The sequence below is a fragment of the Melozone crissalis genome, unplaced genomic scaffold, assembly GCF_028551555.1.
Source record: "Melozone crissalis strain CALT ecotype California unplaced genomic scaffold, PUWL_Pcris_2 ptg000013l_1, whole genome shotgun sequence".
Classification (NCBI taxonomy): Eukaryota; Metazoa; Chordata; class Aves; order Passeriformes; family Passerellidae; genus Melozone; species Melozone crissalis.
In genome coordinates this window covers 62,286,499-62,358,379 of record NW_026535791.1, presented here as the reverse complement: position 1 = coordinate 62,358,379, position 71,881 = coordinate 62,286,499, and the positions used below count along the sequence as shown (strand labels likewise).

Genomic DNA, 71,881 nt, shown 5'->3' with positions numbered 1-71,881 from the left:
CTTCAGACACTGTCCTCTGAATAAATATGTAATAGGAGCTACAGAATTATTAGCTTAGCAGCTCTCTATGGCATGATTCACCCATCAATCCAAATTGCCTTTTCTCATTTTACAGTTACAGCAGACAAAGACAGTTACAGTAAAGACTATTGCAATTAATCTGTCATTACTATCATCTAGTTGAGATAAGTAAACTAAATTAGCCTAACTTGAAAATCAGTTTATCCTATTACTGTAATAAAAGTCATATAAACACTCATAATTTCTGATCTGGGACCCACGAAATTCAGCATGACCAACAGTCAAAATACATCAGTGTCACATTTGCAATTCCTCAGAAAAACTAATTCATTTTTAATCACATGCAACATAAAGGGGCTTAAAAGACTTAAGCAATCTTATTACCCCAAGCTTTGGCATATTAGACCTCCTCAGTCGACCTATCTTGGACCAGTGAGGGACTTTGCACAAATTAATTCTTTGAAGCAGCACTTCCAGATCAAATCCATAAATATTATGACCCTTGAAGTAGAAAAAAAAACAAAAAAGGTTACAACAAATGCAAATTGAAAGACTTACTTTCACATACTCAGTATTCCTTTGCCCTTTGTGATTTTTTCCAACTAATTGATGGCATTATCTCTCTTGTAGAAAGCACTTTCTAAGAGAATGTTCATCAACAGAACTCATTAGTCTTAACACTGACAATGCTGTTCAGTAGAATACCAAAATCAGCTCTGTAACTGGCTCATTGCACACACAATACAGCTTCATGCTTTGATACCAGAGATTAGGATTTAAAGCTTTCCAGAAAAATTCCACAACATTCTTCACAGAGCATATAAACTTAAGCTAAGAGTAATTCCTTTCTTCTCCACCTGTGAAAGTCACAATAGTGGTATCGAAATGCTGTAATTTTTTTTTCTGTGATAGTACAACAGGAACAGCTGTTAAATCTGGATAGGAACACCTTGCAAGCAATATTTACATATCAAAGCACTCCAGCAATATTTTAAACAGTGCTGAATAGATGACATTGATGACACTGGTCTGTAGCCTCAGCTGAAAGCAAAATGCTGCCCTGAGGAACATGAGCCAGCCACCAGCTCCACTCCAGGAGGTACCTCTGTGCAGTGCAAGACTTAAGATGGGAGCAGCATTTCAACAGCACTAATTAAACCAGGTGCAAATGAAACTGCACTAACACAGCTCTGCTGTTTTCAGGATAGGAGCTCTCACACCCCTGCTCTTGGTATCTCCAATTTTAAGCCACTGGCTGCAGTGCTGCTTCTGATTCCCTGCCATAGGCACCAGGAAGCTTAGGTCACAGGGCAAACACTGGATACCAGCTGCAGTGAGCTGAAAACATCAGGCGTTGACTGCTCACTTCATCATATTCTCAACACTTAATTATTTGTATCTACCTACAGAAGTTATGTAAATACATAAATCTAACAAGTTGTATGTAATCAACCTCAGATTGAAAACCAACTTCAAATTGTCTTCAGAATTTTATTATGTGAAAGTTAGTACTGCACATTAATTAAACATAACAAAAAAAAAAAGGAAAATGAGTAATTACATTAAACCCTCAACTGCTAAAACAGTAGAAAACATAACTATGCTTATTGCAAAATTTTCTCAGATCTCATGTATTTGCATAGATGGTTATTTTGATTTACAGCATAAACACAAATTATATGAGCATCTGAATTGCAACAGAATCTTAAGTATACCAAGAGTTCCCATTTTTCTAGAAAACCAGAGTTTTTTGCTGTGTTTTGTCTTTCTGAGTAAAGAAAAAAACCTCAAACTTGTTTCAGGTATTGTGAAAATACTGCCTATTTTAGCTATTATAGGAAATAATAGTATGTATAAAATGCTGCCAGGGAAAATTCTCTATCATCTTTGTATCAAAATATACCTGCTGTCTCATAAGCAAACTCAATTCATAAGGCAGTCTAAGACAAGCATTAAAAAGCCTCTAAGGGGACAAAAGAAAAAGAACAAAGCTGACCAACTGACAATGTGCTTGAATTTAACTCTCAGAGTCTCAGAACTACTCACCACAACAACGTCTGGGTCAATTTTGTGAATCTTCGCAAGGAAAAATCCCAGCAGTGTTCTCTCTGTTGCAGCAATCTCTATTTTAGCATTCTAAAAGGAGCAAGAGAGCACCTGATTTCAATGACCCAATAAGTTTAAAATGGAAGCATCTCCTCTCCCCTACCAGTTACAAGACAATAACAAAGCGCCACAGAGTTCTGCTTTCCCTTCTGTAATTCAAGGATTTTTTTCCTCACTCCCATAGACATTTGAAAGCTTTTCTCAGAGGCTGTTTCCCATTCTGCTTTTGAATGCAGGTGTGATACTTTAAGAGCCTCATAAGAATCAAGCACACCAGGAAAATGTTCCATATGCATCTTTCAATCACAGACTTTAAGATCACACAGAAATAGAGGAAAAACAAAAATAAGTTACTTTATTATTCTGCCAGCTCTCCCACCACCCTTTAGAAAGGACATCTTCTAAATTTTGACAGACTTTACTCTTCAATAAAAGAAGAAATACATTCTCCCAGTTTACTATGAGTACAGTCAGGTATAATGAAAATTAACCACAATTTTAGCCTCTTTGCAAAAGTCTTTCAAACTCTCCTGCCTAACACTCCTCTATTTTAAGAACACAATTAGCAGCAATACTGAATCACACAGAGCACACATCACTTTTTTACAAGCAACACAGAATAAATACCTGGATTTAAGTTTGCAGAGTAGAAAACTAACTAAATAATAATTCCATTCCTTCAACTATTTCTCTTCACCACTTATCAAAAGCACCACAAAGTTCATATTCTATAAGGTACTGCAATCAGAAGGGTAACAAAATGAAATTACCTTCTTTTTAATGGCTTCTTTGAAGTCATAAGGAAAAATGCAATCACTCGGTTTGGAAACAGCTGCAAAAAGTGATATTTGTATTTACATCCAAGTTCCTAACTGTTCTCTCCCCATAAGCACCCATTCACAACAAAGTGAGCTGAGAAAACTGACCTCTGATTCTGAAACAGCAGCTTTAGGTGAATACTGTCTTTAAGATAACCAAGTAATTACTAAATTAGTAATTAAATTAACCAAGTAATTACTAAAATTCCAAATTACTAAAGCATTAACAAATCTGAATCAAGTCATATTTGAGGTTATTATTGGACATTAAAACTATGGGCCACAGCTCCTGCAGAGCTTCCTCTCACAAGCATTCAACACCTCATCACTTCCAGTCAGTGTCTGAATCTCAAAGTTTAGCTGATATTACTGCAATGACAATGCTGCAACATTTTTTACCCTAAGAAAACTTTATAAATAATTCAGTTCAGAAAAGCTGAACAAAAAAATAATTAAAGTGGCAGTAAATTAACTGTCTATATTGATGGGTAGAGAAAACTGGAGTAAAACCAATAAAAAATACAGGAAACTGTATAGAGCAGGGTTACTTTACATTATCTCAAATTAAGATTTTTTTAAATTAAGTTTTCAATAAAAAGTCAGTAACCAGTGAAGTTAAAAATGGGGAGAAAAGCCTGTTTGAGAGTTGAAATTTTGTCAGTTGTCTATTTTAGGCCATTTTTGCTGTAGTGACAGAAAGAAATAAAAATTTAAATAAATAAATTAATATAACCCCGCCCACAACCAAAAAACCAAAACAGAACAAAAAAAGAAAAATCATGGAATTAATAATTTTTGTATTCAAACTGTTCCAAGTACATACCACAGAAGTGTGTTTGAAAAGGAGGCTGAGGTGGAGCCTTATCCAAAGGAAATTTCTGATGAACCAGAGCTGCAAGAGCCACAACCTATACCAAGGAGATATAGAACACACAACTTCATAAGAACAAATAAGCATGACTACTATCCATACTCATTTCTTCCATCCTTTTTTTTTTAAAGTTTCTCATCTCTTTTCTCTTGTTTCTCCAACAGATCTTTCTTATTTTAATTCCAACTCCAAGTAGTTGAAAAGAAGTTATCAATTGATTTCAAGGAAACAAAATAGTACTTGCTCATAAATCATTATAAATTTGAGAGAAAAAATAATTCATTTTGAAAGACTTCTACTTTTATCAGTCTTTGTTCTGAATCTGACCAGACCCCACAATGTAAAAGATTCCCCATGGAGTGCAGGGGAGATGTGAGCAGGGTAGAGAAGCCTTGCCTCATGAAGGGCTGTCCCTAAGCAAGCAGTCAACACTGCCAAGAAGCCAAGAGGTTTAATGTTTTGTGTTTGGAAGCCAGAAGCTTTAATGATGCTTCTGACTGCTTGGCCTGGCTTCTCAGACACTGATCAGGAAAACCCAACAGAAAATAAAGCAGAAAGGCTTTAAAGCATCTTGGCAAGCTAAGTCCTGTTGGTACCATGTGTATGTCCCGTTACTTTGGTCAGAAACCCCTTATTTTCCATACTTCCACCAAAAAAAATTAATTCACTATGAGGAATAATTCTGCTTGAAAAATTTGCCAACATATTAGTCTTCAATTCAATTTGCCAGAAACAACTGTCCTATCCTATTTGTGAATACTAAATCTCTTCTCCCATTAATGAGAGTTATGTTAAAAAAAGCCTGCCTAGTGCACATTGCGGTCGGCAGTCTACAAGTGAGAGTGGCCCCTACATCTCTCTTCCTTTCTGAGGAAAGACCTTGCAGCAGAATAGCAGGTGCTCTAAGATCAAGACCAAATCCTCATTTTAAAATGAGTTTTATTAGCAGAAAAGCCTGGTCATTTTATCTATAACCTATGATTAGCTCTAGCTTAGTTAATTAATTAATACTAATCCATTAACAGCTGTGCTGGGGAGTCTCATTTATAACTATGAGGCACAATAGAGAAAACAGAAGGCTTGAAAACATACATGGGTCCACTGTCACAGTAAACATTCTCACCAAGCAGGACCCCTAGGCCAGAGTGAAATCCCAGTAAAAATTTCTTTGAAAAGCCCAGAGCAGAGAAACTTTTCAAGAGTAAATATATTTAAAACATGCTTTATGAGGGTCTTCCAAGCCTTAGGAGACTTTTAGTATATGTCAAAGAACAAAACCAAACCAAAATGAGAGCAGATTACTTACCTCATTCTGGTGAGTCTTTGGGTTCTGGATGGTCTTCATGCTGAAGGACATAACCACCAGGGGAGGAGGAGGAGAAAGCTCTTTAACCACATTCACCAAGCCAGGCTTCATGGCCACAGCCTCCACTTTACACCAGCTGAGAGGCTGATTTGAAGGCTCTGAGGAAACAACACAAACCACCTCCATTCTTCTGGGAACCACAGACAAGGCTTCTCTGATGGCACTGCTGCACAGAGCACACCCTCCAAATGTTTTGTCGTGGTGGGACAGTCCAAGACACACACTAATGCTGCCCAATTTTTGGTAACTCCCTGGACCTGACTTCCTAGTCAGCAGGAGCTCTTCAACACCAAATAAAAAAGAAAAGGTTTGGATCAAGGTCTGCATAACCCAAAAAATACTTCAGGAAGCTTTACACAGAGTCATCTGTACTGGTATCAGTTCTGTCAGTGACTGAGCGAGCTGCTGAGAGGAGAAACTCCCTGGTGTCAGCATTCATACAGTCAGTTCTGCACTGTGCCCCAAGGATACAGCAGCAACAGATGCAGTATGTTGCAGATACTTTTGTCCAGTATGATCAACATCCCTATGATCATGGGAATATGCAGCACACATTGAATAAAGGGTTCTTACCCAACCAAAATAAAGCAGCACAACCACCTCTAAGGGCTACATGCCAATCATGAGGCAGAAAGGATTTAAAACTAAAACAGCTCCACACCACAAACTTTTCCAAGTGTCAGGAAAAAATAAATAAAAACCTAATTCAAAAAGAAAAAAAAACCCATCTAGCAGCCATTTGTTCTAAAAAATACATATTTGGAGAAAAAACCCAAATCTTAAGTTATCAAGAGCAGAAAGATGAGACATTTTCAAATCAAGTAAGTTTAGCTCCATTTACATGGCATTAGGGTAGTCATCAAACAGAGCTGCTAGGCACTGCACAGTTCCCTCTCATAGGTACTGAAAATTATAATCTCATCTGTACAGTGCACACCTTTATACAGATATTTGTCACTCCAAAAAAGGAAGAATAACTTAAAATTTGTACTAGATAATGAAAATTAAGCCAGTAAGTTGCAAGGTTATACATAATGAAAATTAAAGCAATAAGTTGCAAGGTTAATGTGAAAAATTATAATTCATCTGTACAATTTAAATTCCCCCTATTACCCTCCAATCTATAACTGTATGTGTTTCCTGGTAACCAGGAATTTCACATGCAAACCACCATACGTGGATTCTTTATTTCCAGCCAGCAGGGTCCTCTGATCTTCTGATTCATCAAGAGAAGTTCCAGGCTAGAGGTGTTGGTTCCAAAGACATGTGAGAATGTTTGTCCCTTCAGGTCTTGGGGAAGCCGAGGGCATTCAGCCTAACAAGAAACAGAGCAGGGAGTCATTTCACCCCACTGAAGTCTTCAAGGTTGACAAACCACATTCAGACAGCACCTTCAGTACTGAAATCACCCTCATCCCCCACAAGCCCTAACCCATAATAACCCTATAGTAATTGAGGAAATCACACTATAAGCTCCACTTAAAAAATCAGGCCAGTAATGTAAAAACACACTGAAGTTTAAGTTCTTCATCCACACTGGACACATCAGCCAAGACTACAATGATCAGTGACCATTTTAATACAGAAACTGCTCACATTTTAAACTTAATTAGATAAAAAAGGAAGGTATGATATTTTATCAGATTAATTATACTCACTGAATATTTAACTTCTAGGTATTCAGATTTTGCTGGTACATCGGGAATCTCAAAAGCGTAGTGTTTTTCCACTTTCTATACAAAACAAAAGTATTATATTTTCATTATCTCCCAACTGAATATTCATTCTGTCCAATAAGAAAGCTAAAGAAAAAAAGGCCAGGCAAAACACACATTTCAAATATCATGGGCTTGATCATATATTACCAATTCTGCAATTCATTACAACCAGCTGAAAACAGTAAGAAAATTTTAGAGTCTGTTTTTAATCTCTAAATGTTTCTTAGCATCAAGAGTTTCTACAGAATTGACTTGCAAGTATACTAACCACTACCAAAAAAAACACCTAGCAGTTAGGCAAACTCAGAAATATTCTCTAAATTCACAGCTTTCAGACATACTCATGAGAATTGGTGCCTGCAGATCACTGCAAAATCCCAAAATGGCTGAGATGGAAAGGGGCAACTCCAGGCATTGTCTAGTCCAGCTGCCTGCTCAGAGCTGGGTCAATCACAGTGGGTTGCTCAGGGCTCTCTCCAGCCAGATATGAATATTCCCAAGGATGGAGACCCCTCTAGGCAACCTGTGCCAGTGCTTGATCTCCCTTAGATTAAAGCAGTGTTTCAGCTTCTGATAAATTTCACCTGTTTCAAATGGTATCTGTTGCTCTTGTCCTCCAATGGGCACCAGCAAGAAGTCTGCCAGAGTCATCTTTACTAATGCTCATCAAAGATTGATAAACAATTAAAAGATCTGCACTGCCAATCCCTTGCCCTGAACCTTCTCTTCTGCAGGCTGAACAGTCCCAGGTTTCTCAGCCTCTCCTCACATGACAGATACTCCAGGCCCTGTAACTATCTTGGTGGTGCTACTGTGGATTTGTTCCAGTAGCACACATCATTCCTCACACAGAGGAGCTCAGCTGAACACAGCAGGTGCTCACCAAGGCTGCAAAGGGGAAAGGACCAGCTCTTGACACGGCTGGTAATGCCCATGGCAGCCTTGTCCCCAAGGCTACGGGGTTGGCTCTTGCCCAACCTTGTATGTACCAAGATGAGCAGGTCCTTTCCTGCAAGGCTGCTTTCAGCCAGTCAGTCACCATCACCTACTAGTGCCTGAGGCTATTCCAGTCTTCATACAGGACCATTTCCTTTTGTTTTGTATTTGATGGGATTCCTGTAGGTCATAAGATATATCCAGCCTGTCTAAATTCCTGTGACAGCACATCCATCTGGTATATCAGCCTCTCCTGGTTTTGTACTGCCTGCAGACTTGCCCTGTGTGTGCTCCATGCAACAACCCAAATCATGCTGGATGCTCAGCAGGACTGGATCCAGAATCAGCCCTTGGGGTGCACCTCTAGGGACTGGCCTCCACCTGGACTTTGTGCCAGTGATCACAGCTTTGAGCCCAGCAGGGCAGCTGGTTTTCAGCCCACCCCTCTGCCCACTTCACTGGCCCCCACCCCATCATTTGTCTGTGAGGATGCCATGGCAGGCAGCACTGACAGCCTTCCTGGAGTCAAGACAAACAACAGTCACCGCTCTCCTCCTGTCCACCAAAGCAGTCCATGTCTTCCCAGAAGGCTCCCAGCTTGGTGAAGCATCTTTTTCCCTCTGTGAATCTGCACCAAACACTCCCAAACACCTTCTGACATTGGCCAGCTCCCTCTGCACACACACGGGTGCATCCCATCAGATCCCACTTGCCTTTATCTGTCCAATTTGTTTAAATGTGCCCTAACCTGATCCTCCTCCTCTGAGGACAAGTCTTCTTTGCTTCAGGCTTTCCTTCTGGTCTCTTGGCCATCAGAGACTGCTAAAAGTTGGACTAAGCAGCGAAGACCAAGGTGAAGAAGACATGCAGTATCAGAGCTTATTCCATGACCTCTGTCACCACATGTCCTGTCCCTGTCAGTAGCACTTTTCTCCTAGTCTGCCTGTACCTACAGCAGCCTTTCCTACTGGTCTATGTCTCTCCCACCAGACCCAGCTCCAGGTGGGATTTGCCTTTCCTGTCTCCACCATGATGTCCCTTCCAAAAGCCCAACCTCTAATCCTGACCAGCTCTGTGCCCACCTTCAGGCAGGCTCCATGCATTCCACTGCCCTGATCCACAAAAGGGATCCCCCTCCTTGCTATCCCAGCCTGCCTTAACCACATCCTACCCCACCTTGGCTGTGATCCCAGCCAGACTTATCCCTGTAACTGCACACAACTCCTCCCTTTACACTGCAGCTTTTGTGTACCAGCACTCCAGAGAGGAACCCAAGAGAGATGATTTCCCAAACATCTGCCAGCTTTTATCACATGCTCACAGCAGATCATTTCTGTGACACTACTTTATTTTTCATTTAAGTGACTTAGGTTTCACTAGAAAGTAGTCCAGTTTGTTTATGTATCTCTAACTAAGACAGTAAAGAAGTCTGAAGTTAAGTATCACTTCTGCTTTCCTCAAGAACAGTAACAATTTTCTATAACACAGCTTGTCATTTTCTAAGAATAACTACTTTCATTTTCCAAAATATTACAATATCCTGTGCAACAGTGCTCTGGCACCTGCTGAAATGCCATGCTCTACCATGTCATATCTGTGTTCTGCCCTGTAGTATTTTACAAACCATCTGCACCATGTTACATACTGTTATTATATTATAACTATGCTAGCACATTACTTTATTACAGGAATTCCTAGAGGCACCTTAAATTAAAAATCACATTTCTCACTGGACAATGCACTGTGTTCACCACTTTCTACACCAGACTCAGCATAATATGCCACTGGAGAAAGTTCAATAAGAAAATGCAAAAATCACCATAAATGGGACTAAAATTTTTAAATTAACAAAATACATGCACAGTTAGGCAAACTTGAAGTTATTTGGTTTGGGGGTTGAAAGGCTGGGGTTTTTTTCCTTAAATTAACAGCATCAGCAATAGTTCCCTCAGGGTGCTACAAGAGGTGCTGTTGGAAGCTTGTTACTTCATGTGCTACTGCAGGTGTAAGGCTGCAAAGCCCTGGCAGGAGAGGTGAGGGACCTCTGCTATAAATAGGAGGCAGACAAATCCAGAAAATACTATGGCATCAACAGTTTCATGGAAACACAAGTGTAACATAACTTGACAGAAGAGCACCACTATGAGCAGATCAGCATTGCAAATTAACCATGCAAATGTCGATCTGAACTGCTGAGCCACAGCAGCACCTACCAGGAGCAGATCAAAGCAGTGACATAACAGAAGGCAATAGAAAAAAAAAAGCAATAGATACACTGCTTTTAGCACATATCACTGCTGCTCCCCCGCCTCTTTTTTTAATTTTAATAAAAACCTCTCAGGCTTTAAACAAGTTCTTGTTGCAAACTAGGATGAACATAGTATAAAAATAGTCAGCTGTAGTGTTTCATCTGCGTTATTGCACAGAGCTCAGCTCAATTACACCAGTCTGGTCATAACTCAGTGAATGAATGCTTGCTGCAGAATAATCTGCCCTTCAAGTGGCCCTTCAGAGAGCAGAAATGAGCAGCAGTGATTAGCTGCTAAGTTCCTAAGTGGAGTAAGGCTGCTTTCAAATTGATTTGTGAAGACTTGCTAACTTGGCAGCAGTGCAACCCATTGAAGCTACAATTAGCAGCAGGTGCAGCAGGAAATTATACAGCTTAAGTGTGTTCAAAGGGACAAAGTTGGGTGCTGGCAAGGCCAAGAGAACAACCTGCCTCAGTGTCTCCACATCATCACAAAGAGGGATATTCTGAATGAAAGAACTCTGTCAGTAAAAGAACTCTGTCAGGGATGTCAGTAACCCTCCTGATTTCCAGCTAATGATGGAAGAAGAGTGGTTATCAGTTTCACAGAGCTATGCAAACACTGAGACTTCACCTTACTCTGAATGCATTGCTCACAAGTCTCACCTGAGCAGCACAGCCATTTGTTTGAAGTCTTTGAAAACAACAACCCTTAACAGCACAGCACTGAACCACTGGCTGCACATCACAGAGCAGGGGAGATCTTCTAAAGCACAGTAGCCCTTTACTACATAGAGTCACAACTGGGTGAAGATCACGTCTTTGGGGCATTCCTTTAGGTGAATGCCACAAACCATTTCAATTCAGAGCCCTGCATACCCCTATGGACACACAGATGCAAGGGCTGTGTAACAACACCTTGTCTCTGGTGGTATGAGTACAATGAAAAGGAGGTTGATGGCTCCTTGTGAAAAACAAAGTCAGGTAAATTCAGGTATCTAAGGGAAGAAGAGAAAAAAAGGAGGGCACAGTAATGAGACAACCCCATTACTTCTACAATTATCTTGCAGAAAGCACAAAGCCTCCCTGCTGCAGAGGCATAAGCCCGGCCAGATTTGGTGCCACTTGTTCAGTCAATTTTGTGTAATCTGCAATATCTGAGTCACTGCAATACTATCTTTGAATACTCCTCCTAGGACCCCACTAACAGCCCTGCTCTACTATCCTGTACTTTCTCTTACCTCCCATATTACTACTGCCATACCTTCCTACTATCTCCAGTTCTTATTAAACCCTACCAGAATGCAGTAACTATCAGAATTAGCAGAATATTACACAAGAAAAATAAAGCTGGATAGCTTTTATCCTTTTAATAAAACCCAGTTTACTTAAGAATTCAAAATAATTTGAAATCGTACTCTTCAGAAACAATTCTGGTAAGTTATTTCAGAGCTTCCCTGCGCCAGCTATGCTGCCTAATTTATTCATGAATTAAAAATTACAAATTCACTCTTTTGCTAAAACTCTCCTTTAAATAGCTCTCTGGCTGTTCATCCCCTTTTAATGTTTCTAGAGAGCAAACAGGTCTGATCATTATTCTTCACTTTACTAGCTGAAAAAAACTAAAGCTCTTTCACAGTCATCTCTGGTATAACTGTCCTTTTGTCTCATCCTTCTAATTGCCATCTTTTGTACCAGTAGTCACTTGAGTTAATCTTTCCTCTTTCCTTTCACCCTTTAATGATGGTGATCAAGTGTTACAATATTTAAGGGAAAATCTCAACAGTGTCTTAGTGCTCCCACTTCCCCACTCCTGTGTTACATCCAAGGACCCCTCATGTGCTGCAGCTGCAAAAGACCCAAAACTGTTGGGTCTTTTGCCCTGAGTTCTGTGTAAGCTCAGTAAAAATCTGACAGGTTTTACCTTGATTTTTAAGAGTCCATCTTTGAATGTTCAACTACATTACTCTATTACCTCATTCACTTTATTCTCACTTGGCACACCATGGAAAAGATGAAGGTTTCCCAAAATTCTGTAAGCAGAACTTCATCTTTTGAGATCTTTCTCCCTCTTTCCTTTCTAGAATACAAGTGTACTCCTTTCTTTTAATGAAAAATTTTCTTTGAGTTCTCTCCCTCATTCCTGAAAGGATTTTTGAACAGTGAGCTATCAGCAACTTGTTTTTTTATCTATTGTTAAATTTACTCCTTTCAGAATAAATTTACTCCTGATTCCACATGTAGTTATGTTATAATCAAGTATACAAGATAAAAACAGAAAACTGAAAAATCTACATTTACATCAGTTTTGAGAGAAAAAATATGCTAGAGGAAAAAAAAGGTTTCACAAAGTACTGATGTCACATCAATTTTCCCAGAACTCAGTAAATAACACACTAAGCTACAAGTTGCTGAAAAGATGTCCTGCCTTGCATGATTTCAGTATTTGAGAAACCTTGCTCACGTTTTCACTTTAACAACTGAAACTTTCAGAATGAGTCTAGCTAGCTTTGGATGAGATGACCTCCTGAGAATCCTTCCAACCTGAATTACCACACAAACTGTTTTTATTTTCCCTCATTTACATATTGTTAAATTCCATTCTTCCTGCATTTTTACTTGTCATCTCACTTGCTGATTAACTATTCAGGAATGAATCCTGTAAAATCACAAGATTGCCAGGATGGGGAAAGTTACATCTAATGAAAATCAGCTTTGCCAGACTAATGACATATTACTTCAAGAAATATAAACTTTTCTGAGTACTTCGGTCAGAACAGATTTTTCTCCTAAGCTGAATGTTTGCCACATTTCCCCACCCAAGCTTCCCACCTCTGCCCTCCCCTGTAAAAGACAAATGCTCTATGAAAGTGGACAATAAAGCTGTGACACTAGCAAACTAATTCAGTCCAAATCTGCAACATTCTCAGCAGTATCAGCTCTTTTCCTGCAGACTCCTGACAAGTATTATATTAATTTATGTGCAAAGTTTCCATCATAGCAACATTTTTTTTCCAATGTCATTTCAAAGATTTGTTGAGCAAACAGAGCACAGCAAGATAACACTTTTAAGACTATTGCCCCTCACTCTAAGCACAGAACAGCTTTCAAGACTGAATGACAGTCCTCACTTGTTACCTCCTGCACAGCCACGCTATGACAATCCACACTCTGAGCAGCATGCACTCTAAAAGATAAATCTGTGAAGGTGAGAAGAAGGATGAGGCATGCCAAGAGATAAAGTTCAATAAGATGTCTGGTCAAATGCAAAGACAGTGTAATCCCAGAGTACTGATTTATCTGCTGGACAACACTATCTTTCATTATAAACTCTTGACAACATGAGCTGTTACTAAAGCTTTAGGTACCAGAACTTCTATCTGTTCTGCATCTTCAAAAACAGCTCAGCAAGCCAGTCTGACACTCAGCTCAGTTTTAAAGAAGCTAATAAGTGCCTACTTACAAAAACATAATTTAAACTTCTGGTGGAATAACCATGTTGCAGATTTACCATTCTTAAAGGAATATAGGCATTTTGGATGATTTTTACAAGCAGGTAAATTTACACATATCAGGTGTTATATATTTGCAATTTGGCACAACCTCCTTCCCTGGACAATGTTTCAACAGCCTTCCCACCTTACAAACCAGAACAGAAAACGACCAAATAGGATGCTTGCAAACAAACCTTGGATTTGAACTTCATGATCTTGTACTTTGGTGAAATGGTGTCATTAAATTCCTTGAAAACACTCATTATAGTTACTGGAGTCTCTGTCTCTTTACCAGAAGATAGGTCGATTTCCTCAAAAACAGAAGTGAGGTTTTACAAATTAACAAAAATGTCAGCAGACATGACAATATGTTGAATATAATTTGCTATTATGAATCCTGTATCTCTTTTTTTAGGAAGAGCTAAAATGCAATCAGCCAAGAAATCCCAAATTTAGAAAATATTACTTGAAACAGAGGGTTAAAAAGCACTAAGTTCTCCAGACTTCAAGACCACTTTATTTGCAAAGCAGCAAAGGGTAAAATATTGTCTGCCTTTGTTAGTTAGGGTCAGGGGAAGTCACAGGGCTCTACTCTGCAGCTCACATGTGATGCACACATTGTTTTTGACTTTATCACCTACATCAGACAACACTGGCTTCCAACAGCTTCCATAAACACTGCTAAACTCCCAAGCTGCCATAAGCAGGATGAAAGGCACTTATGTTTGACGGGTTTAAAAGTCACACTTACTGTTTCACGTGGCAGCAGATAAACAGTTCTCTCAATATTTTTCACTGTCACACAACAGCTGACATAGGTGTTTGCAGATTCAATCCAAACTTTGCCAAACAAAAATACCACACCTAAGGAAGAAGGGCATAGAATTCAATATGCAGTTTTACAATTAATCATTTCTAATCTTGCTTGAAGCAGCTTGTAATGTATTCTTGCATCGAAACACAACCATTGCTGTGTTAGGTCCTTGAACAACAAATCTTCCCAATGCATCAGCACATTCTAAATTGTTTTAAACACCAGCTTTACAAACAGACACCTGTATCATTCTTCCTGTCTCTACCTCCATTGCTATAGTAACACCTGGTATGTAAAATTCAAAATGGCATTTCACAGCCAGTCTCAAAATTCTGTTCTGATATTCCATTGCTGCCTGTATTAGTTTGATAATCCCTGGAGAGAGGGAGGAAGGAGAGAGATGTCAGTGAAAGCTAGAGATGATGAGAATGCCTATGCTGTCAATCAATCCTCTCACATGTGTTATCTCCAGTTTTCCACTCCTCACCTAGACCAGTACAACTGACTCCTTTTCCCTACACTTCAGTACCCTGGGATCAAGACTCAATTACCAATAAAACCTGTAGAAAAACATTACGAAGACAACAACTAGAAGCTGATCAGCTTTCAAGTGAGTATTTTTAACAAATGAGGACACCAGAAGATGCATGACATTCCTAGGAATCCTGGGTGCCAAGACAGCAGTGTAACCCAGGGAGACACTCAGAAAGATCATACAGAGCAGGACTAATGGCAACTGACTTCACTGTGGACAATGTCCTTACAGTCCATGCACACCTTTGAGACCAGAGATCTTGGCAATAGAACAAAATGCTGCAAACTGCTAATCAAATTATGTCAAACTTAAAAATAACACAGTACCAAGCCACTCAACTGTCACAAACAGTTTGTAAATTACAAGTAGAAAAAACTTCCAAGTACAACTAAGAAACCTGGCTTTACCAGGTTCCCTTCAAGCTCCAAATAATTTGGAATTTGATTATATTGAAGACACTCTTCCTACAGCACACTACTATCCATGAAAACAGAAATATCCATGGCTGAGGCTGTCTCAGAAACAGGGTTTCATGCATAGAATCTGCATTTCTCCTTGGCCTGGTAATGCACAAACAAGTCCTTGGTTAAGAGTTATAACTTATCTTTGCCAGCAGATCTATCAGACATAAAGGCACCTTTCTTACTCCATTAGATCAAAGATAAATCAGTGAAGATGCACTAAGATGGATGACAGAGTCAATGTGACAGGCTATGAGAAATCATTTTCTGAGTGCTTGGAATAGATGTGCACAAGACTACTTTTGTCAAGGACAGAGAATGCTGTGGTTTTGAAGATGATGAGAGCAAGGATACAAGTTTCAGCTGCACAAAGTATCTTAAGAAATTTTAATACAGAGGCAATCTTGAAGATTTAGACAGTTTGAATAGAAGTATTGAGAAAGAGCTCCAATTGCAGATCTAAGTGACAGGGAAGATGAAGTTCTTGTCCCCAGCAATCTTTTACTTTTTTGTTAAGGGATAAAAAAACCCTCCTTAGATAGGTTTGTATCATATGGAAAGATGAAACTGAGAGAGAGACTACAAAACAGTAACTGACTGCTTGAACAGCCGGAAATATTAAGAGCATGGAGTAGTTAATCTGTCAGAGGAGTACATATAAGCAGGGGAGTAGAAAGAAGGATACATGAGCCACTCAAAGATAGGGTAAAAAACTGCCTGGATTACAAAGACAAACTTTTATCAACTCTAGCACGGAGAAATAAGTGGTCTTAATAACCAGACTTCATAGAATTAGATTAATTTAGAATGGAAGGAACTTTTTGAGATCATCCAGTTGAACACTGGCACACACTATCACCCCCACAGACAGTAAAAGCAAAACTAACTTCTAAGAGCTTTCAGAGACATTTCATGCAAAACCAAAAAAACCCCAAAAATCAGCTGAGATATATCAGGCCCTATCCCCTGCAAGACTATGGAAAGAATAAAGCAAGAAAAAATACAAATAAAGCTTAGAAATCAAAGCCTGTGAAAAGAAAGATCATGCTACTAAATGAACCAAAAGGTAAGCAAAGTCAAGACACAGGGAAAATGTCTTGCAGAGGGGAAAAAAATAAGGGCAGGTTTTATTCATTATTTCTTTAAAATGTTAATAGGATCACAATTCTCGAGTTCTCTGCCTAAGATCATAAAGGGAATTATGAAAAGTAAGCCTCCAAAAAATCATTAAGTTTGAAAGAGTCTTATGATTATGCTATAGTATTTACTCTTCAGGCAATGCATTTGACATCACAGCAAATGAGGCACAAACAAAGATCATGAACATGTTAAACAAAAAGCAATATCAAAATTTTCTCTTCTACATTACTAATTGAAAACAGGTGCCGTCTTTATTATTCAATCCTGAAAAAGTCATAATGAGAAAAGAACACTCCTTGCATGCGAGGAACAGAAATCCTTTCATAATTATGTTCCATTCAGCAATCACTGACTTAAAAGACAAAAAAAAAGGAAAAATAACAATAGCGGGTTCTTTACAAGTAGCAATTTTATATTAGAGCCATTGATTTCATCAAGATATCTGTGATTATTACCACTCCCATCACCAAGCTGCTCAGCCCAGCAGAGTCTCATATTTAAGTTTGGCATCCCAACTCACAATAAAAGGTGTTAACAAAGAAATGTATCTCACTCAATGCTTACAGCTTCAACTGAAAAAAACCTCCAACAACACATGAAAGAACCTTCTGGCAAACACACATGAAGCAGAAACTAGAAACCCAATATCCTAAAGCTGCTGATGAAATGAGGGAATGGATGGGAAGCGCTCAGAACACATGAACACAAACTGTTTTGCCAGAGCTGAGATCAGAATGATGCAATTTGAAGACTATGAGAGCTAGCAATCTTAATTTGAAGATAACCTTCAAGATTTAGATAGTTTGAATTAGGGGATAAGCAATACAAGACAGACCTTGTATTTTTCAGACCACTTTCCTTCCTTGACACACATACCTTTCCTTTGCATAAAATCATGCAACTGCTACAGTACAGGCATTTTATTCATCCACGTGAATTTTGAGCTACTTTTCCAAAAACAAGAAAGCATGCTCAGTTGTTGCATCACTGAGCAAGAAATTAACAACTTCAGCTTGCTCCTGGAGTGTATAAAATTTTAAGAAAGACAATGGGTCACCAACACTGAACAGTGCTAGTAGATCCCTTTTACTTCCCTACCTCTATCTTAGGCCAAGAGATGACACTCTGACCCCACAGTGCCCTGCTCTGCCTCTTCTGTACAGAGGTACAGAAATACAAGAGATCTTAGAACATCTTAGACACACAGAGACACAGGGCAACTGGATATAATTCAGTCAAGTCTGAAAACTCCAATTTTCAAAAAAGAAAATCTGAACAAAAAGAATCAGATTAGTATTTTCTGCTTTAGCTGAACAGTTACCTGGCTGACTGAACTGATCTTCATAAGCATCCAGCCAATAAAATCTGAACACTTGATCATCACTTTCCCCATTCACCAGTGGAAGGAGATTGGGGTCCAGTTGAACTTCTGCTGCTACTAGATCAGCTTCATCCTCATCAATTCTGTCCCAACATGAGAGACCTGGGAGAGAACAACTTCTGCAGGTTTTGCAGAAGAATAGAAAAACAATTAAAACTGTGCCTTTGCTATAATTACCATTTTGCTTTTTTCCAGGCCTATATTCCCACACCTTCTGTTTCTCTTTCCACTACCAAGCAACATTCCCAACAGCTGGGTTACCTCAGGTTTCTTCTGCAAAGAGGGATGGAGTGACAAAGACAGAAACCCACATTTACATATGGGCCTTGAGACACCACACACAGGCTTTGAAAATCAGTCACCTGCTATTTCAGCCTTGGTCAATTCAATTCTTCACATATCAAATACACCCACCCGTCCATACAAGTTGCTTAGTGGGAACAAAGGATTATTTCAACAAAACTACCTTTTCAGTCATTAGATGTTTAGGTCTTTTTCATCATTCAACTATTTTACTGTTTCAATATTTTGTTATGGAAACATATGATTCAAGATTTTCCAAACATTAAAAAAAATCCAAAATCAGGGAAAAGCCCACCTTTTTTCCTATTTCCAAAAACATAGCTGTCTTTGTCTTTTAGCAACAAAACTTTTACCTACATCTATTACAAAATACTTTCAGATTTAGAGTAAGTATTGCTAGAAATTCCTTGGTTTTGCTTACTGACATCAAAGTTCACTATTCAACACTTACATTGAGTCACCTCAGTGTGTGAAATACATGTTGTCACATGCTAGAACCCAAAAACATCAAATATTTTTCAATTAAGTAGCTATCAGCATGTTACTATTCTTAATGTAACTATGAAGAAAAAAGCATTGCATAGCATTATTATCATTCTGTCTATATCACAATTATCCCTGTGGCAAAGACAAATATGAAGCTAAATCTAAGGTGAATGGAAACTGAGAGCCCTCTTAGTGGAAGAATAAGAAGAAGCAAAAAAGATTCTTACAAGGCAGAAGTCTCTTTCATCTCTGATTCCAGCTGCTCTGTCTCTTTCTTCTCAATTTCACTGTCTCTTTTCAAGCTTTCAGCTGTCTCAGGTACAGTTTCCACATGCTCTGCTTCCATAGGTTCATCAAAGTCCTCCTCATCAAAATCCATCATTCCCTGATCATCATCTGGAAGTGCTGCAGGTAGAACTAAAGGCTGGAATCATCAAAATGACACACTGCATACTACAGCAGTATGCAGAGATAGCACACTATAAGCATGACCATAATATACAGTATTGATAGCTTAAATATGATACTTTGTTCTATCTAAACTAGTACAATTTAACAAGTGCTTTAAAACTACTAGACCATATTTAAAGAGTTTCCAGAATTGGGTTTTCATTTACTTTTGATACCTTTAGTAGCTTTCTCTCCTACTGCCTTCACCATTCTCTCATTTTCTATAGGTTTTTGTACATGCTTGGTGTCCTCATTTTCAGGGACTCTGACAGATTTTGCTGTATTATTGGGGTGTTTAGGATGAAATGAAGCTGGAGGAGGAGTTTCCTTTCTGACATGAGCAGGAGCTTTCTTTGATATAGGGGTGATTACCTGAAAAACATTTCCACCATTAGTTAAAAATAATCTTGTAAGAGCAAAGAAGAAAAAAATAAACAACAAAACTTTCACTTGCTATTTGCAGATCAAGTAACCACGGGTAGAGGAAAAGTTCCACATATTTTGCACCATGAGCCTCTCTTACTACATCTCCCCATTTTGTCCAATTGCTTCTAGTTTTGATGACAACTGTTAAGATGAGCAGCACTGGTGATTATTTTCAACATAAGAGCTGATGTCACAGAAGGTTTCACCAATGAGACATATCTACACCACTCCATTTTCCTTCTATAGACCATTACCAACTATCTCTTCATATTTCTAGCTATAAAGTCCTTTCCATTTACCAGAAATCCTAACAAAATGCTAGCCCTTCCATCCTCAGCAGCCCATCCTCCTCTCACTCCAAAATCTTCCACTTGGGCAAACTTCTATCCATAGCAACAATTTTCCATTTGTTTTCCATTTGTTTTCCATTTGATTGGTTTCTTATCCTTTTCCACACTGCTGCTTATTTCCCATCCTCCTCTCCTTGCCACAAGGGACTTTTCTGCTCTTTGGAAAAGAGACAGAGCAGAAACTCACCTTCATATGATGCACTGAACATTGTAACAACAGTTTCACCGGTCAAATGCACCAGCTACAAACTCCTACTATACTACAGACACAAACTAATTGTACTGTTTATGTGTTCACATGAAAGGCAATGCAGAAAAAAGCACAAAGTTACACTGTAACACTGCTATGGAGCTTAAGAGAAAGTTAATTTCCAGGAAGAGAAACAAAAGTCAACAGTATTCAAATCAACAAAAACACAGATTAGCGCTTATTAATAATGAGAACATTTTTCCCCCTTTACCTCAGGAGTTTGGGACTGTACAGAGAAAGGATTGAGTGGTACTCCAGCAGATCTTTTCCTTTTCAGCACTATAACTGGTGGTGGACTTAGCTGAACTGTCTGAATATTGAAAGAACAGAGACAGTGACAAAGGTAAAAGTTGTTTAGTGTTTTCTTTTGCCTTGGTTAGTAACATTTTCCATCCAAAAGAAAGAGAGACACCAATACTTTTGGCTGATGAAGAAAACACCTCCTGATATGAAACCCAGCCCCATAAAATAATGTTACTTGAGCAATGAGCCCATGAAGACACATACTAGATGTTTTGGGAGAGGAAACAATCTGAGGAAAAGTGAAACAGTTTTCAAACAGTGAGAATTTCAATAGCTAACTGCGCCTTTATTGCACAAGTATCAGAATAATTTGTGCTGTTTTTCATGCCTGCTGAAGCAGTAGTATTGAAGATACATGTCTCATGAAAGACTGAAATGCTCTTTTAGTACTGTTCCACTAGAGGAAAACACAACTTATTTACAGATATTTTATACTCGACCTTACCAACAGCTAGTAACGACAGAAATTTTACAAAACAAATAACAAAACAAAAAAAAATTAGTAGCTAACTAATATTTAAGTAAATAGAAGCCATAGTGCAATTATTTACCCTATTCAATGTTCCACAAATTTGACAGCATTAAATTGCATTTCTTTAATGATACCAGGGGGCAGGGACAGCATTAGTCATGGGGGGTTTTATAGCCTCAATCAGATGTCATGAAGAGGAGTAAAATAATAAGAGCACAAAACTAAGAGAATAACTTTACATTGGGACATCGTATACCCTTTACTGGGCTGAAAAAACACGTTCAGCTTATTATGGTTCAACACATTCCACCTCAGTATCTCACCATTACAGGCAGTTTCGACATTTACATGTGAGCAATCCTTTTGGTTTTAAGAAATCTTGCTCAAAGGGCATCACATATTTGAGACAGTCCAACCCTGCACTCCTGCCTCCAAGGGAGTGTTAACCTGGTTCCCTGCAGGAAATCATGGGAAGCAGGAGGCAGACAGAGGTTCAGGTTACATCACCTGCTGAAACACTGCTCCCTCAGCTCCTCCCATACAGCTCACATGGAGATATCCTAAGCTGAGGTGTGGTGACAGATACACAGCACACAATTCAGAGGCAGCCAAGTCCTCTTTCCCTCCACACTGACTCAAACCCTGAAGGCTGCATTAGCACAGCCTCCACATCATCTTGATATAAAGATCACCATCTGCAATCAGGTGATGGAGGTATTGCCTTACCAAGCAATGCAGTCATGCAACATCTGCACAGTGGAGACAACAGTACACACATGTGGAATATATCAATGAGATGTGCTGTGGATGAAATCAGTCTTAGATTGTCTAGTTTCACAAAAAAATGTATTTTCTTGGTGTGTTCCATGACAAATTAATGGATTAAGGTTGTTTCCAAGAGATTTTATTAACATACTTACTTCAGCACTAATATCTTGAAGAATATCCCCCAGTAAATCATCCTTGGACAGGTCCACAGTTTTCTGTAAGGTAAGAGTAGCCAAACAGGTCTCAGTTACATGTGCAAACCCAATCAGGAGAACAGCAGTTAATGACTAGAGGATTTCCACAAAACACACACAACACTTTCAGAAGTGCTCCATACACAAGGGATCATAATAGAAGTTTGTCTCACTAGACACAAGAAACTAAAGCGAGACTTTGGTTTACTCCATTCTCACTAAAACTGTGAACAAGTGAGAAATATTTAAATTCAAAAATGTAAAAACTTACATCTGTGTTTTTCTTCCCAGCACTGGCCATAAACATAGACTTAATTGTGTTTGGCTTTGATACCACGGATTTTTTCACATTCTTTTTATCAATTGTAGATGTTCTGCCACCTTTTCCTACCAAAACAAAAAAAATTTAAAATGTGAATTTCATGTAAAAAAAATCAATGTTTACAGGTCCAGTTATTAAAAGGGGCAGATAGCCAAGGTAGTCTGCCTCTTCTACCTTTGCACTTCTGGCTGAAAAGAAGCCTAGTCATCTTTCAGCTTTGTAGCAGCTGTCATGCACACACAAAAAATGAAAAACCCTCTCATAACCCTCTCTTTCCTAATCATGTCAGAGATGCCTTTTGCATACTCCAGAAAAAGGACAAAGATACTTCACATGGAAGGATTTCCAGGGAATAAAAAATGAGTGTCCAGGAGTTTGGCACTAGGCTTGGATTCTCAACATCAGACTCAGTTTCTCAGTTTGCCACCAGATTACATTAAAAAATGGGAAAATCATATGATCCAAGATTCCTACGAGCATGCAAGTACTTCAGTGGTGAAGAGAAACCACACATCTTTTAGGCACTGGCTTTGAAAACCAAGAGTCCTCCCAGATGCATTTTTCCTAGAAGTGAATCCCCATTCCACAGCAGACTGAGCAGCAGCGCCCCAGTTGTGCTGAAGCAGCTAACAGTGATGTGAGCTCAATTTGTGAGCCTCCATCCTCTGCAGCACTGGGGCTGAATAAAATCCACAGGCACCAGATGACAGAGCTTCAAGTAAGAACACAAAGTAACCTGTCATTTGGCCATATTTATCACATTTACTGATGGCAGCAAGTTGCCCATTTTGGGCACCTTTTAAAAGACCCTGGCAGACAGTCTCCAGTGGGCACATGCAAGTTACCTTTCTTATTGGAAATAAGAGCATCATCATCCAGATCTTCATCAAAGATTTCCCTTCCATCTTCTACATAACCTATCCCATCTGTAGAAAAAAATGTTTAAAAACTGTGGTTTAAATTCTGTCTTCTGATATTCCTGAGTTTTTTACATATTCAAACATTTTTCCCCCTTTAATACAGAGCAAAAGTTACAAAAGTAAGTATTAAAAACTACAGCACTCTCAGCTGTATCTTCTACTAGACTAAATATATTCTTACATATTTAATTAGAAACTATCAAAACCAGTACTTTTTTTGTAAAATTGTAACACTGATAACTGGAAATAAAATTTCAACAACAGGTCTTCATGGAAAAATATTTTCATTACCATCCCAACAGACTACTATGAGAACAATCCAAGATTAATTTCCATTAAAAGAATGCCTTTGTCTTGTCTCCTAAAACAAATTTTAAGAATGTACTAACAATAACTTACCTCAAAGCATGAACATTATGAAGCCTAAATGAATTATAACACTAGAACCAAAATAACTCTCCAAATTAATCTTAACTTACCATCATCAACAATCCAGTCATCATCCTGACGGTCTCTGACCATCTTGGAGTATTCATCCTCATCTATTTCATCATAAACACCTGTGAACTCCTCAACCTACAGTTAAGGTACACTGAGGATTAACAGTTTCCAGACCATCAATACTGCAGATCATCAGGCAGAATGTAAGAATCCCCAAGAATGCATGTAGGGTTCCTACGCTGCTGCACTGTTCACAACTTTTGGCAGTCATAAAAGACAAGTTATCAATTCTTAAAACTATCACAGTATACTGAAACTCAAAATCTACTGAAGCCCTGGCAGAGATTTCATTTGAAAGCTACTTGCTTTATTGCTCATTTCATTACAAAAAAAAAAATTTAAAAAATAAAAAACCTAGCAGTGAAAACTTGTGCCCTTGGCTCTAGTCTCAAACAGCAATCTGAGCTGAACAAAAAGGAAAGAGATTTGATGTACCCAAGAAGAGTGTTCACAGAAAATTTGCATGTTAATGATCTAAGGACTTCTGGTTTCTTTACATTTATTCACCTCAATGAGGAAGTAACTTCCTGTTGGCACCAGACTGGACAATGTTACAGTATCAATGTTACACTGACAGATTTTACTTCCACCACTTAAATTGGGGTCTATTTGTGGAAACACAGCATATCAATATTAATGGATTTCAGTCATGTAAAGTTCTGAAATTAAAGTTTCATATAATTTGAGATTTTAAAAAAAGGTACTTCCTATCATAACATTAATTATGCAATTTCAAAAACTGGTCCTTCCCTACAGCATAGTTCTCAAGCAATGGCAGTTAACAAAACTGGGTTAGTTTTGAAAACAGAAAGAAACAAATAAATTATATTAGAAAGCAGAAAACTACAGCTACACTCAGAAAAACATACATGATTAAAAACACAAAAGCTGATCTGAAAGGCTTATTTTGGTTCCTCTAACTTTTACATATCTTCTCAGCTCACATGCACTTTTAATTAAGAAGATGACGAATTTTCACCTCATATTTTAATTTTTCCCCAGCTTTGGCTTTTTTCAGACGTTCAAGCGCTTCTTGCTGGCCTCTTCTATTCTTCCTCTCACGTCTAGAACGTGATGCTGCAAAACTTCCAGACTCACTCATAGCTGTAATTAATTAAAAACAAGATAAATTAGTTTAACAGCGAGGTGTTAGTTTTGGTACTTAAGTGTCAGTGATGCATTAATAGACGATTGCAGTTTTGCTTAAAACCAAAACCTACTTGGCTAAAAGCTCAGTCACAGATGGCTCTTCCTAAGCCAGTTCTGGAATGATGCTGAGGGCATGGCCTGACAGGGAGCTCACACAGCCCTCTCATGCCAGCTCACATTCAGCATGAAGCTACCACCTCATTTCCAAAGCACCTCTCAAATCCCATCAGCCTCTCCCTGTAAGAGATCCCCCACCACCCTTTCCTTGGGAATTTCCAGCTCCTTTTATTTTACATGTCTCCATGACAACTCAGGAACACCAGACTTGGAGAAGGCCTACACTGCTACAAAGCACCGATGTTTTTAGGCGGTTTCCACAACGTTTGAGTGTGACCAGATTGAGACAAACTAGAAATCTGTTGACAGCTGTCACCCCATTTCCTCTTCCACTTCCTTCCCTCCCAAATGCTCTCCCCAGCAAGAAGATGCTTTGTACTTCTCCAAAGGAGAAAGAAAGATGTTTTCTTCTTCTCCAGAGGGGGAGGAACACTTATCTGACCAGAGGGAACAAACGGGCCCAACCCAAGTCCTAGCAGCACACACACAGCCCGGGCACAAGGCTGCGGGCTCGGTGTGAGGAGCTGCACACCCGGTGCCGGCACAGGAGCCCCAGGCGGGCAGAGGAGCCGGGCACTCCCCCCTGAGGGCAGCAGGACATCACCCTGTGACCGGAGCTGCTCCCCGGCAGCGCGGCTGAGAGAAGGCCGGATCGGCATTGCTAAAAGGGACATCTGCACTGCCTGCTGCCCTGTGGGGGAGAGCAGCACAGACCGCTCTGGGCGCGGGTATCTGTGTCAGTGCTCCGCCTTTACTGCACGCCTCAGGCAATGCGCTCCTCTGGGACACGCGTGCTCCAGCCCCAGCCGGGGCCACCCGCGCCCGCCACTGCCCCCTGGGCTGAGAAGCGACCGGGCAGAGCCGCCCCAGCCCGCGGGGCTGCACCGCCGGCGCGGGGCCGTGCGGCCCGAGCCCGTCCCCGGGCGGATCCCCCCGTTCCGCGCCCGCCCGGAGCGGGTCCCGCCGCTGGGGCAGCGGGGGCGCGGCCCCGCCGAGGCTCCCAGAGGGACGCGGGACCCTCGCGCGGCGCTGTCCGCCCCCACCACGGCCGACCGACCGACCGCCGCGCACGCGCGCTCCCGCGCCCGGTGCGCGCGCGCTCGCCGCCGCCGCCAGCGCTGCTGCCCGGTCGCCCCCCGCCTGACAGCGAAACGCCAGCGCCTGCGAGGGACGGGGACAAGGACAGGAGGACAAGGACAGGGGACCCGGCCGCCCCGCCGTCCCCGGGTCTCACCGTCCGGGCCCCGAGCGCCGCTCTCGGCCATGGCGCTCGCGCCAAAGGCTCCCGAAAGTGGCGCGAGACGGGAGCCCCGCGCGCCGCCGCCGGGGCCGCAGCCAATCAGCGGGCGCGGGGGCGGGGCCGCCCCGGGCGCGGAGGGAGCGCGGCCCGCGGAAGGGCGCGGCCCGGCCCGGCCCGCCCAGCGGGGCCCGCGGCGGGAGCGGCGCTCGGCGCCGGGCGGAGCCGCTTCCTGCGGGCGGCCTGCACCGCCGGGCCGGGCGTGGCCTGCGCTGCCGCGGCCCCGGCTTGGCCGGCGTTCTTTTGGCGCCAGGCCCCGCGAAACCCGCGAGTGTGAAGCGCCTGAGCAGGGCTCCATCTGCTGCAGGGCCCATAGCCCGTACGGGTCCGGTGCCGCAGCTGGGGCAAAGCCATGTTTAAATGCTTTGTCATAAATATATCTGAATGTCACGTATAAAATACATCTCCTGAGCTGGGAGAAGGCAGTGGTCGATGCCAGTTGGATAAAGGCTGGAGCCAGGCTGGAGCGTGAGGGTGAAGGATCACCTGCAACAACGTTAAAAACGGGGATTTCACACACGATTTCCATCGACCTGTAACCCTTGAAGGCAGAATAGTGATCATGACAATATTAACTTATGTAGGAGCCATGGTCTTCTTTTTGCATATTTGTGTAGGATGCTCTATCACAAGTTTCAGGAACTTCTTCAGTAAATGACTAGAGTCTTTCAGAGGCTGGTCAGCTTAGTGACAAAATATGTTTATATATATTTATATATATATTAATGTATATATATATATTTGTGTGTGTGTAAATTTACCATGCACATATAGTTTACGTATGTAAATATATCTATTTTTAATATATTATATATATATAAAATAATATTGGATGCCCTTCTGTTTTCCAAACCCCTTTTCCTTTTTATTTTCTTCTTCACTACAAATGGAAAGAGGAAAAAGGTAGATTCAGACTAGATTTCTGATATCTCAAGGGGCCAAGTGTGTGTAAGGCTCTGAGAAAGGACCCGAAAGTCCTGAAAAAAGTCTCTGAAAAAGACTTTTGTTCTTGCATACCCCTGACTTGGTCAGGGTGGGAAGGTGAGGTATGTTCTCTTCATTTTGATGATACAGAGATATCTTCACTCAAATGTGTCAAGAGTACTTACACAACACCCTTCAGCTGAGGATCAAGGACTGTGTCCAGAAAATTACATATTTCAGTTTCAAGCAAAGATGGGAAAAGGTTTTAGAAGCTTCAATTAAAACAACTGAAGTGTTACAAGTCCTCTCTTCTAAAAGTGTTCACATCTGTCTGTGTGTGCATTCAAAAACCCAGGGAAACTGATGGGGTTCGTGCTGTTTCACCACAGATTAACCTCAATATTTTGTCCAGAAACATCAGTGCTGGCCAGTCATTACTCAAAAAACTTACCACCATCATTTGTAGAATTTTGTGGAGAAGCATTTACTGCTTGTGAAAATTTGCAGACAGTGACTCCAGCTTCTTGCAAAGGCAGGTGGCACCACAGGGCTCTCTCCTTAGGGCTGATATCCTGTTGCAGAAATGTGAACTAATATTATTTGGTCTGAATATACTGATTGTTTTCAACTATGTGGTAATAATTTATAAGGTTCTGAAAATGAAAATTACTTTCCTTCCTTCTCTACCAGGGCTCCTTTGCATTGGTAAGAGAAATAAAAATCCTCCAATCCTCCAAACTTACATACCCAGGTGCTAGTACAACATTATCCCACTGCTGAACCTAGTGTAGGTGGAAGCAGAAGAATGACCCCAGCCACCTGTGGCAGCTCCCTGGTGCCACAAGAGGCTGGACACTGACAGCCAGAGTGCCCATTGCAGGGAAAGTGACCCCTCTCAGCTGTACCTAGTTAAACAGGCTTAGCTGTGGCAAATGTGCATCCCTGGAAACACTGACAGCCACAGAAGAATGTCCCTCTGATCTGCTGTCCTGGTTTCCACCACAACTGAGTTAATTTTCTTCCTAGTAACTGGTACAGGGCTGTGTTTTGGATTCTGGGAATACTAATGCTGATAGCACACCGATGTTTTGGTTGTTGCTGGGCAATGTTTACACTAAGCCAAAGGTTTTTCAGCTTCTCACTCCACCCTGGCAGCAAGGAGGCTGCAGGGCACCAGGAGCTGGGAGGGGGCACAGCCAGGACAGCTGACCCCAGCTGATATTCCATACCATAAAATGTTGTGCCCAGTGTATAAACTGGGGGGGAACCTGGCCAGAGACCCCTGCTCAAAACTGTCTGAGCTTCAGTCAGTGGGTGGTGAGCAATTGCACTGTGCATCACTTACTCTGTAAATTCTAATTATTGTTGTTCTGCTTTTTTCTCCTATTAAACTGTTTTTGTCTCAATCCTTATACTTTACTTTGGGTTTTTCCCCCAGTTCTCTCCCACATCCCATTCAGAGGGTGGGTGGGAGAGTGAGTGAGTGGCTGTGTGCTGTTTAGCTGCCTGACAGGTTAAACCAACAACACCTACACAAACCCTCTCCTCACAGGAGTGTGGCACTATTTGCTTTACTTCTTTTTTTAAACATGTGCACAATCACCAAGAGTGGTGTGGGGCTCAAAATCAGAAGTTACTCAATTTTTAAACCACAATACATAAACATTTATAAAATAACAATATCTCTAAATTCTTCAGTTTGAATGAAAATAGAATGCCAGTGCATTTCACATATACCTAGCCTTCACATGGTTTGGATTTTTGAATTGGCTGGGTTTTAATATTTTTTATTACAATTAAACAATACCCTTTGTCAGCTGTCATGTGAGCAGTGGCATGTTTGTCATTCAGGTGGTGCTGTGCTTTGAACACAGTGACACAGTTAATTTCCCCAGCGGAAGTTGTTGCCATAGCTCCACTGTGGGACAGCACAGACCAAACAAAAGAGTTTTTCATGGATGCTCCTTCAATCCTGACATTCAGCTCTGGCCATAACAAGAATGCATCTGTTTCCCACAGCACAGCATAACAAGCATATTTAAATGCTGCAGGGAGAAAAAAATAAAAGGTGGGGGGGAGCAAGGGATGGGCTTTGCTTTGGGAAAGAAAAATAACCCAGCAAGATTTGGGACTTCCTCTGCTACAGGCTTTATCACAGCAGATTGCTTTGAGCTGATCTTTCCCCTCCCTTTGGACAACCATACAAGAACAACTTGGCATAACCTTTGCTCAGTTGTCTTTTAAGAACAAGGAGTGGGAATTCTGGTGGTCCAGAGCCGACAAGATTCCCTCGAGGAAAGTGCGATAGCTACAGAGGAAAGTGCAAGACAAGCATAGTAACGAAGATGGTAGGCAGCAAAAAACACAGTACAGAAGAAGAACCTCAGGAAACTCCAAGATTTCAACAAAAGGTGACAAAGATGCATTTTTTATTTTGTTTTCTCAGAGATTTAATTTAAATATGTAAGTTAATTAATTAATTAATAGTAAATACTGTAAACTCATTGCAAGCATTCCAAGATAATATAAACAATAGTTTATATTAGCATAGGAAAGTACAAATGGAGTATTGTATCAAAACTAATTTAAAAGGACGAAATAATTACTGTATTGGAGGTTATTTTTTTCTTCCTTGTAATGACTAGAGTGTGCTTGATCTGATGCAAAAACAGTAGGGCAAAAAATTAAAACTTTCAGATTCAGACATTGCACATTAAGTTTATGGTAGATAATGCTTTTGATGATGGAAAAAAAATCTGTTAAAACTAAGAGTGGTGGTATAAAAGCAATGCCAGTAAATCATGAATGACAGCAAAATACCAAATTCAGCTGTACTATGTCTACCTCAAAATGCTTAAATGCTATTATATTACTTAGTTAAGTACAGGCTGTCTTTTGGAGAATTGTGTGTGTGTGCATGCTACTCAAGATATGAGTGTATATGTTCTATGTGTGTGTTTCCTACAAACATGGAGTATTTAATTATCTTACTTTTAATCTTTACATTGGTCTGAATTAATGCACATTATCACTAAATTAAATTAAAGTTTTACCTTCTAATTTCATCCAGCTCTGACCACTTCTGCAGCTGCTTACTAAACTATGCTATGCATGTGACATTTCAACCAGAATTATTTAACTGTTTGGGGTACTAAACTCCTAAAGAAGTTATTAAAACTAGTTTTATAAATTAAAATGAAAAGAAGTCTCAAATTACTACCTTACAAGGCATCTTTCCTTCAAAACTCTTCACATATAGTTAATTGACAGAAGTATGGAATAATAGATGCTTCTCCTTGTGTTTGTCAATAATGATAATGCAGACATTTATGTGAGAAGGGTAAATTCCTTGCTTAACCAGCCTTTAAATGCCTTTTGTTCACTGCACAGCTCTTTTTAATTTCCTACCCGAGTTACTTGCTAACAGGATGAAGAGCATAAAGTTGTTATTAGGATGTTAAGGCTCTGAAATAAAAATGTGAAATAAAAAAAAGAACACACACTAATCTCCATTACAACCATCACAACAGAAAAAGTCTATAGAATGAACATTCAGAGATACTTTTTTTCATTTTTAAACAAACACAATTCAATTCTGATTGCAGTTAAATTACAGAAGATCCTAGTAACTGGACCAGAATTGGTGAAATTATGCTAACTGGAACAGAGAACAGAATCTCATCACCTGCTTGCTTAATACAATATTCCTATTCAAGCCTAGAAGAAAAGTACAAAATATTATAATGTATATTAAATAGGGAAGACAAGTGAGAGCAAACTCACAGAAAATGAGCCCTCACATAATTATAATGTCTAAGAATTAAGTCTGATACCAATGGTATTCAAGAGCACACAGTTATTGCCGCAGCATGAAGGTCTTTGTTGTAACTACTTTCAGCACTCTCTCTTTACAATTGCACAGAAATGAACAATTAATATATAAGCAGAACATTATTGCAGAGAGGCTGTTACATTTCAAGACCTGGCTGAAGATCAAATGTGCTTCCATGGGTGAATACTCTCAGCATTCACTATTTCAGATCCCTTAGGCAGAAGGGAGGACAGCATCATGAGATGCTGCAGAGTCTTGTAACCCTGACAGCTCTGGGGCTGGCCTGGTGCTGGGGAAGGCTGTGCTCACATTCTGGGCAAGCAGGAGGGGCCAAGAATGCTCCCTGCAGCAGGGGAGCCTGGCAGGAATCTGGGGCCTTTTCCCCAGCCTGAGGACTGTGAGCAGGGGAGCCTGGAGATGCTGAGGGCTATGAGCAGGGAGCCTGGAGATGGGAGTCAGGATCAGCTGGGACAAGTCCATGGTGATGGCACTGGTCTCAAAACAAACCAGAAACACAACTCAGAGTCAGGTCCAGTGATGGCAGCCTGGGTCAGATGCAGCCCAGCGATCACCAGGCAAGTTGTAGAATGATCTGGGTTTGAAGGAACCTTAAAGGTGATCTAGTTCCCACCCTTGTGTCACAGGCAGGGACACCTTCCACTGGAGCAGATTGCTCAAAGCCCAGTTCAGTCTGGCCCTGAACACTTCCACTGGGGACTCACCAAACAAGAGTCCATTAAACAAGGCAGGTTCCAGGTGAGGCTGGGGAGGCAGGGGCATGGCTGTGGCTGAGCTGGATGGAGAGCAGCACTCCTACAGCTCAGCTCCAGCAAGGACCAAGAGCACAGGCCAGAACTCAGATGAGCAGAGGACAGGGGACCCAAGTGAGGCTTGGTCAGGACTGTCAGTGCCCTCACAGCCTTGACAGCAACTCCCATTCCCCACAAACAAGGTGTGTCCTCACACCTGAGAGCTCAGAACAGGAAGAGGGATTTAGTTTGTGCAGGTTGTCAGTGGATAACTTTATGGACACTCACCCAGGGCAGGGACAATGCCTGGAAAGGGGCCACAGCAGATAGACCTAGAGGGTGTCAGAAACCCTATAGACCAGCCTTTAGGAGCTGCCAGGTGGGTTCTGAGAGGAGATTCACTCAGGTACTGGGGCTGGACAGGGGGCCAGTACAATGAGGTCACCAAAGCCAGCCAGGCTGATGGCACAGGAGGAGTTGCAGAAGATCCCACACAGCCGTGGGCCAGGCCCCACTGTGCTCAACTCAGGACTTAGGAGAGGACCTGATCCAGCTGTCAGGGTGTAGCAAGGGGCAGCTGCTCCATGAGGACAAGGAGACAATGACATGATAGGGCTGGTGGGGGACTTGACAGCCAGGACTACGTCCCACAGACCCAGGCAGGGTGAGCTTCAGGCCCAGCCAAGAGTCCAGATCATCATAGAAGATTTTGGACCTGCCTCATCACTGCAGGCAAGGTAGAAACACAAGTTAGGTCAGGCCTAGTGGTGGTGTCTCCTTGCGGGTCACTGTTCCAGTGCATTTGCTCTTGCTTTCCAACACTAGCAAGTCACAAACTTTTAATTAAAGTCCAGCTTTTGATTCTTCCTGTGGACACTAGCAGGAAAGTAACTGTGAACCTGAGAGAAAAGCTATTTCCAGTTAGGTTTGGTACTTGGTGTACCTTAGTTCAGGCAAAATGGAAGAAGCTGTTACAGGAAGGGGCATTCAGATAATAACTAGTAAAAGCCATACTAGCTCCCAGATAGTCATTTTACACTGCATAAAGTAGGGGTTTGGCTTTAAATAAAGTGTGTGTCTTTACTCAGATTATGAAACTGTCCAGTTATTAAGTTTTTGGTACCCAAAATATTAATGTGAACCCCTACCAATCACTCAAATGCAGTTTACAGTATGATTTCTCATGTTTCACTTGGCATGTTTGCATTTGGAAGAGTATGGGCAAAAAGCTGTGAAGGCCCTTACATGAAACATCGACAAATGGAAAGATAAAGGTTGACAGAAACAGTGGAGAGGAAAAAAAAGTATTGGAGACTTTGCTAGCCTGGAAAAGAGAGCATGACAGAATACTGATGATCAGTCCAAGAAGTTTGAAATTGAGCTGGCGGTAAAGGAAGGCACCAGAGAGATTGAAAATGGATAGAAGTGAGTGCAATACAAATATGTTCAAGAAAGGCAGTCTTAGCTTTGTGTGGATTTAAGGAGATTGGAGTGCTTATCTGGAAAGCCAGGAGAAGAAAAAAGGGATAGAAGGGATAAAAACACACTTTAAATGTAAATAGTAAAAAGATTTCTCTTAAATTATATTTTATCTATAACAATAAGAAGGAGGGCAGAGAATATGAATCATTCAGACAAAGTTTATACTGAAATGTATAAAGTAGAGAGATCTGTAGCATTCAGCATTGTATTTCTTGTATTTCTAGCAGTAAAGTTGCAGCTGTAGTCCTGTGCTTGCACCACTCTGTAAGAAATCTACAGAGAACCCAAAACAGAGCAGGGAGGATCATGGAAAGATTATAACATGTGACCTATGAGAAATTACTGAAGCTGGGACAGTTTAGTCTAGAAAAGTCAAGAGACCTGTAACAAAAGTACCAGCCTGCCTGCCGAATATCAGCTCTCTACTCCAAATCCTCAAACTAGTGCTTCAAAATCTTAACCACAGTAGTCATACAAAAGCCGAGGAGAAGAAATCTGTTCTTCTAAAAATGTGTCCAGTAGCAAAAGCAAGCAGTGGCAGTAGTTTGCAGCAATGGAGGTTCAGATTAGATATTGAGAAAAACTTTCTGGTAAGGGTGAACAGTGTTGAGTGGATTAAATAGATCATTTGGGTTCTGGGAAGGGAAGGACCAACAGAGGTTAGCTAATCCAATTGCTTTCTAACCTCTGAGCATCCATCAGTAAAGTGTCACTGCTGAGAATCCCTCAACCTCCCCTAACAACATTTCCTCAATAAGTAAAACCTTGATTATTAAAATTATCAAGGACAATCTAACATCAGGACAGACTGACTTAACATTTCCCACACTAAGTGACCATCTCTCTGACTGAGGAAGAGTGAAATGAAGACAGACACCCTCTTGATCAAAACTCAACCATGATTTCTCCAAATTAGCTTCAGAAGTGCTTATAAAAGTAGTTCATGAAAGAGCAAGAACACAAAGAACCTCTCCCAAAGTGGGTAACTCCACTTACTCGAAGCAGTGCTACAAAGCACAGATGAATGGCATCACCAAAGGCCACTATTTTCAAGAATTTGTGTATTTCAGATGATTTACATGTAAACCATATCAGAATTAATATGATATTTTTAGTTAAACTCTTATATAAGACTGACTAATTTGATTCTATAAAAGTATCCTAAGAATATAGATTTTATTAAACATCCTACCTTCATTAAAGAATTGAGGAAAGAACCAGGTATAAAATCACACTGTACCAAATACTGTGTTTTTACTTTTCATAATTTATGGACTGTCATTGCATATAGAAAAATTTGGAGGATTTAATCTGCATACATTTTATAAGACTATTTCATAAATAGCAAAAATTTTTTATTTATTCTGACAAAAAGATTATAGTTTATAAGCATTGTGAATTCCACTGGAATGATGAACTGCTTTTAAAAATCAATTAAAGCTACAGTATCAGCCAACATTATATGGAAGCAGCCAAGGCAATGAAATCCTATAGGGTGTAGTTTAATTTTTACCTTTCATTCTCTACCCTTTTTTTCCCACCTAAACAGGAGGGAAAAAAAAATATCAACCATTGTGGGGTTTTAATCTCAATCTAAAAATATGTGATTTAACTAATTGATCATCTCAGCAATAAGGTACCTTTTTCTGCTATTTTTGACTATTAATTCTAGCAGGTCTAGAATTAGCATGACATTGATGGATACATAGATATATAAATGCAGGGATTCATGCATACACATATACATACATAGAAACACAGTATTTTAATAAATCTGCTCCAGACATAAACCATTCTTTCATCTTATAAAGTCTTGCAGTTGACCTTATGAAGTCTTTCAGTTAAAACCTTCAGTATCCAAAATATTTCCATTGAAGCAAAATTTATTAAAGCTCATCAGTTAAATATTCAGTAATTTATTCTGTGTTCCTTTAGATGGTTGTTTTTGAAGTCAAACACTATTTAACCAGACTGTTTGGGTTTTTGGCTTTTTTTTGTTTCCTGATGACTTTTGAGCAGAAATTATGTGAGATTCTGCTTGTCTTCATTTTGACTCAATTATAAGTCAGAAGACTTTTGCAGCCTCTCTCAGGCAAAGACCATTTTAAGTGCAACTTCTGCTGTGCTAACTGGTGCTTGAGATCCATGAAGCTCAGGGAGGGACCATAGTTTCCCTTTGAGAAATGAGAGGATTTAAATATAATATTTAAACAGATTTTTTTTACTCTTTTCTAATTAATTGTTGCAGTTTGAGAACTGAAGTTCTGTATTAAAAAAAAAACCACTATGTATCAGGTGGAACCCTCCTAACAACTGAAGTTTTTCCCTGTTTGGTGTCTGTTTATTTCAGACCTTGAATTTCGTGGTAGGAGGGTTGGGATCATGGTTTCCTGGCTTGTTTGCCTGTAATTTGTACACCCTGGGACAAGATTTTTATGCATCAGATGTTTATTAAACCCAAGCAGCTGTTGCAAAGGGCTCAATGATTAAAGCCTATGGTGATATGTCCCTGTACCTTGTGAAGAAGTGGCAGGAGGCTGCCCAGGAGACCATGATCAGCCTGGCACAGGATATTGGTTACAGAAAAGAAATAAGATGCATGAACCTCCCCACCCATGCCTCTTGCTCCACTGTTCTTTTAAAAGCTGGCTGACTTGTAAGGATTCACAGAAGACCATCTGTTGAGCTTTTCCAATCAAACCTAATTTGTATTTATTTATTTTAGAGAGTAGAGAAGACACATTCCAGCCTTTTGAAAGCTCATTTATCCCCAACAGCCACAAGATGCATTTTAGGATATGTTACTCAAGATATCCAATATGTTGACTAAGATTTTTAGACAAATTCCATTCGGACAGACATGACAAACCCTACATCCTTCTCTCTGCCATTATTTCAACTTCGTCTCTCTTGTAATGAAGTGCACAATATTTCTTTTCATGCTCTTCAAACAGAAGGACAGAATACATGAAGCATTTACCAGAGATAGAAATTAAATAAGCAGCATGAAAAGTATTCCACTTCCACTTTGAAATTCTGGCCCAGCTTAGATAGGTAATAACACTACTGCAAGAGAGACATCACATGTATATGGAAAAAAACTATCATTCTGCAATGTTACATGTATATGGAAAAACTGATCTGTGGAGAAGATAAATCAAAATGCATCTGGAGTCAATAGCACACTCTCAGCATGAAAGCAAAGATGAAATTCGTCCTTTCATACTCAAAAGAAATAGAAGGCAAGGGAATTTACATTTCCAGTATATTGGCAATCATCCAACTTCAAGAAAGTCTGCTTTCCTTTCATCTCTATTCCCATTCCTGATCAGGGAGGGCTGGGATATGTCCATACCTGCTGCTACACCTTCAGGACACCAGCACCAGTCCCTGAGGAGCTGGCATATGTGGTTGGGTTTATAAAAGGGCTGCCTGCTACCTCTGGCTGCTCCAGTCCTAGCACTGCTCATCTGTGCTGCCCAAATATTCTTCTAACAGCATAACACTCCTGCAAATATTTCTCCTAAGAAAATGAGCCACAAATTTCAGGCCAAGCGCTGCATTAATCATGGTTTAATCATTTCCCTTGAGTATGCTTTCCATAATGTATGAGTAGTTCTTGCAGAATCACTGATAAAGGAACTTAGTTAATAGGAAAAAGATTCAGCTGTGAAACTTGCTTAGTTTGGCTACCTGTTTTTCTTGCTTAGCCACCTCTTTTGACACATATTTTCCCTTTTTCTTGACAGCTGTCTCATTCTTTCTTTTGACATTCTCTTTCTACTTTCTTTCTCATCTCCTCTTATTTACTTATCTATCCCTTTCCCTTTCACCTAGTTCCTACATTTTTGTATTGCACTTGGTTTTCTTTGAAGATGTGCAGAAGATAAATACATTTGAAATTCAGGTCTCAAGGGGAAAGACCCAGTGGCACAATTTTCTTGTAACTCCTCACAGTCTGAATGGCCTTAGATGAAGTGTCCTCTGATGAAGTCTGATTTTTAAAAACAGTGCCCACTGAAGCTAAGTATTACTAAAATCTATTTTTGATTCTATCAAGGTTAACAATAGCCAATGAAGCCTCTCAGTTCTAAAAATTTTTGGCTTTATATTATCTTGATCATATTCTCATGCTATTTAAGAGTAGGAAGTATGGTAATTTCACTTCAGCAGTGTAGAAACTACAGTTGTGTGTATTGAATCAGTTGTACAGCAGAGCCAAAGATGTAGTGGTGGCTCCTGGGCAGGTGTCAGCCCGGTCCCACGTGAAAGGCCTGGGAACTCTGAATTTTCCTATGATTAGAAGCATTTTCCTGCATTTAGAGACCTGCTACCATTACAGCCATCCATCTCTCGGCAGAACAGAAGTTTTGGCTTTTGCCAAAACTGTTATAATAGCTTTTACTAAAAGGCAATTAATGTTTTCAGCACCAAGAATTTGGTACTCGCAGCCCCGCGCTCCTCCCGGGAGCGGAGCGGGCAGGCGGGAGCTGTCCGGTCAGCACCGCCCCGCCTTCGCTGCTTCTGAACCGGCCGAACCTCTCCGCGGGCCGCTCCGAGGGGTGACCGAGGCCGCCTTGCCCTGCCCTGCCCGGCTGTGCAGCGGCGCCCGGGCTCGGGGCGGACACGGCGGTGCCGGCTCGGGGTGCGACGCTGCCCGCCCAAGGCTCCGGCACGGAGAGCGCCGGCCGTGCTCGGAACGCGGCTCGGGCTGGAGCCAGCAGTGCCCTGGGGCCGAGAGGGTCAGTGGGATCCTGGGGTGCATTAGGGACAGCAGGGCCAGCAGGGCAGGGAGGTGATGCTGCCCCTCCACCCAGCCCCAGTGAGATGAGTGTGTCTGGAGGGCTGGGTCCAGTTTTGGGCTCCTCAGCACAAGAGACCTAGAGTGGGTCCAGTGAACGGGGACAAATATGGTTAAGGGACTGGAGCACCTCTCTAACAAGGAAAAGATGAGGAAGTCGGGCCTGTTCAATGTCTACATGAGACGACTGAGAGGGAACCTCATTAATGTGTATAAATATTCAAAGGGGGGACGCCAAGAGGACGGAGCCTTTTGGAGGCTCCTCTCGGGCTTGCCAAGCTTAGGACAAGAAGCAGCAAGGAGAAACTGATGCACAGGAAGTTCGACGTGAACATGAGGAAGAACTTCACTGTGCAGGTGACTGGTCAGTGGAACAGCTTGCCCAGAGAAGTTGTGCAGTCTCCCTCAGTGGAGATGTTCAAGAACCTCCTGGTGCCATGTGCTGTGGCACGGCCTTGCCCGAGACGGGGTCCGGAGCCGCTGCCCGCGCTCCCCTCCGGCCGGGCCCATCCGGCCCCCTGAGACCCGCGGGGGCGGGGCCCGCCCGCGGAGCCGCCGTGGGCAGCGCGCGGTGGCGCGGCGGGGCAGCAGCCAACCAGGAGCTCGCATGCAAATAAGCCGGCCCCGCCCCCGCGCGCGCAGAGCGGGGCGGGGCCCGCCGGTTGCCGTGGCGACGCGAGCGGCCGAGCCCCCGGGCGGCTCCCGGGGAGACCCCCCGCGCCGGGCGGGCCCGGGCGGCGGCCATGCCAGTGCGTGCGGCCGGTGCTGAGTCAGGAAGAGGCATCCCCAAATCCCGGTCCGAGACCATGGAGGAGCTGGAACACACCTGCCCACAGCCGCGCCTGGTGAGTCGGGCCCGGCCGCGGCCCGCCCGCTCGAGCCGCCCCGGGCGCTGCGGGGCCGCTGGGCCGGGGGCGAGGGAGGGAGCCCGCGGGCGGCCGGTGCCACCTCACGGCGGGTCCCTTTGTGCCCCGCCAGGGAAAGGGGCAGCGAAGGCTGTCCGAGGCGGGCTGTGCCGTGCCGTGCAGGAACTCGGGGCAGTGCGGTGACAGCCAGGCAGGATCCCTGCTCCGCCCGTTAGAAACCCGGATCCCCCGCGCTCCCCGCGGGTGCGGGCGCGCCCGGGCATCGGCGCGGCTGCCACATGTGTGCGGGTGGCGGGAGCGGCGGCGGGAGGCGTGTGAGGGCCGAGCCGTGCTGCGATCTCAAAAGCTGCCAGTTTCCAGTGGTGCATGCAGAGGAGCGGCCCGCGCTCCAAGGAGCCGCGGCGGGGGCCGATGGCCGGTCCCGGCCGCTCCGGTGCCGCTCCCGCTCCCGCCGGCAATGGCAGCGCCCGCGGGCTCCTCGGTGAGCGCCCCGCGCTGCCCTGCGGGCCGGGTCCCGCGCGGGTTACTGCGCTCAGAACGGCAAATCCCGCTTTTCTCAACTTCAGCAGTCCGGTGAGGAGTTGGCGGTTCGATTCAGGATGTGTAAGGAAGAAGAGTCTCGGAGAGCTGCGGGTTTTGAGGGGGACAGGAGAATGCGGGAGGGCCGGGAGAGTGATACTTAAAATAACTCCTCTGATGTTCATTGCTTAAAGACTCCCTCACACCGTGTAGGCAACTTCACAAGGATGCTGTACCCCAAGAGTTCGGGTTCTGAGAGCTGTCCTTCCTTTCATGTGCTCATTTAAAATTTGGAATGTTTCCTTCTTATTTAAATCTGTTATTATTCCCACCAAGAAAGATCTCTCCTTACTTCAGCATGGTATGCACCATTGGCAAGGTGATAGAAAGTTAATAACAGCAATACATAAATGCAATCACAGAATTGTGGAGGCAGTGTCAAGATGTGAGAATGCATGATGTATGCAACAGTTTAATACTAGAAATTAGATCACTTAACACCAGGGCTAATTAAAATATATTTAAACATCAAACTTCAGTAATTAAATTTAACACTATAGTTGAGACATTGTTCTGATTTGACAAGAAATAGCAACAGTCAATGGAGCTGACCTAAATTAATGTTTTCTTCTTGCTCATGTTATAATTAGATTCAGCTTTAAAGAAGACTGTTAATTTGTTCATGGAAAGCTTTTAGAGCTGTTTTAATAGGGAAAGTTAGCTCAGATGTAGTTACTGCAGTGTAACTACAGGCTGAGATTTCTCTGTCAAAAGCTCTGATATAACAACCTGTTTGAAAATATTACTCTGTGCAGTCTGACATTTTAAAAGATTTTAAAGAAAGAAGTGACAATATGATACTAGTATTTACAGTATCATGCATTCTGGTATAATTTCTGTGGAAATTAAGGTGACAGAGTACATGAATGAAACAGAAATTCATTATGATGTTTTAGATCTTCCTGAGTACCAATAATGGACAATGGAGGCATTTTCAATAAATATTTGTGGAAAGTGTGTCCTTATGAAGTGATGCCTCATCAGTTGTCAGATCTGTGTTATCTTCAGGCTAAAAAAAAGGTTGCCTGGTGAAGTATCGTGCAGTACACTGAACTCAGAGCACAGGGAGTGAGGCCAACAAGTGTAGTCAAGCAGTGTCTGAAGTGAGAAAAATTAAGGGTGAGTGTTCTGAAGAGTTAAAGTGAATCACCCCTTTACAGACCGTCTAATAACATGGACACTGAGTTCCTCTGAGAACTTTTTTTAAGATCCTCAGTACTTGATCTGATCTCATCCTTTGCAGGCAGCATGTGCAGTGGTGGGCCAGTAACCTCGTCACCTAGATTATCAGGATTATCAGTGTCAAGGAAAAAGGGTGTCTCAGGTATCATTTTAGTGTTGTTTGGACCTCAGGATGATACCTCAGGGATGGCTCTGGTGCTTTAGAATTATACAGCTGGTGGCAGCTCTGTGATATTCACAGGTGACTTCTTAATGCTGTTCGTTGGTTCTCACACATCTCTAAAATTAATAATCTGGGCTTTCAGGTTATATATAGGCTAAGTTGAAGGAAGCAGTTTTTCTTGAGAAATCACTTCAAATTTTAGTAGGTGAAAAGGGGCTGGTTCTTTTCTGAAACTCTTGTTGTCCTTTTCATTTGAAACAGGGATTATTTCTTTAAAGCTGTAAAATGTGAACATTTTTAATGGATATATGCCATTAGACCTCTGATTTTGGGCTATGAAGTCTGCTAGCTTGTCAGGAGCTGTCACATTAGCACTAAAGAACCTGTGTCCTTCAAAGATCAGGAAATCAGGGGACTTTGAAGGCAATTCTAGGGTAAGTTTCAATGTGTATTGAAACCTGATGTTTTCCAGTGCCTGGTACTGTTGTCATTCTAAATTGCCATTAATTTTTTCCCAAGACACTCTGAGCATTTTCTTAACCAGCTGGAGCATTAATGAGCGTTTGTGTTGCTTCAGTCAATTCCTCTGCTCCATCTCTGACTTAATCTTTGCCTTCTTTATGTTCTCAACTTCCATATATCTTAATGTCAGAAAAATGTCTCTCTGAGAGACCCCACAGCTCTTGGTCTCAATGCACAACAGAGGAACAAACCCATCAGAGTCACAGGTGTTATCTGTAGTGATGATTTTAGGAGTTCTTTGGTCAAGAAAAAAGCCCTCACAAATAGCATTTCTCCAATGCTGGTTTGTTCTCATCTGCTGCAGTCCCATTCATACTTTCAAGCCTCAGAATACCCGTGGTCATGGGGCCTTCACTGTTGTCAGTGGGACAAACATGACCCCAGTCATGTCATGCACACATTGATGGCATGGCAGCTGTCCCTGGATAACTTTCAGTGGGCTGCAGAGTGCTGCTGGGCTGTGGCTCTCAGCCTGGGAATCCTGCCCTTAGGGTTTGCCCACGTGCATCAGAACTAAAAAGGAAAGCTCTTAGTCTAACTGAGAGATAGCACAGCAGGAAATACCAAGGAGGAAATACAAAACCGTGTGAAATTATGTGCTCATTTTTTTATAATTTATGTATCTCACTTGGGATCAGGAGTTTCACTTTGGTCCCAGGTGTATGTAGCTCCTTGAAGGATTGGTGTGTCCTTTGAAAATTAGCAATCTTCACATGAAAGAAACAAACAGGCATTTCAGCACACTTTGTTCAGGAAGACAGTTCCATGTGATATATTTCATAAAAGAAAATAATGGCAATTTATAAGGACAATGCTGCAGATAAGGCAAACCCAAATACACATTGAAACTTACTTGAAAACAAACTTCAGAATGTACTGCTTGGTCTCATCTTTCCCTTGAACACACTGAGAGCTTCTTTTCCTTGTATTTCATGTCTCTGTCTTCCAACACAGGCATCAGTGGAAACGTGATAAAGTACTCTTAGGACCAGGGAACCAATGTCTTATTTTCAAAACTTATCAGAGCCTAACTGAGGGTTAGATAAGTTGAGGGAATGCAGGGCAATCCAACATACATTTCCATCACAGTACTCAATTTCAGAAACCAAATAAGCAGAAACCCACCTGAATTAGCTGGGGTGAGTTACAGGGGAGGAGAGGGAGTAGATAGGTGGGAATGTGGTTGGTTTGGCCTGTGCTCACAGGCACATCAGTGGGTAGAGGGCAAGGCAGGAGGAATTAAGCAGCAGTTTCATTAATTTAAAGTGAATCTATCTTTGAGATGATGTAAAACACAGGTAAGTGCTTTTTGTTCTGTCTGCTCTGCCCTAGGCTGTGCTATCCCCAAAATACTGGGCTGTTCAAGGGTGTGACATCCACACTACCCTTGGGTGTCTGTTCTCAGGCAGCTGAAGCTGTGGCCAGCTCTCATTTCTTGTACAGGAGGTGGCACTGGGGCCTGTGTGGAAGTACCCAAATAGTTTATTGGGGGCTTTTTTCCATCATCACTGCAAGGACAGACTAGCTGGACACTCCATCTGTCCATATGGCAAATAAAACCAGTTCTGCCAAGGCACTGCAAGTGTCACAGCCCCTTTTGGTTCATCCTTGCAGTCTCAGCACTGCTCCAAAGCCCACATTTACTTCTCTAGTGTTGTGGGATTCAGAGGCTGCAGGCTTTTACAGGTCAGTAGGAGTTGGGTATTAATTAAAAGATACTTCTTGGGGCCACTGAATCTACTTGGAAAATGAGACTCAAGTACAGCTGAATGTGACAGATCTCACATAATTTTAGGTATCAGCTGCTTCAGCCATTTTGTTGCTTTCCTTGATTTTTTTTTGAAAAAATGAGTACATTAATTCTATTTTTTTCCAATTTTTCAAGTGCATTTGGAAAACACTTATTTTTTATTTTATTGAAGAGAAGAGGAGAACATTTTAGTGTTTACACACACTGGAGCTGTATAATGGTTCAAGGAGTCACTCTTCTTTAGACAATTTTTTGTTGCTGCTGTTAAACAATGAACTCAAACATAAAATCTGAAATAATTGCAAGGAAAGTGTGCATGCCTCAGATTCCTGTATTTTCATCCCTTCATATTTACAAAGAATGTTTTAAGAGGTTCTGATGCAATCCCTAGAATCATTTCAGTATTTTATTTCCATGAGCTTTCATAGATCTTCATATTCATCTTTCCTATATCACTGGAAGGCAGTTTCAATCAGAGGAGCCAATGATTAATGTAGGGGAAGTTTATTGTGGTTTAAAAGTGTCCCATGCATCTGTTTCTCTCACGTGATGATATGACAGGGGGTCTGCCATCTGTTTACTTCAATGTGGAATTAAGCATAAATAAATATGTGAATAGCTTTACATTTAAGGAACCCAAAATTGCTTTATTTGACTAAATATTTATTTGGTCCTTTAGAAGTTTGGCTTTTGCTATGGATTAATTTTCATAAATGTTGGCTAATATATAAACCACAAACCCATAAAAACATGCCAAGTGAATTTTGTGCTTGAGGACATGTAGCAATTTTTTCTGCACTTAGAAAAACCTAAATTGCTCATAGACATGAAAAATCTGCTTAGATTTCCCCCTATTACATCAGAGGACATGCCATTTATATACCTTCTGAAATGCTACAGTTTCTGCAAAAAAATGTTGCAGTACGTATTTTTCAGGTACACAGAACCACAGATACCTTTTCAGGAATCAGAAATAACCCATAAACACAGGGAGAAAACACTGCATTCTATATTTTGCATTCTGTGCTTGAAATGCAATGATATTTTAGGAACAGGTTTTATTACGAGAATATTGCCAACTTCTTAAACTGTGCTATTGCCATTACGACAAAGGTTTGTATCATACCTTTAAAAAGGAGTGGAAAAATATTGCAAATATTTTAGATTCTATTTACAATATTTCTCCCTCCTCAGGAGCATAGACAACATTATAATATAACATATGTATAAAGTGTAAAAAGTACTCAGCACATGGATGGATATGGAGCAGAAGAAATGCAGAATTAGGAGGCAGATTCTGACTACACAGGAAAGAATATGTGTAGTGTGTACACACACATCCACAATCATGCACAGACATTCAGCCATAACTGTCTGTCCCAGTGTGTCCTTTGTTTCCATGTAATCTGCTTCCCTGTTTTACACACATACAGATGGTATAAGGTGAAAACCTCTTGAAAGGCACTGGATGAATCAGGGATCTTGTAAAGAAGCCCATCACCCTCTCTATGGGAAAATAGATTTTCCCAGAGTTTTTCTGCTGACAGCTGAGAACTGCACAGTATGTGTCTCCTGTGCAGGAGGAAAAAATGTTTGGGTTTTTTTTGCTTCTTCATAGCTCTGTCTCTGAGCAATGGTTTATACAAAATGCTGTTGTACGTCTGACATTAAATAATTGATAAATGTAAAGTATCTCTGTAGAGAAGCACAAGTAGAGACTGATTATTTGGCCAAATTCACCCAATAGCTATATAACTGAGTTGCTTTCAGAGGATTAACCCTTGCCTGTGTTACAGCAGAGTTGGGTTCTTTTAGCCATATATCAGGTGAATTTGCACATGACACTATGTGGGGTAGGAGTGTTGGTCTGCTGGAGGGTAGGAAGGATTTACAGAGGGACCTGGGCCGGCTCATTAATGGGCTGGGGACAGTTGCAGGAGCTCAGTAAAGGGAAGTGCTCTGTCCTGCCCTTGGGTCACAACAACCCCCTGCAGCATTACAGACTGGGGGAGGAGTGACTTGGGAGCTGCCCAGAGAAAGGCTCCTGGGCTTGCTGGTCACCAGCCAGCTGACAATGAGCCAGCTGTGCCCAATGGCACCTGGCCTGTGTCAGCAAGAGTGTGGCCAGCAGGACCAGGGCAGGGATTGTCACCTTTACTCAACAATGGTGAGGCCACACCTCGAGTAGAGTCCAGTTCTTGGCCCCTCACTCCAGAAAAGATAGTGAGGTGCTGGAGTGTGTCCAGAGAAGGGCAGCGAGGGTTGTGAAGGGTCTGGGATGTGTCCTATGAGGAATGACTGAGGGAGCTGGGTTTGTGCACTCCTGGGGAGGCTCAGGGGAAGCTCATTGCCGCCTAGAACTGCCTGAAAGGAGGCTGTGGTGAGGTGGGAGCTGGTCCCTTCTGCTGTGCCTACAGTGAGTGCACCAGGGGAAATGGCCTTAAGCTGAGACAGAGGAGATTCAGATTAGATATTAGAAAATTTTTTTCAATGTTAGAGTGGTCACACATTGGAATAGGTTGCCCAGGGATGTGCAGTCATCATCCCTGGAGGTGCTCATGAGGCATCTGGATCTGGCACTGGGTGATGTGTTTTGGTGTCTTAGGGGTTACAGTGGTAGTGCTGGGTTGGAGTGGATGATCCTAAAGCTCTTTTCCAACCTTCATGATTCTGTAATTCTATACACACAATGTACAAGTAAAAAGAAATGTATAATAGACATTCAAAACACAGGAGCTGATGTTATCTGCCCTGGATTGATCAGTAAAACACAGAGTGGCATTAGTTTTGGTCTATTGACCATGGCCAACCTTCAGCATTACTCCTGGGCCAGCAGGCAGCTGCCACTGGGCTGACTTGCAAATGCTCCATAGCCGGTTTGGTTCTTGGTGATGGTGTCTGCAGGCTGATGATTGGCAACTGGTGTTCCTTTGAAGGAGCCAACAGCTTCTTTATCCTGGAATGCTGTGTATCCCTCCTTGGTGCTGGGATGTCTGACAGCTTTCCTGTCTGCAGCCATCAGGACAGGAGAACATCCAGGCTCAGGGGCTGCACAGTGCCCTTGCTGCAGTTTGCTCTTGCAGTGAGTCCTGCCTGGATCACTGGCATGCAGAGCTCCTCCCATCTCCTTCGGGCTGTGCCAGGGGAGCAGGCTCAGGTGGATGAGTTCCCAAGGGTCACATTTCACTTCTAGCTGGTGTTCATGGAGGCTGAGGTGCTTCATTGGCGACTCTTTCACTTGAACTCTGCTTAACTTGGGGCCCATCCCACTTCTAGGAATGATTTTGTTTTCTACATAATGTGTTCCAGTTCAGTCAGAAATCATGGCTGTCATGCAGGAATCTTGTCACAAAATTCTTTGGCCTTTTGCAAATATTACACTAGATTACATAATAGTTGTTCTAGTTTCATGATCTATGAATCTCTACATATATACACCATTATGCTTCTTGAAAAGGCAGTGGAAGCTGCTTTTCTTCTGCAGTATCTTCAATTTGTAATCACATCTTGCATTTAATAATTACTTAATACTAATGATGACCAAAGTATATTTGATTGAAGATTAAGCCCAGAAAGAGCAACAAAGTTAATTTGAAATGCTTGCAAACAGAATGCTGAAGTTACTGTTCTTATGAGGTTAGTTTGCCATATTTTAGTTTGCATCCACCTTCCTAAGTCAGCAGAACTCTGAGAGAAGAGGGTAGACTTTTTTCTATACTGGTATTTATAGTAGAACAGTTTGTAAAAAGTTTTCCAGGAGACAACCACCAGTAACATTCAATTACAACTTCAATGCTCATAAATTTAGGTTACTGACCCAAACAGGTAGGAGACAACATGGTTTTCCTTTTTGACAATGTTTGCTCCCTGAACCTCTAAGAGAAGACCTTGGTAGTCCTTAACGTGGCCTTTCCACTTACAAAAAGTGTTCATACCTCAGAAACTTGGCACATACTTTCTTTTCAATAGTTTTGATTGGGCTTTTTCTTAAATATTCCTTGAACTGATGTCAGTGTTTCCTGCTCTGTGATTATTGTTTCCCAACATCAGGAGCAAGTTGCCAAAATAATTGTTCCTCATATGAGTAGACCTTACCCACATGATTTGTTCCAGTGAAATCACTTACCTGTTTTAAATACTGCCTCTGAGACAAAGGGTGGTTACAGCATCAGACCTCCCACAGAATTTCCCTGCCAGTTTCATTCGTTCATAAGCACAGCCCCAGCCTGCTTTATCAAGTGTTGCCTCTGTAGCTGTACTGGTTCATGATCTGAAATTTCATTGATCTTTGTTGATGGCAAAATCTTAGATACAACTTCAATATAAGAGGAGGAGAGAATGTATTATAGTTGCATGAATTAAAAAAAAAGCAGTAGCTCCTTCCATTAGATGTATTTCCTGCAGTCACCCTGCAGGCAAAGGTATAAAGGCAGGTGCATTATGGCTTGGATGGGTCTACATTTACCTACTTAAAAGAATGTTTCTGTCTTCCTTGCTTCTGTGTAAAAAACCCAGCCCAGCTACCAAACACAGAGAAGCAAGCAAGCAATAACACAAACCTCTCAAAAGAGAGGGTGTGGAGGTGCTTGTGGCCTTAACCTGTTATTTCAGTGGCAGGACTTCTCTTCCTCTACAAATCACCAACAATATCCTTTTAATCATTAGAAACACAAGCATGAGTGTTTACCTTATTCCTAGAAGCTAAGCTAAATGGCTCCAGTAGCCTAAGAGACTGTGAAGAGAGATAATAAAAAGGCAGCTTCAAGATACACCTGAAAATAAGGTGCTTCTAGCTGTCATGTAGGGTTCCTTCAGGGAAGTGTCCTGGCCCCAGAGCCAGCTCAGGGATGCCAAGCACACTGTGCTCCTCTCTGGGCTGCTGTCTCACCAAATAGAGCTGTGGGTTACAGAGACATTGCTGGGGCATGTGGGGCTGTGAGGTGCTCGTTGGGAAAGCCCCCATTATCCATCTTCCATCTTTTAATGTCCTGATGTTTATTGAGCATCATTCAGTTCTTTTGCAAATTTCCTAGAAAGCAAGTAAGACACTATTTAAACTTCTCATAGAATGAACAGCTTCTAATATGCAAGGCTTACTAAATATGATGATTTCCTGTACCCTCATTTTACTGAATGCTGTGTCTTAATTTCCAGGAAACAGGACTCTTATGGCAACAGTTTTTTATCATCTTCTGAAGTAAATATCATTAATAAGTCCTAGTATAACAATGACTTCTCCATTTATGACATGTGATTTCTCTCACATACTACTGCAGGATGGTGCAGGTGTCAGGAGCTTACCTTGGTCCAAAATACAAGGCAAATTTCACTTGCTTGAGTAATTGCAAAATGTAAATGCCTAGAATATAAGGAAGGCAGAGATGAAGGGAAAATCTATCAGAGAAAGACAGAAGTACAAAGTCTTTGTCTAACCATATGATTATTGGCAAAACTATAGCAAACTTCCAAAAGAACTTTAATGGATTAACCAAAATGAAAAGCTGCTATATAAATTACTTGCTGTTTTCTCACAATTCTAATTATTACCATCAAGAAACTGGAAAGAATGCAAGTAATTATATATACAAACTGAAAAGGTTTAATAAATTATTTCTGGGTTTTAATAATTTCTTGAAATATTTTCTCTTACGGGCTTTTATACAAACCAAATGGTCTCATTTTACTCATAAGATGTTTTTGTTAAGCTTAGCAATAATTTTTCTAGGGCAGATAAAATAAAATAGTAGTGAGTAGTCATTTGGAAGCTATTGCTATAGCTTTCATCTGTCAGCACATGGTGTTTATGCTTTTCTCTGTTTGGTTTTGACAGAATATGGCTGATTTTAATGTATTGCATTTGATGTATTTTCATATCTAGTAACTGTGAGATCAGAGAGTAAAGGGAATATTGACAGGTCTGGTTCTAAGCCCTGATCTGTAAAGTGAGCTTTAATGACAAACATTTATAAAAGCTGGACCTTTGGGAAGCTGATAGAAGCTCGTTCTCCCTTAAGCAGAGACTGAAAGAAAAATCTCAGTGTTGCAAAAGTGGTTACATGGATGAAAAGCACCACTGTGTTTGCCTGGGGGGAAAAAGAGATATCTTCCTGCAAACCAGGTCTATTTTCTTCAAATAACCTTCAAGGAAACAACCTCTGCCAAGCTAGGAGCTGATTACCAGTTGCAGGGCTCAGACCATAGCCATTATTGTTTTAACATTTCTGCCTTCCTCTTTATCTCAGCAGGAACGAGGCTATATGGGCTGCCGTGTAACTTGACCTTCCTTGGAGATAAAAAGACAGATTAGCACCCAGCAATAGCAAAGCCAGAAGCAAAAAGACAGTATTTAGAAAATAAAGGAAAGATCTGGCACTGTATGATTATGTGTAATGTTCTACACTGTGCAGCGTGGGTGGCCTGATGAACAGTTCCCCTCCATGAAACCCAGACAGAAACTTGGGCTTGGTAATAGTTTCTCCATTTTTAACCTTGTCTGTGCAGAGGTGCTGTGATTTTCATCATGAAGATGCTAATGGTGATGATTTCCTTTAACATTTGAGAGTATGGGAAAAAATAAGGAAAGAAAAATGGAAAGGAAAAGTAGGAAACCTACATAAAATTACATTACTTGTAGTAAACAAAATGAATAGCAAATCAGCAGAAAGACCTGGATCTGAATCTTTAAGTCTTTGTTGTTGTTTTTGTTGTCCTCTGAGCTTTTCATGCAACAAACCAGTGAGCCCAGAGATCAGCCAGCAATTAGGCATGACATGCTCTAAGGTGTCTCAGGGATGCTAAAGAATGCTAAATGCTCAGTGATAAATCATTCAGCATCAAAAATCTGAAAAACTGTGTAAAGGCAGAAATGGATGCTGTCATGATCATCCATGGGTACTCAAGCTGGTGTGACAACTGTACATTGGATGGTCACTGTCAAAACCAGCCGAGCCACAGCTGCACAGCCATGAACTCCCAGTTAAATCATGAGGGAGGCACAGTGACAGATTTCCTTCAGCTTTTCTCAACCACTGCTTCATCTCAAAAACAAAACAAACCAAAACTCAGTTATGTTTTTGTAAAGATTTCAAGCCAAAAGCTGTAGAAGCTGTTTTTCCTATCAGACTATATGGCAGGTAATAAATACCTGAGGGTCTGATGGCTGACAACTTCCTGCATAGACATGGGCAGAAAACACAAATTCAGTAATCAAGTTTCCTGACAGATAATGCCACGTCAGTCTTCACACATCCTCACACTGTCTCATGTATCTTTAGGTTCTAAGCTCCTCAGAGCAAGTACCCTTGTGGTGCTCTGATCGCAGTTAAGAGTGTTTTAGTATTTTTACAGAATGTGTCAGACCAGAAAGGAGTTGCAGCTCAGTCAGCTCTTGTTAAATGGGACTTAAGGTTGCATCCTTGCCTTTATTTTGAATGGCTCCTCAAAATTATAGGGGATTCTGACTAAAGCCACAGCAAAATAACCTCTACTCCCAATTGTTTGTACTGATGCCAGTGGCAGGAAAGGGTGCTTGTTAAGAGGTGGCTTATTTGCAGCTTTCTAAGTCCCAAGTATTTTTTCCAGCTGTTAATTACAGGTAACAGAATACATTTTTCCTTGGGCCTTCAGAGTCACTGAGAAGTGTTAAGCTGCTCACACCATCCAACCTGACTTTGTTCTGCAAACAAAAACATTGTGTGCCTTCACCCACCTCAAAGATGACCAAGCTTCTCTAACGAGAGACAAAGAATTCAGTCACATGATGTGTTTAAAAAGCTTTATTTTCCTCACCATCCTACCTTGTGTGACTTGTGTGTGCTCGGGGGTGACCAAAAGGCAAAAATCCCGAGAGAACAAACTGGCATGAAGTCTGGTTACAGCATTCTGCCACAATTAAATGGTTCTTTTATAACTACTTGGTGGTGAAATTAAATTGGCTTTCTTTGTGTTTTTTCCTCCTTCCAGACTCTGACGGCACCTGCTCCATTCGCTGATGAAACAAGCTGTCAGTGCCAAGCCCCCCATGAGAAGCTGACCATTGCACAAGCGCGCCGGGGAACACCAGGTATGTGGAGAGAGCTACACCCACAGGATCATGGGCACTCCCAAAGCTCTGCTTCTTCCATACAAACATCTATTAATGCTTATTTGTGCCTTCTACTCAAAAGCAAAAGCCTAATGTCCAGTGCTATCAGGTAATGAGAAGAAACCAGCAACTACAGAGCCATGATGTTCTCTAGAAAAATAACAAGAGAAAACATTTCTAGTTAGAGTTTGATGTATTTGTGGATGTTGGTTGGAAGGAAGGCGTGCCAGCCCACTCCAGCCAGCCTGAAAATTGTGTTATGTAGTAGCTACCTTCTGGATTCTCATCTCTGGAAAACTCTTCTTTCACTGATATTCCTGATGATCGCATCAGACCTTCAGTGGCCTTAAAGATTACTTGCCAATTTCTTTATCTGGGCATCTGTGATTGGACTGGGGAAGCAGGATGATTTCCTGTGAAGTCCCAAATGTATCCTTCAGCCCCTCTCCCATATTTGAAGAGATTATTTTTTAGAAGGCTCTGTTGACTTACTTTACTTATTTAAAATAAGCTTTTAAAGTATGTCCACATTATAGGAGCAAGCTGCAGCTTTCCAGTCAGCTGTGCAAGGAACAGTGCTCTCTCTCCCACGGACCCTTGGATGTCCTGACTGCAGAGACATCTCTCTGCTGTCACTGAAGCACAGTCCATGGAGGTTTGAGCTCTGTTGATTTCATCTCCACTGTGCTTTTGCTTGGAGGTGACAAAGCATGTTATTTGAGAAAGCAAGTCCTTTTTCAGTCTGAAGGCTGCTACTGAAGGTGCTGTACAGAAAGAGTTATAAGGGTGGTAGCATGAGAAAGAAAAGTCACAGGCTCATTAGAGAGAAGAACTTGGGGAAAGTCTGGAAAAAGTGAAGGTTTGCATAGAGGAGGTAAGCAATTGACTTTTACAGCAGTAAGCTGTGGAAAAAGTCAAGGCAAGAGGGAAGGAAAGGGAAATGATGGGAAAAATCCATAAGGCATATCTGATTAGAAAGGCAGAGAGAAAAGAACAAGACATATGGTGGAACTCTGAATGAGGCAGAAAGATGACATTTTTGCTAAATTAGAATATGGGGATGATGGATGATAATAAATAGGGTAAGTCTGAGAGAAAACAGCAGAGAGTACAAAGAACAAGTAGTGTGCAGTATCAAAAACTGCAGGTTTACCTGTGGGGCTTTTGAATATCAGAACTGGGGTAAATCTGTGCAATCATCTGATCTGGGAACAAAATGCCATCCAGCAGAATTAAGTGCAACTTGTTTGGGATCTGAAAAATCACTGTTGTGTTTCTTTTTCCACAGTTGACAGACCTGTTAGAGTGTATGCAGATGGAATATTTGACCTCTTCCACGCTGGCCATGCAAGAGCTCTTATGCAAGCCAAAACTCTATTCCCAAATAGCTACTTATTAGTAGGAGGTAAGATCAGAGTTATTTATTGCACTGAATTTTTGCTTCTGTGCTTCACTATCAGAAAGTTATTGCTGTGCTCCCACCCCCAGCTGTTTATACACTATGACTTGAATGCTGCTTTCACTCAGGGGCTTTCTATAGGTGATTTACCTTGAATTACATCTTACAATTGCATCAATTAAAGTAAAAGTCAAATTCTGCCCTCAGCAGCACAGGCACAATTCCCATTCTAGTTAAAGCAGGTGCCTGCATGGCTCTGAGCTTAAAATAGCTCCGTATGAATAATTTACCTTTTTCAGTTATTTGCTCAAAATTGTTCAAAGATGGAGATGAGTGAATGAGAGCAACCATTATTTATTTCTGGCTCATTGGTCCCTTTGCCAGCCAGGCACAGACCATGACCTCTGCCTGCCAGGTCCAGACCCAGCCTTCAGCATCATCACAGAAGCTAAGTCTGGCCCATTGTCATTGAAGACCCAAATGTAGGTCATGAGTGGAATGTCATTTCAGTTCACAGGTGTCCCCAGGCAGGTTACTTTCTTAATCCTTTTTTTTTTTTTTTGGCTAAGAAAATCTTTTCTTGGTGTGTGCCTGGCTACCAGCTGTTCAGCAGTTGGCCTGTGCCAGAGGAGTCACTGGAGGGTGGCTCTTTCCTACCTAGCTGGCTGTGCAAGCCCTGCTCTCATGAAGCCTCAGAAATGTGCAGTTTGGTTCCATTTTCCTTGCCCCTCCAGGGTTGAGATATTCCTCGCAGAAACATTTCACAGCAACCTTCATTCAGCTGCTCAAATGCTTTACAGTGAACATGAGTGCAACCTTCAGGTACTATAAGGTGCATTATTTTGCATATTTGTCCCAAACAATTGCAGGGGTGGGAGGTGGGGGGGGCAAGACCCAGCACAGAGGAAAACCAAAATCTCTTTATAAACACATATTTTAGTTTTACTCAAGTTTGTGAAATGTGGCAATTCCCATGGAGCTTCCTGTGAGGTAAAGGACAAAAGTCCCTTTGTTAGGAAGGAAACATTAAGGAGTCTCTGGTTTCCAGCTGAGCCAGACAACTTGCAGAAGCAGCAAGTGGAAGTGCAAGACTATGAGGTTTAAAAAAAAATGCGTGTACATTTTGTTGTTGTTTTCAAAGGATATGGGGTTGCCCCAGATAAGGGAAGGAGCTTTGGGGCAAATGCCTGACTCCTTTGAAATTCATGGCATAGCTTCACTTTGCCCCTATTTTTGGTGTGAAGGACAAAGCAGCCAGCACTCATCAGCACCTTCTCCCAGCAAGGCACTGTGTGTTAGCATGTTTAAAAAATGGACACCTTTCCACACCCACATACAATTTGTGCTGCAAAAGCACCAGTGTCATATGTCTTTGTGGGCATCACAACAAACCCCTTCTATTTTTCTTGTGAAGACAATTATTTGGACCTAAGATCACTTTTCTTTTTGAAATGGACATTTATACCTTCCCAAATCAGTTATTAGAGCAGGATGACAGATTCAAAAGAAGTACAAAGAAAGATACTGTGTCTGCATTGTACATGAACAAATAGTAATCAGAAAATAAAATCAAACCTTTCTTCAGAATTCGAGCAAAAATTACTATTTCCCAATAATTTTGGTAGACTTTTTCTTCCAGGAGAGGGTAGCCTAAGGATGTCATAAAGGCTGTAAATAAATACAAATACAGTCTCTGAAGGGATCTTTCTTCTGAAAATGCTTTGATCACCATTAAATTTCTTGTCAGCAGGCATCAAAACTGACATAATGGGACAGAGTAGCATTTTGCTTGCTGAAATTCATACATATGTTATTATGTGGCTTTGAATTTTGCACAAGCTTGAGGGCTATCTAAGCCTTTCTACTTTCTATTTTTCCTACTTTGAAAGTCCTTAATGACCATCACAGCAAGAACATCCATTTCAGATCTCAGAAAAGACTGCATCTTTGCCAGCACCTTACCTGATAGGTTGATGTTTTCAAATTAGAAAGAAACAGCAACTGTAGGGTTGCTCTCACACTTCACTGCAGCACTGGTAATGTTACATTTATCATTTGTCAGGTACATTTACAGACAAAGATCCAAAGGCACAGGTTTGACCTGTGGTGAAGGACAACCACTGGCAACCCAGCTATAAATGGGTATCACATTATTCCATGTGGGGTGTCAAATGACTCTTGTAGCTGTAATGTTGGAAAGAGGTGGTTGAGGAGAAGGTCACTGGTTTTTACACAATGTTATGTGGGTAGAAAGATAATACCTAACTTTTACAGTCCTCTGATAATGTGGGTCTTGCTGCCCCTCATTTTAAAAGCAGTGACAAAGTATTGGCGGATCCTGAGTTAAAGATGCAGGATTTCTGGACCTTTAACTTTGCTCATTTCACTAGAGCATATGGCTTCTCCCAGTCCTTTCCTTGGGGCTTCCTTCAGCAGTTTCCATTTGAACATGGCACAAGCTTCACTTTTCTTTCTGTGAAGCCTGCTGAACTCAAAGCTAAGCTCAGAGACAGATTCCTACAAAGTTTTCTATGACTTGTTTTCCATCAGGATTTATTTAATGAGAAACGGTCCCACTGTGATTTTGAGCTTTGTTGGCAAATTTACCTTTTAGAGTGTTGTTTACATAAAAATAAAAAGCAGGAAGTGGAGGCCCAGAGAGGCTGAGGGGTCTCCATCTTTGGAAATCCAACTGGAGATGGCCCTGAGCAGCCCGCAGTTGACTCTGCTGGGAGGAGGGGGTTTGGATTAGGTGATATCAAGTGGTTTTCCTGCCTCGACCATTTTGTGAAACCTGAAGTTAGTGAGCACTCTGTGATTGTGCTCACAAAGCATGCTGTTGTTTGATTGGTTTGAAAGCATTGTCCATCACCCCTGTAATATCACAGCCCTTGAAATCTCCACTTAACAGTGGGATTGGTTTACCTTAGCATGTAAAGGATCCCACCTGAAGTGTCTTAAAATACCATACTTGGCCTCTGGCTGCAGCTCCAGAAAGAGAAGGTTGTCTCATCTGCCAACTCCAAGCAGAACTCCTAGATGCACTAGAACACCCCAAAAATTGCTAAGCTAATAACTAAGTGCTTAATGGATTTACCTAGTATAGTCACTCCTGATCATGCTAATTTTACTGAATGTGGAGCCATTTTGCTCATACTTCTATATTTTAGTTTGCAGTGATGATTTAACTCATAAATTCAAAGGCTTCACTGTGATGAATGAAACGGAGCGATACGAAGCCCTCAGACACTGTCGGTACGTGGATGAGGTCATCAGAGATGCACCCTGGACACTGACACCTGAGTTCCTTGAAAAACATAAGGTACATTTGTTCCCTTATCTCTCCCTTCCCCTTTGTAGACTGACAGTTGAGAATGAGCAAGTCTGAAATCCTACTAGGGGGAGCAAATTATTTTATTCAGTTAATTCCAGTCACTGAAATTAGGTACCTAGCATTCCTTGCCTCCATCTCTGTCAGAAAACATGATGTTTATTTTGCCTTTTTTTCTCAATATGCTGAGATGATTTCTCTACTGGGATTTTTGAAAGGTAAAATAACACTGAAAAAATTACTGATAAATTGACTTTCAGAAAAGGAGATGGTATACCAGGAAAGTTGTTACTTAGTGACTGAAGTCCTAAATTAAAGGTGTGTTTCTTATTAATGGCAACAGGTGCAATATATAAAAATACCATGTGCCCTCTAAAAGGCAGGATAGAGTGTTTTACATGCTATTGATTGCCTTGCAACACATATGAATCTTAACAAAAGCATAATTAAGTAGGATGTATTTTAGTGTCTACATCACTGGGTGACAGAAGGACAGCATGACAGTACTAGATATATATGTATATATGCACAGCTCTAAGGACCCAACATCAATTATCCTGCCTCCATGGTTTTGAAAGCCAAGGCTTCACCACTTGCACTATGAATAAAAGCAGGAGCCTGTTTTGGGTTTTGTACTTCATATCACACTGAGCCAATCAGAGTGATGAGGTAGTGGCAGTGCTTTTGGAGAGGAGATTTCTGTTTTTTTATAATTGATCATACAACACAGCAGTTGCTGGCCCAATTCTAGTACAATACACTAGGTGATGGCTTTAGGATGAGAATGTCAAAAGCAAGTTAGCTGAAGTCAAGAAAAAGATAACAATCCCCCAGTGAACCAAAATCTGGTGATGGTGATGTAATTCTTCTTCTGTTCCCTGGCAGATTGACTTCGTAGCACACGATGACATCCCCTACTCTTCCGCTGGATCGGATGACGTATACAAACACATCAAGGAGGCAGGTAAGGGCAGCTTCACATTTTTAGCACCTTCCTTTTCAGCCTCAGCTGAAATTCTTATACTGCCTTTTAACCAGAACTTCTGGGAGAGAAGCAGTAGAGGTAATATCACATTGTCTTACACCCTCACCCTAATGGTAGGTACTGCTGAGTTGAGCAGAAAGAAAACCTCAGAGGACATCCTTGGCTGAATTCCTGCCATAACCCCAAGGAAACCATTCAGATCTAGCACAAAACAGACCCATCTGCATTTTTAAAACAGTTTTATAGTGCTTCACTAAGAATTTTGAATGGATGAAAATGAGTTCAGTTCCCACAGCAGCCCAGCCAACTTTAGTCAGTTCTTGATAACCACAAACTGACACCTCCTTGATATATCCCAGTCCTGAATATGGGCAAGCACAGGCAACCTTCAGGAGCCATTAGGATCCACTTGCACTGAGGGTTCTTTTCATTACACTGGCAGAGGGTTTAAATCAGTATCAGAGTAATTAATTTCCATTACCATTTAGCAGTTTGGTTGACTGCCATATTATACTGAAAATGAAGATACTGAGCTCATTAGGAATTTGTGTCTTTTCAGTTCAAGGAAGATGAATTAAATTTGTGGAGATAACATTAAGCCACTGCTTGCCAGTAGTATCTATCCTAAAAGTGGAAGGAGGAGGAACAAACCACATCCTTCTTCTGCTGCTCCCTGGAGATGCTGCTTTGAGCCCTGGCAAATCCAGCCTCTCTGTTCTGCATAGACATGTATATTGGAGGCTTGAAAAAATTCCAGAGCAATCTGCCTGATGGTATTATGCCATGCAAAGTGACCTCAAACTATACTATGACAGCTATAGAGTAGCTATCGACCTGAGCTGAGGGAATAAGCTTTTTATAGCAGCACTTCTTGATCTTTTTCCACTTGTGAACCTCCCTGTGGTATCAGACTCACAGCCCTCCTTTGGGAATGGCTGTTCTATAGTTTCAGAGCCAACACCAGCTTCCTTCAGTAGGCAGTGAAAAAAGGCCCTTCTGGTAAGAATGGGTCACCAAGAGACATACTGCACACATGCTGGACAGGCAGCTATTTTACTTTTCTTCTGTAAGGTGCTGAGTGCACAGGACAGCACAACAGGAACTCTTGGTGTCACTGGATCATTACCAGACTTGGTGTGAGAGTGCCCAAACCTGGCACACCCTTCTCTGCTGTCACTGAGCACAGGCACAGTGCACACACAACCCCATGAGAAACTCAAAGTTAGCAGAAGAGAGCACAGGCTTGCAGCTTCAGGGAGCTGTGGTCCAATGTGTCTGTCACCACGAGATACCAGAGGAGCATATTGGGAATAATGTTAACTTACTTGTGATGAGTTTTGAGACCTAGTGCTGTAATAGTCCCTAATGCTCCAGAGCAGCATTATTACAATAATGAATTTCCCCTTTCTCCCAGAGGTTTTGTTTGAAATAGACCATTTGCACATTTTCCATAGTTCCAGTACTCCCATTTTCCCACATCAGATTGTTGGAGAGCAGAGAAGTGCATGGAAACCAGGGAGCTCCTTGAGTAGATTCTCATGGGCTCCCAATTCCTCACTATCTTCAGAGGATGGGAGGGCATATGGGCAGTGGTGAGCTGACTGAAACTGTGCACATCTGTGAGCAATTAGCTTGGAAAACATGGATCAGTCCAACACGTGAAGCAGATGAAAGCAAAGTCAGTGACTAAGGGTAATGTCCACCTACAGTTCCACTTCCAGCTTAACAAAGGTGGGGTTTGGATTTTGTCCATGTATTCGTGTAACTCTTATCTATAAAGGTTTCTGACTCAAAGTGGGTTTCATTGCTTCCAAAAATAGGTTCCTGAGTGACTGGTGGAAGCCTGAGAAGCAACAGTCAGGGAAACATGTCTGCTCATGATTAATCTATTTTTTTAGCAGAGTATTAATTAGAGATCAGAAGGAAAAAATATCACATAGCATTTAGTCACAAGAGGCTGCTAAGCTTCTTGATTCTTTCTCTGAGTCTTTTTCCAGCCCTGTAAAATTAAGTACCAATGCCTGCTTACTTTAAGTGAACATGTGAGGATTAATTTGCCAGGAGCTATAACACCATTTTAAGACAAAGCACTGCTTTCTTTTTCCAAACCATCTCCAATCTTCTCCCTCTCTTTCATCAGCAGCTTCATGTTGCAATTATATATAAGTGAGAGTAGTAATTTTTTTTGTAGCTCTAAATAACTACTAAACCAAGGTGTGCCTGCACTCTGCTACTCTTGCATTTGTGAATTGCATTAACAGTTTAGATGCTCCTGCTTTGGTGGGGAGCTGTTAGAAAGCCACATATATCTCGGTTGTGTTGAGGAAAACATGAGCAGTATTGATAAATGGCCAGTTTTCTTAGGGACTGATTTGTCAGAGCAGGGAGGATGGTTATGCAGCCACTGGCATGGCTGGATGGACATGGAACACTGCCCTTCACACACATGACACTTCATCTTTCTGATACAAACCACTGGCACCTCCAGGGTGTTTTCCAGTTACTGTAATGCATCTTTTTCCTGGCTTTTGTCAAGGCCAGAGGCTGGTCTGTTCTACTCAGCAGAACAGAGACTGTCAGATGGTGCAGCACGGGAGTGGAAATAAAGGAAAGGAGCAAACTTCCCTGCTCCTTTATATAACATTAAATAAGGGCTGTGCTTGTGGAAAGAACTGCTCAGTGAATTGGCCACAGCTGTGAATTTTTGCCTTCCTGGCTCAGTAGCCCCTGCCTGTTAAATAACTTCCACATCACAGCTGACACTGTACAGAGGGCAATTTTTAGTCTTTCTAAAGACTTGAGAGAAAAATGAGTAGTATAGCAACCTTGCCTTCCCCGAACTCGCACAGAAACAACAGGAGAGAACTCGGAATAAGGCAGAATTGCAAACCTCTTACCTTTGTCAGGCATTTTGATGCTCCTCCTCAGCTGTCTGCCACAGTGGCTGGTCCTGCCAAGCTTTATCAGCAGGCTCTCTTTTCCCACTTTGCTCAGGAATGTTTGTACCTACGCAGAGAACCGAAGGCATCTCCACGTCGGACATCATCACGCGCATCGTGCGCGACTACGACGTGTACGCGCGGCGCAACCTGCAGCGAGGCTACACCGCCAAGGAGCTCAACGTCAGCTTCATCAATGTGAGTGCCTCATCACCTCTGCTCCTCAAACACTCTCTGCTAGCACCCTCAGTGCAAAGGAAAGGTTAAGAAATTACATCTTCCTCATGCTGCTTTTAAAAGAGCTGGAAAGAATTTAAAAGACACTGGTAAGCTGAGGATAGTTTTAATTGCTCCTATTAATTAGCAGCTTAGTTTTCATCTTACACTTTTAACAAAGCTGCTGCTCCCCTTTCTTCCTTGAGCTGTAGGTGACAATGACACACTAGGAAGGAGCCCACCCTCCCACCAGAAGCTGCTCAACCATTCATCCAAGACATGATTTCTTTCTATATTCCTATTCCAAGAAGGCAGCACAGAGAGCATGGATTTTGAGATCCAAAGTTTCTCTACAATGTGATAGGATTAAAAAAAACCAACAAAACAAAAATGCTTAAATTACTAGGGAAAGCTAAAATGGTTTTCAAAAGACAAGGAAATATGCTAAGAAACTAGTACATAAATGATGCTGCTGTAGAGCTCAGAAACCACAATGGCAGGAGAGCCATGTGGTGGCTCAGATTATTCATCTTCCACATAGAGACCTGAGAAGTAAACACTTTATGGAAATTAGACTTTACCTTCCTTCATTTTCTGTTTCAAGTCTTGACTTGAGACCTCAAGATAACCCACATAACTGAAAACTCTGTTGTAATCTCTGAGATGGCTCACAGCAGGACTTCCCACCTCCCTCCTTGGAGCCTGGAAACCCCCTTGTGAAAGACTGAATTGTGTCATTTCATTAGAGGTTATCTCTTTCTTATTTTGAAGTCTGGCAGATAAACCCCAGATCACAGGGCATAAATATTTATTTCACTGTGCTTTTTTTGAAAGTCTTCTACACCTTTAAAAAATCTTGCTTGTAAGTACTTCACTCAGAAGGATCACTGTTGCAAATATCCATTAAAATAAGGCATGTTGGATGCCTTGAAGATTCTCAAATTTATCCTAAATTTATCCTTGAGCAGCTGTGAGATTAAGATACTGTTGCATAAGTCGTGCTTGCCCCCATCTCAGACACTGATGTCTCCTGAAGAACCTCTTGGCATGGTTGTTTAGCTTGCAGTAATTTAAATGCAGAAGTACTGATTTGTACTGGAGACTGTTCATCTCAAAATGGAACCCCCAGGATTTCACAAGAGCACTGGTCCTGTTTGCAGAAGGGCACTGGTTTCCTCATTAAAGGGCTGATCACCCTTTAGGTACAGAGGAAGTGAGGTTTCTTTGGACCTTGGGGATTTTGTTTGTGCTTGTGGTTTGCAAAGACAGTTCCTCTAGTGATTTGTGAGCTAGAATAAACCCTACTTCAGTGCTTGTTTTTTTTAAATAAATCCAAGTGGACATTAAATGGAGTTAACAGAAAATTAAAAGCCAATAGTGATCTGTGCTTCTGCACAGACCACCACACCTTCAAGAGCACAGCCTTGCTTATTTTCTTGTACCAAAAATTTGTGGAGCAGACAAGCATTTCAAGACAAAAGCTCTTTATTCCTGAAGTATTTCAGAAGCTTTTTCCAGGAGCTCCCTAATATTATCTTCTCTCTCTCTTTTTTCTGTATGACTTAGCAATTAGGAGTTCTCTCCTTTCTGTGAAGTTTGCTGGCCACAAGCCATTGGCCTACACACATCTCTGTTGCAGCCAGAAGCTCCTGTATTAGCCAGGCTCAGAATTTATGAGAGTTTTCCTTCTGCTCTGCAGAAATGCATCCAAAGAGACATTTTAGTCCTAGTAGACATCCAGGCTGGCAAGTCAGCAGCATGTGCTAGGAAACATAGGGAGATTTACCTTTTGCCTACTCCTAAATTTGAGCTGTTAATTTCCTACTCATATCCTTCACAAGATTCTTATCAATTTCAAAGTGCATTCAGTTTGAAAATACAGAAAGATGCATGTAGTGGATTAAACACAGTAAATCACACAAGAAACCTTTTCAATATGTACCTTCTGCATTTCATTCCACAAATGTTAAACTTGCATTTATAAAAACAAAGTGGGAATTGCTAACCAAGGCCATATGTATTAGGATGCATTAATGCAATTTTTTTCTTCTTCTCAGCTGTGTGTGGCTAATTATTTCTGAGTTTTTCATTAATCTTTGACACTTTTAAAACAGGAGAAGAAATATCGCTTTCAAAACCAAGTGGACAAAATGAAAGAAAAAGTCAAGAATGTGGAGGAAAAGTCAAAAGAATTTGTTTACAAGGTGGAAGAGAAGAGCCATGACCTCATTCAGAAATGGGAAGAAAAGTCCAGGGAATTTATTGGCAACTTTTTAGAGCTGTTTGGACCTGATGGAGCTTGGGTAGGTATTCTGCCATCCCAGGAAGTCTGAGTGTTTTTATTTCTCCTCTCTAACACAGGTGAAGAGCAGATACTTTTGCTGCAGACTTTGTCTCAAAAGGCAGCACAGCAGCGTAATGGCAAACCTGGCTGCTGAAGCCATTAATGCATACCAATATTGCAACAGCAGGATTTGCTGCTTCTGGCTGTTGCTTTTTTGGGATATCTGTATTTTGTGAAGGTGTGATGATGAATTTAGTACTGCATTCAGCAGAGCTGCATCACAGCACCACACAAGCAAACAGGCCAATACAGTCTGTTGGCCCTGTTAGCATTAAATGGAACCACTCCTACATCAGGGATCTTCACTGGAGGTAGTGAGGAAAAACAGGACCATTGGAAAGGTTTTCAGTAGTTCTCTTCCTTGTCTGTATGCAGCAGTAGAAGATTAATTTTCTAACTTCAAAAACTACTGATAAAAATTCCAAGAAGTTATTTTACTTGTCGAGTTCAGGTTCATCTAACTGACAGCAGGGAAGGTTCAGGTGGGACTGTAGCACTTCCAAAGCTCTTCTTGGTATGTGCTGCCTTCAGAGAGCCATTTACTAAAGGTGTAAGTGCCTTGGAAAGGCTGTTCAGAATTTGCAACAGCATCTTTCAGGAGAGAAACCTGCTCAGACCAAACTCATGCACTGAGTGGTGAGCTGGTGACACTTCAGAGCCCCAAAAGAGCCCTGGCCCCTATCTGTCAGTTCTGATAGCTTGCCAAACCTCAAGAAGCTTTGTTTGCTTGTATGACTTTTCTTTGCTGCATTGAAAGCAGTAACAAAGCTGAAATTGAATGTAGAGTTTGTCTGTGTTGGGATGAAAGCCCAGACCCTCTAGTGCAGGCACCATCTCAGACACTGCTCTGGTTGCAAACTCTGAGTGAAAAAGGCACCTTCTGCTGGAAGGAACTCAGCAGGGATTTTGTTTGTAAACAAACACATAGAAGAGTCACAAAGCTTTTGTGAGTTAAGTAGCTCCCATCAGTGCTGTGTCACCCCTCAGTGCTACCAAGTCAAGCAGTGCCTGCCTCCTACTGGAGTTCTCATCTTTGCACTGGCTTGCCATGTTGATTACCACTCAGTTGAGAAAAACCCAAAATTAGGCTGTGAAGGCTTCAGGACAGAGACTGTCATCATACAGCTACTTTTGTCACCCAAAGGCAGTGATCACTGACCACCACAGGCCCCAGCCACACGAGCAGTGAGCTTAGAACAGATTGTTCATTGGCACTGGCATGTTCCTGGGGGAGGGAAGGAAGGCTACTCTTCTGGTTTACCTGCATTGTCCACATCCACATGAAGCTTCCTCTGAGAGTTGTTGCCCATAGAGCTTGGTGTGTGTTCCCCATGTGAGATGGGCCTTTGGCCTCCACTCTGGCCTCCACTCAGGCCTCCACTCTGCATGTGCTGGATAACTAAAGCTGATGCTAACAGAGTATGTGCAATTCACAGGAGGTGAGATGAGTTTAGCTGTGCAGAGACAGGGAAGAAATTCAAAAGCATTGATCCTATTTCCTGGCTTTGCCCACTCAACAGTGCATGCAATGGCATTTTTAAAAACCTTTGCTGATAAAACATTTTACCAAATTGAATTAAGGAAAAGGTGCTCTGCATATGTCTTTTAAAATTAGAAACTCTTGTTTCCTGAGCAAGTGTTTGACCACAGAGTAGGAAGTCTGGCACAATCACAGGGACCTTTGCTAAGAACAAGAGGAGTGAAATCTCTTCACAGTGTTGTAGGAAAAGCATCAGTGACAGCAAGTGGAGAGGTGGTGTAGCTTTTTTAAAATCAGTTTGAGCCTTGGCAACAGGAAAGACTTTTAAAAAAATGATAACTTACTATTAGTGTCAAAACTGTTATTAATGCTAATTTGCCTTATCACTGTTAGTTAGAAGTTGCTTTTAATGTTGACATTAAAAGTACAGGAATCGTTATGGGCATGCTGGATTCCTAGATCAGTAATTTGCATGCCATTAATATGCTATTATTATTTCACAAATAATTATTATAATATACTTTATGCTAGCATCAATTTTCTAAAAGTAAGGGCTATGTAACCCACAGAAAAATGCCTGCTCGTGAAAGAGGTCAAGATGTCAGTTTTCAGATGTCTGGATGTCTGTAATTCATTGGCAATTTTGCCCACCTGTGCAATCCCCCTGTGTATATGTTTTCTGCAAGAGAGTCAGAGAGGTCAGAAACAATGATTAGTGTGGCATGAAACTTGTCTGTGATGTGAGACAGGACCACCACACAGTCTGGCACACAGGGCCTGATGGCAGAGACACCACTCCAGGGTGCAGGAATCCATTCCAGCTCCTCTCAGACTTGTACAACAGGCACCTACAGCTGAGGGCAGAGGAGAGAAAGCACAGCTCACCGGGCAGGGTTTCTGTGCCATTGTCTCTCAGAAATGTCCCTTCAGATGAGGTGTCCCTTCAAGGGCTGGCTTCTCCCTGCTCAGCACACAGGGATCCTTGGGGAAGGTTACCTTCCAAACCTCAGACATCATCAGGGGCTCAGGTAAGACAGGTTGCAGCTGGAACCTGGGGATGGTGTTTAGGCCACACCACCTGTCTGCAGCTTGGACCTAAAGCGGCCTTGGAGCAATCAGCAGCTCAAAAGCAGACACCCAGCTGGCACTTGCTTTGTAAAGCAAAGGGGTATCAACATACAGGCAGTAAAATTCAGAAACAGGCAAAATATTTATTCCCAGTAGCGAGTTTGTCAAAAACAAACACTCAACTGGTTGGGTGTACCTGTGTACCTGAACTTGCTTGATCAAGGCTTTGAAATCATTTCCCTACCTGGAAATCCTACCTACCTGAATTGGTAAAGGACCACAGTGCATCCAGCCTTGTCTCACCCTCCAGCACTCCAGGGAAGCCGTTAACACTTGTTCTACTTCTTCAGCACCCACTGGCCCAAGGAGCTGCTTGCCTGCAAAGGGCATGGCTTACTGACCCTGCTAGGGCACAGCTGGAGAGAAAGGTGTTCTGAGGCAGGTGAGTGACACCACCTCCTCCTCCTGCAGAGCTGTGCTTTTAGCCAGCAGCCTGCTGGTTCCAGCTCTAATGCAGGAGGCAACGTGGAGGGGCTGGGCCTTGCCCTGCTCAAGGTGTGAGTGCATCAGTTTGTTCAGCAGCAAACTCTTCACTGAAGGCCTGGGAAGCAGGTGTCCTACAGCCTGGCTGAGGAACTTAGCAGGAAGGTGGGATTCTCCTTTCCAGACCTGGCCTCTGTCACTAAGGCACAGTCAAGTACTCCACATGGGATGGTGCAGGCCAAGCCAGGCTGGGGCACTTGGATGTCCTCCAGCACTGCCACCACATCACCACAAAGCGCTGCTGTGCCACTGAGTCATTAGAAGAACAACTGTTTGACAACAGAAGGCAATCAAAGTATTTTGAGTGGCCAGGAAAAATATATTTCATATCAAACATGGGGTTCTTTTTTTTGTTGGGAATTATCTTCAGTGAGAGGGTGAAACAAGCCAACAGAACCTCACATTTCTGTGATCTCAAGAGAAATTTTGCACCCCTACCACTGAATTATAAACAGGCTCTGGGGCTTTGCCAGCTCTGGTGACATCCTTGCTGCTCTCAGCTGCAGAAATCCTCCCCCATCCAAATGCTTCCTGGCACCATTTATCAGGAGCAACCACCATCTGCTAATTATTGAGATTTTAGAAGTCTTAACTAATTTGGACCTAGCAGTAGTGCAGGGTAGGTAACACACCATGGGGGTTTTGCTCAAGAGCCTTGAGAAGTAGCTCCAGGCAGGAACTGTTCTGCCACTCTGCACTGCAGTGAAATCCAGGCTCTAAGTCAATAAAGGCTAATGTGATGAAGATGTGAATTAGGAGAGGGAGCTCACAGAGGAACAGCTAAGTTCAGTATTTGTGCTTGATTTTTAAGCCCTGGGATTTAGCAAACACCCAGAAACCTGAGGGGTAAACCAGCATCTGCCTCTCTGCTGGCAGGGAATACTGAGTTTCAAAGAGGAGGAGAAAGAGCAGGATGAGCAGCCAGATACTGTCAGCACAGGGCAGAGTCACTGCAGAGGGATGGGCAATGGGAACAGCATGAAAACTGGGCAACTGCAAGCTGGATCTCAGCTAAAACAGGCAAAGCCACACATTCTGCACAAGTATTTTCCTCTCAGACCTGAGTGGTAACTTAACTTTGTCGGGGCTGGATCTTCCTTTCAGCCGAGCATCGCCTGTGACTCAACTGCCGGTCCTCCAGCCAAGGTTGAGGCCTCTTACCCCCCATGCCCAGGAGGAGCAGCAGGGCACTCGGATTTGGCACTCCCCATGTGAAGCCTGCAGCAGCTGCACAGCACACACTACGTCTTCCATAACCCAGCGTGACGCAAGGCCACATTGCTGCTAGAGTAGAGGCACTTGCCTTAGTGTAGCAGATTGCTTGACTGCAGAGGTGGCTCTTCCACCCCACCAACTCTGGCAGGCCTCCACTCTGCTTTCCAAAGCAAAAGTGACAATAAAGCTCCAAGCAAAACATAGAGCCTGCAAGTGTTTTCTCTTTTCAACAGACACCCAAATTGTGACATTCCCAAACTCAGTTTATGGGTTTGGGTCGTGCCTGCTCCGGGCAGCTGGGGAAGTGGCTGCCAGTACCTGGCAGGCACCAGGCTGTCTCCCTTAAGGGACAGAGGAATAAAGGCTAGGAAAGCCAAGAAGCTCAGGAGAGGGGTGGTCCTTCCCAACATTCTAGAAGGAAAAGGCTGTGGGAACTGGAATATTGGGTGTTCAGGCAGAAAAGTGACCTTTGGAGATGAGAGTGTGACCAATACATGCAAAACCCACAAAGGGAGTGCCCCGTGTGTGGCTCAGGCCAGTACACACGGTGTTCCCACACTGGGGGTGGCCCAGCTGAGGTAAAAGCTTGCATGTCAGGACCAGGTTATCATCATGAGCACAGCAGAGCAAACCAGCCACGCTCCGGGGCTCTGGCTCCCTGCTCGCTCCCCGGTGAGAGGCACAGTGCAGCCCCAGCCTCCCCTCTGTGCAGTACTCACAGAGCATCTTCTCACTTTGCTTTTGCAGAAGCAGATGTTCCAGGAACGAAGCGGCCGAATGCTCCAGGCTTTTTCTCCCCGGCAGAGCCCCAACAGCAGTCCTACGCGAGGCCGCTCGCCGTCCCGCTCGCCATCTCCACCCTGGGTCATCAATAAGACCTCCCCTCCCTCTTCTCCAAAAGCTGCCTCTGCCTCCCTCAGCAGCATGAGCGAGGGAGATGAGGATGAAAAATAAAATATATATTTTTTTAACCATGAGACAGAAGAACAAGCTATGAACTCAACCACCGGATGGGGAGAAGCGTGAGGAACACCAGGGGTGTCTCTGACAGCAGGGATCGTGCTCTGGGAGATGTCAAAAATGAACTGGAGCACAGCAAGGGAGATCTCGGGAAGAGCTTATCCCATCCCCACTCCCTCACGGTGCTGGAGGCCCAGCCAGCAGCACTTGCCAGGCACAGCCCCAGGGACTGGCAGAAAACCACACCCATGTGCAATTCCTGCCCCTGTCCTGCTGCTTTCCAGCTGCTGCTCCAGGCACCGAGGGGGGCTGGCAGGAGCAGCCCAGCTGGCTCTGGATCCAGACCCAGCACACAGGGAAGCGCTGGCTGCAGCCTGCAGAGAGAGAAGATGCAGTTGTACCCTGCTGACCTTGAGCTCTTCTGGCACGTGAAGGAATGGCATTGCTGCAGCAAATATGTTGAGAAACTGGGAATAAAGTTGGGGGTTTTTTTCATTTTGAATAACATCTACCCCAGAGCCCAAATCGTGCACTGAAATGAAGAGATCTCCAGGCAAGTTGGTGGAAATCCATTTAACATATTCAGTGCTGCTTGTTGACCAAGCCTCTGTGGGGTGTAGGTAAGGAGTTGGGCTTTTTGTTTTATCAGATCATTCTCCATGTTCCTAGTGCCTGAACAGCTGCCTAATTACTTCTGGTTTGCTCCCTGGCTTTGCACTTTGAAGGCAAGAAAGTAAATGAAAAGACAGCCATAGCTGGAATGTGGTGGTGTAGGAAATAAGACAGTTTGAAGATGCTGATGGTTTTTACTGATGAATTATAAAAATATCCCAAGGCCTTTGGATGTGGCCTCCTAGGAAAACCTGCTGCTCCCAGCTATGTATCAGCAAATGACAAGCAAACAGTGCTGTTGTCACATGGCATTCAGCCAGTACAAACTTCTCATCAAACTCCAAACAAGATGTGTTCACAGACACACTGCCCCTGCAGAGGATCCCAAGGTTATTCCTCTACACTAATATGGAGAAAAAAATGAAAAAAAGAACAAAGAAACTTTTTGAACAGGATTAGGCACAACTGTTTTCTTTCTCTGTCCATGACAGGTGTACAGCCTCAAGCAGAAACACAGGTGAAGCTCTCCCCTCAGTGCTGATCTTCCTAGTTGGCAAAGCCAGTCCTGCCTGACACCTGGTTCCAGGTTCAGTCCCTCAGCTGACACCTGCTGGTGTGGCTGCAGGAGCTGGCAGGATTCCTGAGCCCTGGGGCTGCCCCACAGCTGCAGGAAACCCCCAGCACTGTGCCACTGATGGGGCTGTGCCACTGAGGCCACTTGGCTCCCAGCTTGCCTGGCACAGCTGCTTCAGTGCACCGGCACGTTGGAGGCTCCCCAGCCCAGCAGCAGCTTTGGTGCCAGGCCAGCAGGTGACAGCTGCCACTGTCCCTGTCTCGCAGGCAGCCTGGGCAGGGGGCTGCAGCCACAGCAGCACTCCTGCAGGACACGCTGGCTGCTGGGGGCAGCAGCAGCAGCATTTGCTGGATCCCTGCACAGGCAGCACAGGAAATGCTGGAGGAGGGAGGGCTCCATGTCTCTCTTGAGAAAAGGCTGAGGGACCGAGATGCCCAAGCACGTGAGGTGGCTGTGCTTGCTGGCAGCAGCACCCCTGGCTGCTGTCCTCACCTCCCTGGGTGACCTGCTTGGTAGGCAGGCACCTTTCCAGATACTCTCCTGGGCAAGTAAATTACAGACCTTGGTACCAGGCACCAAATTAGCCCCACACTCTGCTCACTCCCTACAGCTTTCATCCCTCCTCCACTACGAGGTGATTTTTCTTTGGCAACCTTTTGCCAGACACTTCTCAGACCACCACAAGACCAAGTACAACATCTCATGCACTTTGTCCTCTGGAGTCAAGCTAGTTCCTTCACAGCTGCAAAAACAGGTGAGCAGGAAATAGGGTGGAATGTGCAAAGGGACAGCCACAGATATTTCAGCTGCCACCAGCTGTGTGCCTGATGGGATGATGCAATTAAGACCTTTCTCAGCCTTAGGCAACCTGTTACTGTAATTTCATACCTGGGATGCACTTGTCAGTTTTTCTGATTCTTTGCAAGTCTTAAGTCTTCCCATCACAAACCACTCCTCCACCACAGGAACTGTCTGCTCCTACTGGTGCTGTTGATAGACGAGCCATATCCACATGCAATGGAGGTGGGCAAGGATTTGTTGTTCTTGGCTTTTCCCATTGTTTCTTGTTCATTTTAATTTCCTAGCAGTTCCTGTTCAGCAGCCCTTGCTCAGTGGGTTAAGTGGAGACAGCACCACGACTTGTACATGGGAAGTAGAGAAAAACTCACCAGTGACCTGTTCTTAACAGAATGTTTCTCAGGGTCACAGGTGGCTACCCAGCAACAAAGCCATATTCTGTTCCAGGTGTCTTGTTTGCATTTAGGATATCACTAAGCTGAAGCCTTTGCCCTGCTGGTACATTCATGTGCTGTCTCCTGCAAACCAGACCCTCATGGTGTCTGGACACGTGGAAGACAATTTTGCACTTCTGAGTCATGGTTGGGTTTTCCTTTTCACAAGTATTGCTTTAATTTAGTCCTATTTATCAGCCAAGCTCCATATGAACAATAAAGTGTATGACAGACACAGCTGCCTCTCCCCTTCATTTTACAGCATCTCTGGACAGCTGAACACAACCTGCAGAGGAAACCCCAGTGGTGGCACAGTGACTGTCATCCCCATCCTTGGTAGCCCAGGGCTTTAGGCCCCCACAAAGCCACGAGAGCAGCTCTGCCAACATGTCCAGAAGGCTGCTGCTTGTTGTGCTGCTCTCTGCACTAACAGGATCACCTCTCCTTGCCTTTACCTTGCAGGCAGACAAGTGTGGGGGAAGGTGAGGAAGTGCTTGCCCCAGGTGGGAAAGTGCAGCATTAGACAGCAGCAGTCTGATACCTTCTTTACCCTGCCCCAGCACAGTGGAATCAGGAGTCAGTATTTTAATTCTTACTTCAAAGTGGAAACAAGAAATGGTGCTTTTGCAGCCATTCTGGTTCCACTGCTGAAAACCATCCCCAGCAGCAACCGAGTTGCTCTCATGGGTGCCAAGATGATGTATGGCTGTGCCAGATGGAAAATGGCAGCAGCAAACATGAGCCACAGGGACAAATCCTCAAGTCCTGACACTGGCTTTTGGACTTGACTCTTCCCTGAACCAAGTCAGTCTCGTGTACAGATATTCCTGCTTTGCTCTTTCCCATTTGTCCTTTCTGTGAGAAGTCAGTACCTGCAGCAGCTCTAAAGATTATTTATTCAACAGTCCTGCCTCAGGCAGAGAGAAGCTGAAACAGCAAATGGAGGCTCAGGACTTCCTGGCCAAGACATTTTTAATTACAGAATAAGCAAATTTCAAAGTCATTGAGCATAGGAGAGAAACTATTTAATAGCACAGAGTACATCAAAAAGCTCCCACATAATCCAAGGCTCCCTGTATCACCTGAGATGGATTTGGGTCTGTTTCCAGCAGTGCCTTGGTAGCACTTGGGAGATGTGTAAGGAACACCCTTGGGATCGAGCTTAGAGTGTGCAGCCCAGCCCAGGGGGAGCCTTGTTCTGGTTCATGGCAAATCCTTCAGGAGCAAGGCAGTCTCTGAACCAACACCAGGCCTGTCAGCCCAGCAGGAGGGAAGGTTTGATGCTACATTTGCTTGTAAAAGGGTACCAAACCACCATGAAAGTCCCCCCTGACCTTCTTGTAAAACAGAGCTGAAAGTGAGGCAGAAAATGGAGCCAGGGCTTTGCCTCTTGCATGGAGACCCTTTCAAGTATCAAACCATCTTAAGAACTCCTCTTCTGACTGGATTTTGACAAGAGCTCACTTTCCTCTCACAACACAATGTGTGTTCCACAAGCACACACACACACACACAGGTGTTCTCTGCCCTTTTCTTTCCAAAGGGAAGGCCCTTTCCTGGTGTAAGGAAGGGCAGCATTAACATTTCTAATCCAAATGGAAATCAAGGCCACTGCCTCATGGCTCTTCCTGAGGGGAGAAGGGACAGACACAGACTGAAATAAAAACAACTGAAAGCCCTTGGACAGGCACTTCCTCTGTGCCAAGTGGGGAATGTGGGACTGAGACTCCAGCAGACCCTGAGGTGCTCCCCAGGACGAGCATTTTCATTTCAAAACTAACACATTCTCCCAGGGGAATGCAGCAGGTTCCTGTGTTACACAGTTCTTCACAT

The 71,881-nt window shown here is 42.5% G+C and overlaps 2 protein-coding genes across 3 annotated transcripts in view; one reads left to right on the top strand and one right to left on the bottom strand.

Moving 5' to 3' along the window:
• Nucleotides 1-26,219, bottom strand: part of POLA1 (DNA polymerase alpha 1, catalytic subunit) — a 187,236-nt gene extending 161,017 nt beyond the window's left edge. The window contains 19 exon segments of the mRNA XM_054271899.1: nt 406-522; nt 2,068-2,157; nt 2,898-2,959; nt 3,769-3,853; nt 5,123-5,280; nt 6,359-6,497; nt 6,841-6,915; nt 13,773-13,889; nt 14,330-14,442; nt 17,850-18,028; nt 18,926-19,103; nt 19,325-19,520; nt 20,386-20,484; nt 21,870-21,932; nt 22,183-22,298; nt 23,079-23,159; nt 23,633-23,729; nt 24,634-24,758; nt 26,155-26,219. Of these exon segments, the coding sequence (XP_054127874.1) occupies nt 406-522; nt 2,068-2,157; nt 2,898-2,959; nt 3,769-3,853; nt 5,123-5,280; nt 6,359-6,497; nt 6,841-6,915; nt 13,773-13,889; nt 14,330-14,442; nt 17,850-18,028; nt 18,926-19,103; nt 19,325-19,520; nt 20,386-20,484; nt 21,870-21,932; nt 22,183-22,298; nt 23,079-23,159; nt 23,633-23,729; nt 24,634-24,758; nt 26,155-26,185 (2,121 nt within the window). The 5' untranslated portion in view covers nt 26,186-26,219.
• A 12,481-nt stretch (nt 26,220-38,700) lies between these two features.
• On the top strand, nt 38,701-71,106 carry PCYT1B (phosphate cytidylyltransferase 1B, choline). 2 transcript variants are annotated; one of them, XM_054272241.1, is made up of 8 exons: nt 38,701-38,850; nt 51,030-51,129; nt 52,439-52,555; nt 55,720-55,871; nt 56,766-56,844; nt 59,860-60,002; nt 62,135-62,323; nt 67,418-71,106. In XM_054272241.1, exons 1-8 carry the CDS (start codon nt 38,749-38,751, stop codon nt 67,622-67,624), a joined length of 1,089 nt encoding a protein of 362 aa, XP_054128216.1. In that variant the 5' UTR covers nt 38,701-38,748; the 3' UTR covers nt 67,625-71,106. The 2 variants fall into 2 exon arrangements, with proteins under 2 accessions (XP_054128216.1, XP_054128217.1); XM_054272242.1 differs by lacking the exon at nt 67,418-71,106 and adding an exon at nt 66,560-66,869.
• Nucleotides 71,107-71,881: the final 775 nt, after the last annotated feature.

Coding starts and splice junctions, on each gene's coding strand:
- PCYT1B (XM_054272241.1), top strand. CDS start 38,749: ATGCCAGTGCGTGCGGCCGGTGCTGAGTCAGGAAGAGGCATCCCCAAA. Junction 52,556..55,719: donor TAGCTACTTATTAGTAGGAG/GTAAGATCAGAG, acceptor TCTATATTTTAG/TTTGCAGTGATGATTTAACT. Junction 55,872..56,765: donor AGTTCCTTGAAAAACATAAG/GTACATTTGTTC, acceptor GTTCCCTGGCAG/ATTGACTTCGTAGCACACGA.